The 70,696-nt window shown below is 48.9% G+C and overlaps 1 long non-coding RNA gene across 1 annotated transcript; it reads left to right on the top strand.

The window, feature by feature from the left end:
• The first annotated feature begins 35,453 nt into the window (after nucleotides 1–35,453).
• LOC131581334 (uncharacterized) lies at nucleotides 35,454–40,575 on the top strand. Its single transcript, XR_009278079.1, has 3 exons — nucleotides 35,454–35,579; nucleotides 39,316–39,455; nucleotides 40,474–40,575. It is a non-coding gene; the product is annotated as an uncharacterized LOC131581334 (long non-coding RNA).
• Nucleotides 40,576–70,696: the final 30,121 nt, after the last annotated feature.

Below are 70,696 nucleotides of genomic sequence, written 5' to 3'. Positions count from 1 at the left end.
CCACAGGAGCCTGTGGGGTCACAAGGGCAAACCACATCCTGGACAGGGAAAACACAGATGGTCAAAAAAGGTGGGTATCCCTCTGTGTTTAGAGGTGGTGCTTGAGTGCTGAGTCCAGTTCTGGACTCCACCATTGGAAAAGGGTGTTCAGGGACATGAATATGGGTGGTCAAGCACTAGAACAACCTTTCTGTGTTTGGAAGAACCATCCTGGTTCTTCCACCACAGAGATGCCTACTGCTCCAAGCCTGTCAGTGGTTAAGGGATGTTTGGGCAATACCCTCAATAACACATTTTAAGTTTTGGCCATCCCTGAACCAGCTCTTGGACGAGATGATGGTTGTAGGTTCCTTCTAGCTGAGCTGTTCTTAGTTCCACCTCAGTGGCTGCAGAAGGAAGAGTCTGGTAAGGGCTTTTGCTGGAGGATAATTCTGCTGGCACTGGTGGTAGTGCAAGGAACAGAAATCTGAGCACAGAGAAACCTCCTGTTTCCTCATTATAGGTGGGAATAAGCTGTTTCTGGGATTCATGTTTTGAGAATCTAATCTCAGTGGGCTGTGAGATTCCCCAGACAAGCTGTGTCTGCTATGTGCAGTCATTGGCTTCCCAGATATTTCCCATTAAACGTATTTCCCCTTGATTTTGCCTGGTGCCTTTTGTATTTTAGCACAGTTGGGTTCATATAAGCAGGGCTTGAAAAGATGTTTTAGAAAGTTATAAATGGGCATCAGAGTGGGAGATCCTGTCCCTCCCTGCTTGCTACCTACAAAATCCTGTGCAAAGGGTTGCACAGGGCTGTGCTTGGCTTGTGGCAGGTGGAAATGTCCCTTTCTGCTGGGGTAGCCTCCAGGAATTTGGGAAAATGCTTGAAAACTATGTGTGTGTCGAAAATTTGATTATATGTCCAAAATCTTTTGAAAAGTAAGTGATGTTGGGTGAGATTTGATTGATCCACTCTTCCAGGTCCTCTGAGGAGCACAATCAGTGGGAGCACCTCAGCAGGAGCTGATGGAGAGGAGTAGAGGATGATTCCTTTCAAGACAAGGTCCTGGAGGTCTGTCACTGATTTGCTGCCAGTTCTTGTGCTTCTTGAGCTTGTGAACACTCTTTTCTTGCTTGTATCATGCAAGCCAGCCCCTTGCTCCCCACGAGGGAGGCTTCCCATGGGTACTTGTGCCATGCAAGCCATGACAGCAGTTGTGGTGCTGTTCAGCAGAGGTTGTGCTGGAGTGAGGGATGTGCAGGTCAAGGACTTTGTTACCCAGGGTTGTCTCATGCTTGAACCTTTTCTTGGTGGAAGTCTGAGCCCCAGTTCAGTTTTGGCCTGGCAGAGCCTTGCATAACTTGCAGTTACTTCTCAGGAGTGTGTGTGCCTGTGGCTGACCCTATTGTGCTTCTTAGATGCTCAAGAGCAGCCGGGTGTGAGCAGAGAGCCTGATGCATGTCCATGGTCCAACCTTGCCTGCTGCCTTGGGAACAGGAGCCTTCACATCTTGACACATCCTCCCACCAACCACCTTGCAGCTCGAGGCTGTTTTCCCTCAGGAGAGTAATTTTCCCATCCTTTCCAAACCTGCTTTCTTTGGGAACAGATGGGGGCTTCCCTGTGCCAGAGGACCCTTGTGTGGAAGGGCTGTGTGTCCTGGAGCCTGCGTGCTGAGCTGCAGCGAGGGATGGGATGCAAGAAAGTGCTCTGCATTTCCACTGCATGGCTCTGGAACCCAAACCTGCCCTCTGTGTAAGGGATCTGTGTGCTGGATTTGGGATTTGCTTGTATGAAACTCCAGCCTTGTGAAGGGCAGGGCTAAGTGGTGGGAGCTAATGGTGAAGGCCACCATTGTCTGGTGATGGCTGTGGGTTTAAAACCTGCTCACAGCCCAGGAGAGAATAATTTTAATGCCCTTGGCTCTGCTGCTGGTCATGGATCACTCACCCCTCCTCACTAACAGTCAACACAATGTGAGCAAACTGCATTGTCAGTTGGAGGAACAGGAACAAGATCTTGGCAAAGCTTGTCTTGCATGGGATGAGCCCTCCCTCCCCAGGTGCTGTCTCAAGTGAACACTGAGTGTTCCAAACCTCTGCTTGGAGCCTGACACATGAGGCATGACTATCCCAGGCTAACACCTCTCCTCTTCCCCAGCAGTGGTTTAGCAGCCTGGTGGGAGCAGCTGAGCAAACACAGGAGCAGCTGCTCACACGTTCCTTGGCTCTTCTCCTCCCCGAATGTCCCCTCTGTCCCTGCACATCTCTGAGCCTCTAAAGGGAAGCCAGCTTTGACCAAAGCCAAACAGCCTTTGCCCCTGGCCAGGGGTGTCCAGCTGGGAGGGCTGTCCCTGCCAGAGGCTGCCACTGCCCATCCTGCTGTAGGGGCAGAGGGGCACCCAGCTGCAGCACCCGTGGCTTCTGTTCAGCCCTCATCCCTCTGCATCCTTGATGTATGACTTGGACACTTGGAGCTTGGTAACAGGCCAGCTCCTCTTCTCCAGAGGGGTCAGCAGCAGAGCTGGCTTTGGGAAGAAGTGCTTTTGCCCCTGCACCTGCCAGCAATGTGGCCTGTTTGCTACAGCCAAAAGCGGCAGGTTTTGTCTGACTTCTGCTTAATGTCACATTCCAGTGCTCTTGCCTAGACAAGGTCTCGATGCCTTATCCTGAGCTGATAATAAGGAGCTGTTTCACTCCTAGAGGAGTTCTTGTTCTTCAGTTTTTTTAATACTGTTCTTGGTCTAATTTGAGTTCTGGAATAAAACCGCTGTTTTCTCAACACCAGGACAACTCCATCCTGCCCCTTTGTCCTCTGTCCCTGTGTGCCACTCTGGTGTCCCAGGGGTTGTTTTTGCTGAGCTGCCTGCAAGGGCACATAGGCTGTCCCCAGAGAATTACAGTGATTAAATATTTTTTAATTATTATTTTTTCTTTTTTTTTCCTCCTTCAGCTGTTTTAGAATCTCCCTTCTCAAGGTGGCACAGCACAGGCCTTGGTGGCTGTGCCAGTGTCCTCAGTACTTCCCTGGGGTTTTTTCCATTTGGAGCCCCACAGATCCTGCCTCCCTGCAGAAGCATCCCATCACACCAGCCAGGTACAGTGGCACAGCAGAAACTGCCAAGAAGGCACAGAAATTGCTTTCCCTTCCCTGTAGCTGCTGGGATCTGCTGCTGTTCCTTTTGGGAACACTGGCTTTGCTGGAGTCTCTTGCCTGGGAAAAGGGCCCACCGAAGACAAGGGGCTGCCCTGGGAGCTGGAGACACAGAGTCCTGCCTTGCCTGGATCCCAGGTGGAGGGGAAATAGCCCCCTGGAGCTGCTCAGGCTCCCTGCTGGAGGAGAGTTCACGTCCTGAGACCTTTTCCAAAGCATGAAGAGGAAAATCTGCCTGGGGCCGTGGGGAGGCAGTGAGTCCACAGCGCAATCTGGTTGTGTTAATCTCTCACAGCACAGCATAATCGAGCTCAGCCCCAGCAAAGTGCTGGGCAAATATTGGTGTCTTTTTTTTTAACTTGTTACAAAAGCTGGAGCTTATCACACTCTCTGAGCTGCAGTGTCTGCTCCTGTGGGACAGCTGGTAGGAGCCTGGCTTTCTTCCTGAGGACACAATGCCTCTGGTAAATGGGCATGCTCAGTGTTATTTGAATTTTGCACTCTTTTCCCTGCTATTACTGGATTTCCCTGTTTAAAAGCTGTCCTGGTTAACTGCTCCCCACACCTTCCACCCATAAAAATCCCGGTGCAGACTCCCAGGGGTGTCCTGGTGGGGTTCCAGCAGGGCTGCCCTCTGTGAACACCAGGCCCTGGCACCTGCCAGGCTGCTCCTTCCCCTCCAGCTGCTCCCTGTGCAATGAGGGAAAATGGAAACAGCTTCTCCCGTGGCAGCTTTGCAACCTGGGAGCTCATAAAGGCGAGAGCACTTTTAATTATGAGCTTGTTCCGATTATGCCCAGGCTTTGTTTCCTCCCACGGAGCGGGCCAACCCTCTGAGGTCAGGATGAACTTTGGATACAGAACTTCTGGCACTCGCAGTTAGGAAAGCTGGAGAGCTTCCCCCTCCCGAAGCCAGGCACCTGCAATGTGTGATGTATGGCTCCCCCGAGGCCAGTTCTCCTGGCCATAACGCTGCTGAAAGCAGAACAAACACATTTGTTTCTGGACACAAAATAGCCTTTCTGTTTCCCCCGGCTCTGCAGTGCCCCAGGAGCCCCCTGTTCTCCTCCCAGCTGGGAGATGGAAGGGGACGCTGGAGCCTTTTGGTAAAGCTTCTCATCCTAGGCTTGGAATTGAGGTTTCTTTAGCTAGACTCTCTCCTTACACCCTGAACTTGAGCTGACTTGAAAATGAACTCTGAGTCCTCTCTGCAAAGGGAAAGGAGGGCCTGCAAGGAGAGGTTCAAGCCAGAGACCCCTTTCAGTTCCCTTCTCCTGCTGACGGTGTGGAAAATGACTGCTCAGGTGCCAGGAGCCTTGGGCAAGGGGTCTGTACCAGAACTGTAAGGGAAAAATTAATTTTGTTCTGGCTTGGAGCAGGATTATTGTGGAAACTTTCAGGGTACTGCATCTCTGTCTCGGCACTGTTGCCCTCTGTTCGCTGGATGCCAGTACAGCTGTGACGGTTATGGCCAATTAATTAGAACCACTTCCCCTTGTTTTCCCCTTATAAATCACTTCCTCTTTAGTCAGCCTGCAGAGGAAACAAGGGGAGAGTGAAACAAGTCTGAAGTAAAATATGAAGCTCCCTTTTATTCCATCTTTCAGACAAAGGCAGGCTGTGGGACAGGCAGGGAATGGGCTTTCTGAGCCAGTGCTCTGTGAATTCACACTCTCTTTATGAGCCTCTTCAGTGCACGGAGAGAAGTTTTTAATGGCTGTGGCTGCTCACTTTGAATGGCTGTGAAGTCTGGGTCACAGCAGAGCAGCGTAAATTCCCTTCCTCTTCACTGCCATCGGAATTAGCTTTTTCCAAAGTGCAAAGCCTGATGAGGGCGGGTCAGCTCGGATCTTGGCCATGATGAGGATCTTAATCAGCGCTTCAGCCACAGTTTTCACCCTGATTGTGAAGGAAGAACGGGGTGCTGCTTTTTTTGTGTGTTTGGCTTTGTCTAAAGCCTTTCTAGAAGTTACCTTTGGCCAGCTCTCCCACTGCCTGGAGGTGCCACCTGCATTCTCCATGGAAAATGGACCAGACTCGGTGTAGCTGAAGCTGGGTGGGATAAGTCTGGGCTTTTGTATTTAGCTGCTTACAAGGTTTCTGTGATCTTGTCTTGGGCTCTTTCCTGTCCCACCTGAGGAGGGGTCTCATCCATGGGTCTGTCCCTATAAAGGTCCCAGGAATGAATGTGATTTTGTTTGTTTTCAGGGTGAGATGGGTGTGGATTTCCCTCACGGGCAGCCTGATGGGTGGGTGTGATCCAGAGCACTGAGTGGGAAAAGGGGAAAGAACCAGCCCAACTCTGCTTTCCAAATATATGTGGCTGGGTCAGCTCAGAGAGCTTGGCCAGCCCTGCCTCGAGGTGTGAAATGATCCCACAGGCTCCTGATCCCACCCAGGCATTGACATGCTGTCCTTGGTTATTGTGGGATGCAAGTGCTGGGAAAAGGGGAAGGGGCCTTAAGGGAGGTTCAGATGGATATTGGGGAAAATTTTGTCACTGAAAGGGTGGTCAGGAAAAGGCTGCCTGGAGATCTTCAAAAATGATGTAGATGTGGCATTTGGAAATGTGGGTATGGTGGGATTCGTTTGAAGGTTGGATTTGATGATCTTGAAGGTTTTTCCAACCTTAATGATTCAATAATTCTCTGGCCAGATCTTTTCCCAGCTCTTTCACACTGCAGCTGTGCTATTTTGTTTTCCAGAAGTTGTCCCTTCCAGCCTTTGTTGGCTTCCCAGATACCTTTGCAAGCCTCCTCCAGCTAAGGCTGAGCCAAACTTTCCAAACCTTTCATCAGAGTGGAAGTCTGAGCACTGTGTGAACTACACTGTTTCTCTTTTATCCCAAATTCGGAAACCTTAAACAAAATAGCCCCTTGGCATTGTTCCTAGGAAACCACTCAGCAGGCAGTTGGAAATAATCATACAGATAATTTACTTGAACACTGCCCATAGGCACATTTTAGTCTTCTCCTCTATTTCTAAAGAAATTGGAAAGAGGGGCAGTGTTACTGTCTTTTGAGAAATAATAGAGGCCCAGGGTTGCACAGGCAGCAATTCTGGAATTTCTTTTGTAGCATTAAGGGAAAATTAAATAAAAAATAAAAAGAACAACCCAAACTTCAACCCGCAAGTAGTGGTAAGCAAGTGAATTCTGTTCTTTTTTTCAGGTAGAAAAAGTTCATTGACAAGTTTTTTTCTTTTATACAAGTATCCAGAGGCTGTTTTGAGTTCTACTGAGAGATCCTATTAGACTCCTGTTTTGAAGAGGGATTAACAAAAGTTTGGGAGAGAAGCAGATTTTGGCTGACATGGTTATATTGTTGCAGTCTTCCCCCCCTTCCAAAGTTTTCATCTTCCAAAACTACAGATTTTAATTAAAAAAAAAAAAAAGGGGGGGGGGAATTCTCGGCCTTTCGGCTCTGCAGCACATACAGACAAATAAATTAAAAGTGGGAGAAGTGGAACTAACCCAATAATCCGTGAAAACCTAATTTCCCTCACAAGCGTCGCTGACGCAAACGTCTCCCCTCTCCCTTCCCCTTCTCCAGTTCAGGGGCAGTGATTGGAGAAATTGGCTAACAAGATCAGAAATTTAATTACCGTTCTGCCTCCCCTTCCCAAGAAATTGGATGTCACACTTCCTTGTACCCTGTTTTGAAGACGTGCTGGGGCTGGTGTTCACATGACTTGAACCTGACTCCCTACCCTCTCCCTCCACTTTCCTCCCCTTATTCCACATGGAAATACCCATCCAATGCAGCTAATCCTTGGATCAGCTGGATGTGAGAGGCCATGGGTGTACTGAAGGCATGGTAAGACTTTGCTGGAGCCAGTTTGGGTTCCTGGTGTTGGAGGCAGCATCAGAGGGGAGAGAGCAGGAGTTGGGATGTGCCATGGAGCTACATCTCCAGGTGCTTCCCATGTCTCCTTTTCATGCTGGAACAGGCAAAGGGAGAGGAGAGGGTCAGAGATGACTCTGGGTTTGCTCTAATATTTCTCCTCTGGTTTTATGCCTGAGCCACAGATAGCACAGTGAAAGGTTTTGCTCAAGCTGTCTCAGATGGACACTCCTGTTTTTTTCCTCGTTTCTCCCAGGCTGAAGCTTTTGCAGGGTTATGTGGATGCTGAGGAGCACAGCCCGTCTCTGACTGACTGTGGTGAGGGCCTGGCAGGGCAGAGATGAAGGAGAAGCAGAAGAGAGGAAACATGGCTTGTTTTGTAGTGTCACTTCTATCACCAGGAGGGATCTGGGATGTGTAATTAGCTGAAAAGGAGGCTGTTCTACATAACACAGGCCTGTTGTCCCCAGCCCAGCAGGCCGGGTGACCCAGCCTTTGGTCTCCTGGCTGGCAATGTCACCACAGTCCCCTGGCAGCACAGCAGCCTCGCTGGAGACAGATGCTCTGTTTATTTTTCCATTTGTATTCCCAGCGTGTCCCGGTGCTAACTGTAAGCCTGGCTTAGAAATTTCCTGCAAGCACCTTATCAGATAATGAATAATGATTTATTGAACATATGGGTAAACAGCACAGATAAGATATAAATACACTTCGGAAGAGCAGTTGCATTTGTAAGGATCTGTACCAAACCCGCCCTGTGCATTCCAGCTCCGCTTCCAGATGCCACAAAGGCATCTCCTGCTTGGGCTGCTGTGCATCCCTGCAGGTCCCCTTCCATGGGGGAAAAACAAAGGGTGAGGGCAAAGTCACCTGCCAGAAGATACTCAAAGGGGTGTGGGCATTCATTCACTCTGGCTGTAGGAGCCAGGCTGAAGCATAAGCAGGCTGCAGTACTTGAGCCAAAATTTGAATTTTGATTTTAAACAAGATTGAAGATGTGTTCACCCACTTGAAACAAAGCAAGGTTGTTGAAGCAGTGTTGCTTACACAGCTAAACCAGGATGAAGACAAGATGCACAGCTGCTCTGTGAACATGGGGCTGGGACCCCAAACCTATGGGAGGGGTGGTGCTGGTTTCTGGAAGATGGGTTCCTGGCACTGAACCCACCCAGGTGCACAAACCAGCCTGCTGGTGTGCTTGGCCATGCTCTGCCTCCCTGTCAGTGGATTCTGTTCAGCCAGCAAAGAGCAAAATCAACCCTGTTAGCAGATGGGTACCCACTTTTTGTGCTGTGGCTGCCTCTGGAGGGAGATGGAAGGGAGAATCCAGCTATAAACTCAGGGATATGATGATATGATATGATATGATATGATATGATATGATATGATATGATATGAATGTGGTGACAAATGCTGTTTGTGCTGCCCCGGGGTGGAAAGACTCACCTTCCCTTTTGGAGTAACGCATTCCCAGCAAACACCATCCTCAGTGAAATGAATGGCCTGTGTGTCCTTGTTGAGTCTCCCACAGCTTTGCTGTTGAGTTTGCTGGTGGAGAGCCCCTTGGAGATCCAGCACTGCTGTTTTCAGAGTTGTCCAGGAGTTGAGGTAACCCTCCACCCCTGCTCATCCTCTGTGCCTCATCTCCTGTGTGGCACCCACTGCCTCAGGCGACCTCTCCCACCTGCCAGGTGTGTGCAGCTCCTCTCTGCAGCAGAGTGAGGGGAGCTGTCAGCTCGGCCTCTGGATTTATTCTCCCTGCTGCCCTTGAGAGCCACTCCTCCACTCTGTGGCCAGGGGACCTGCCATCAGCCAGCCAGCATTATTTGCAGCCCTTCCAAGGTTGTGAATAAATGATAGCTGTGCTTTTCTCTCTGCTTAATCATCAGCCACCACAGGCAGGGATGTTCAGATCCTTTAAAGCAAAGGTGGGCTGGTAGGATGGGAAGGGTTGTGAAAGACCTGGCTAACCTTGAGATGTTTGAACTCGGCCATTCTGGCATTTTGGGGGTTGTGAGGTCCACCTGGACAAGCGGATAGAGACAATTCTGGATTGTGCAAGCTAACATGGGATAATACTGTGAGATGCAGAGGGGGGACAGTTCAAGAGTCCTCTGAGATCATCTTTTGGGTGCAGGAGGCTGGTGCAATTGATGAGTGTGGGAGTACTGCTAATTTGGGTTTCCATCTTTGGTTCTGCCACCTGTGAGCACAAAGATGTTTTTCTTTTCTAATGCTCTGCAATAGTTGGTTGGGGCATTGCTTTCCTCAGGGCTTTTGTGGGGACTTGGGTATCATTTCCTTTGTTGATCTGGAGATTTTTCAGTGATTCAACTTTCCTCTTGCTCCCTCCTGGCTGTGCTCATCACCCGCTTGCTGTATCCCAGCAGGCCTGGCTCACCCAGACTCCTGGGCTAAAAGGTAAATGATAAAAGCTGAGGGGAGCCTGATAAAGCTTTGTGATCCAATCTGTTGGTGAGTACAGCCATGGAGAGAATTCCATTTGCATACATTTCCTACTCGGAATTCCTCTGGAGCTATTGGGAGTCACCATAGCTAGCACAGGCTCTGAGCTGTGGGGTTTATGTGCATGCAGAAACTACCCCCACTTGCTTTCTTGGAAGGAGATTTACTGGAGCGTTTTTTGTCTTATTGTCCACCCCCCTCCTCCTTTCCCTGCCCACAGGGGGATTTTGTGCTGCTGTGGAGACTCTTTGATCTGAGCTAATTCTTTGACGAAGCTTCACCAGACAATAGGAAAACAGCACTGCTCTGGTGAGAATCCTTCCTGCTCAAAAAGAAAAAGCTGGGAAATGGTGCTGGCTTGGTGAGTTGGTGCAGCCCAAAGGCAAAGAGCCTCCCTTGCTGCTCCTGAGGCTGTACTTCAGGGGAGGAAACCAGGATGAGGATTCTGCTCTGAGCTGGGGGGAAATATGGGGAAGGCTGGATGCTGGAAGGTTGTTTGGATCAGCATGGGGGGAATCAGGGTGAGTAATCATCAAAGAGAGCATGGGGAGTTGTCTGGTGGAGGGACATAGGCCCCATGGGCTTTCCTTGCTCCAGGAAAAGGTTTAGGGATCTCTGGTGGGGACAAGCCATGGCCTTGGCCTGTTTGTAGCACGGCTCTTGTTGTGTCTCAGCCAGAGCCAGGGCTGCTGCTAGAAGCACGTCTGGAAGTTTTTAAGGCCAGCTCTTCTTTCCCAAGGCTTGTTGGCTTTCCCATACAAATCAGAGTGGATGTAGCCATGGATTCAGCTCCTGCCACGTCAGACTCCTGTAGCTGATCCTCACCTTGGAGAAGCCAAATGAAGCCGTGTGTGCCAAGGACCGCCAGGAACCACGGGATCAGCTCCCGTGGGAAAGTCACCGAGCTGCCTCTCGTTGGTGTCTCCTCCTTCCCCTTCCTGTGCTGCTGCCCTGTTAATTGATTACTCTACTCCCCTGCTCAGCCCTTGCTTGTGGAGCTGAATGCGCCGAGTTACAGCGCGAGAGCGGAGAAAGGCAGCAGTGATTCTGAGCATTGGGCTCGCATCTGAAAGATTACAGCACAATCTAATGAGCTCATTAATTTCATTTCATTAACCAAACACTGCTTGTGGAGAATGGCAAATATTTAAAGAAGCGCAGCAGGGTCAGAAACACATTTAATTAATGTTGTCACGTGGTGCTGAGAACAGGAGGGGGGAATAAATCCCGATGCCATACATTAACATCCATGGTGACTTCTCTTTTATATTTAATGTGCTGCTTGGGTGAAAGGCCTGCCTAGCTCCTGTGAGCACAGTGCCTGAGCAGCTGAGTGTGTTTCCCCTTACTCCCAGGGTCCATGGAAGCCAGGCAGTGCCGTTGTCCCCTTTAGAAGGGAACACTACAGGCAAGAGGAGGGGAGTCCATCATGGGGTCCATGGGGGATGACGCTGGTTTCCCTGTGGTCCCTCTCCTTGCTAGGCCATGCCTACTGTGATTATCACACTAAACTAGTGATACCTCCAGCTTGCCAGCTTCCTGTTCAGCCAGCTGGGCACTGTGGGCGCCTCAGTGGGAGAAAAATCTGAAGTGCACAAAAATGATAGGGAAGAGAGGGTCAAATCCTCTCTCAACCCCTCTGAGGTTTGGTACATTTGGCTGTTTGTAAGGACTGGTATCAGTCACAGTGGTTACAAAGTGGGTTCTCATCCCCTTCTCCCCTATCTCTAAGGGAATTTGGATCTGTATTTTTTTTTTGCACAAACTGTCTGCGTATTTATTAATCTGTTGTGGAGGTGGGCTTTGCTAAAATCTCATTTTGATGTGGGGGAGGACGTCTCATTTATGGTTCTTCCGTTAGGGCTGCTGTGAGGCATCCAAGGAAAACTACAGATTGCTTTTCTGATTGTCCCGGTAGACTCTGCTTCTTTGGGAAAATTGAATTAGGATGGATACCTGGACTGCACCTGAAGGTCTGGGTTTCTCATTGGCAAATTATTTCTGTGGTTCCAGTTCAAGGAGCATCCTAGCTAAAACAATCTTGGACGGAGTGGAGTTGGATTTTTACCCTGGGGTCTGGCAGCACTCGCGTGTTTCTGTGTGTACTTTGTGACATATTGGCATACTGTTAGCTCTGCTAAAGGGCCCTGCTGTTGAGAGGGCCAGGAGATGGCCCTAATTTAGGGTAAGTGGTCAGATGAGTTTGCCTGGGGTCTCAGTAGAGCCAAGAGAGTGGTACCACAAAAATATGCTTAGCCAAGGAATTGTAGAACCAAACCTGCCTCGGGGGACCCCTTCATCCTGCCAGCAAACCTCAGGGCTTCACCCATTCCTTTTCAAGCCTCTTCTTGGAGCAGAGCTGTGTCTGTGTGGGCAGGACCACTTCTCCCTTGTGATAGAAGCAAATGCCCTGTGCTTGGCAATATTCCTTGGTGGCAATTCCAGCCAGTAGTGGCAATGCAGTATTGATGGTGGGGGGACTTCAAAGCAGGGGTGCAGCCAGGCTGGGCAGGTGGGGAGCAGGCCAGGTCAGGGGGCTCTCGTTAACTCCATAGCTGGAGGAAGCTGCTGGGCTCAAAGGCTGAGCATAAATTGTCCATGATTTAGCCCTTCAGCTTTCTCCTCAGAGTCTGGCACTTCCACAGGCAATTCCAAGCAGTAGGTGAAGGCAAAGAGCAGGAGGAGCTGGTGTTCTTTGGCTCTGCTCTGCGGCAGCTCTCCCATTACCCCATCGCTCACCCCTCGCCTTGTCATTACTTGATTCCTCTTTATTGCAATAAGATGAAGCTGTGCTTCGGGCTCCCGAGTTCATCCTCCAGCACGTAGCACTAACCCAGGTGGCTCGAGGCCAGGTGCTTCCGACAGGCTCAGCAGCTGGGAGCAGCTCTGGGAAAAACCTGCTGGGACGGAATGGTGGGTGGCTGCCTGGGGCCGAGAGGTCACAACACCACTCTGGAAGCATTTGTCTGCCAACAGAACAAGGGATTTCTCCCTCTGTGCTAGGGACCTGGCAGTGCAGGTGGCCCAGAATGTGGGATTTGTCCCCCTGAGCTGGGGACCCGGCAGTGCTGGTGGCCCCAGTGGAATCCCTTGGGGAATGCCAAGGGTCGGCTGCTGTTACTGCTCCCTACGGAAGAGTGACACATCTCTGCATTAAGGCTGGAGGGAGACAGAAACATCTGATGTGAATTGCTGGTGGTTGTTTGGTTCCAACCTTTCAGCTCTCCTCGAGGGAGGGCAATGGACGAGCAGAGCCTGTGTCCTTGGCTGGCAGCTGATGTCCCAGGGAGCCTGGGGCCTGTGCCGGATGAGTGTGACTGGTGCCCAGGAGGCAGAGAGTGACAATTTCCATGGTGAGTGGGTTGGAATGTCCTTCCCACTCCTGACATATGGCTCTTGGGCAGGCCCAGCTTGTGCTTTGCGCTTGGGTGGATGGTCCCCATATCCAGCTCAGCATGGGAAGAAGCAAAATCCCTCGCTTTTCCTTGGGAAGAGCAACAGTCCAGCATGACCTGGGGAAAGGTCCCTGCAGGTCCAGCCCAGCCAAGGGATGATGGTGTTTGCCTGAAGGGCTGAAGTCAGGGGCTGGAGCAGGCAGTGAGGACTGTGGGGAACCTGGCAGGACTCAGCCAGGTTTGGGCAGCCTTGCCAAGCCTTGGAGCCAAGAGGCTGGAAGTGTTTCCGTACTCTTGGTGACACTCATCGCCCTTTCCCAGGAGAATCTGTCTTTGTCCTGGTTTTGAAGCCATGAGCAAGATGCCCACTGCATCCTGCTGAAGCTCCTCTTGTGCCTGGAAAGGAAACCCCTTCCTCTGCCTGGAATAACTGGGACAAAACTTCAGGTGGCTGAGGAAGGAGCTGTGCCCTTCAGACGCTGCCTCAAAGGTCGGGCTTTGCTGCTCTGCCCTTTGCAGGGACTAAAGCAGCGCTTCCCTGTGGCTTCCTGGCTCCTGAGAAAGCCAGGTCACACCAGGGATGTGACAGATTGGCTGCTGACCTGGAAGGGTACCAAATGGAAGGATTTAGCTTCTGGAGGGGGCTTGTCCAAGGAACTCATGGGTGCAGAACCAAAAAAGCTTACCAAATACCAATGCTGTCTGTTCTGCTGCTCCTCAGAGGGAAGAACTGGAGTGAAAGAGCACCTGACAGCAAAATGTTCCCTGAACCATGACTATTTCCCAGAATTCCCATTCCCAGCTTCTTTGAGGAAGTGTTTCAACATCTTTGAAGATGTTTTGTAGTTCACTGGTATCATCTGTGAACAGATTTTCTTGCCCTATGCTCTGAGATCTGGCCCATGACCAGAAGTTTGCTTACCCCTTTTATACTCCAGACCCTTGAATCTCTGACAACTGGCCAGCTCAGGGAAGTGGAAAACCCTTTTAATTTATACCTTTCCAGCCATATTGACAAATCAGAAATCTCATGGGATGGGGAAAGAGCAGGAAACCAAAAGGTAGAATGTCAAACCAAACATGTGGAATTTAAGTAATATTTTTATGTAGCTATCATTTTTGTCTTTTTGGGGTGTGAGAGATTTTCTGCTCGTGAGCTGAAATGCAAAGATTTTTTCCTAGCTCTGGTAGTGGCACCTTCTGCTGTCAGAATTGATGGTTCAGATTATCAAGATACTTCAGGCTTCAATACTTATGCTCCCTTAATTGAGGTATTACAGATACTATGGATTTTTTTTTAGTACATCCTTTGCTTTTTGTTGTTTTCCATGGTTCAGTGGTTGCTTCTGTGGGTGAACTAAGAGTTCTACCCAGAAGGTAAACAGAAATCCTTAAATAAATAAAAAAACATGAAAGAAAGTGAGTCTAAATATAAATCTGTCAAAATCAGACTCTTCTTTCTCTGCAGCAGCATTGAAGGGAAACCATCGATTGCCAGGATCTGTGTCCAGAGAGGGAAGTGAGGGAGCTGGAGGGGAATATCCTCCTCGTGGCTGTCAGGGTGGGATCCGCGGGGCTCGTGTCCATCAAGGGTGTGGAGACAGATCCATGGACTGTGGAGAAAAACCACATGGGGGAAGTCATGACTCAGCTGAACTCTTTGAACAAAAACCCAACAAGATTCCATGGATTTCACCCTTGGGGGTGGGGAAAAAGAAAAAGGAATGTTCTTTTTTGCTTTTTGTCTTCGTCTTTTTTGTTTGGCCCAAGTCTTTACTTGTCCTCCAGGTCAATTTAGTGGAAGATGCCCTCAGAAGATCCAACTTCTCTGCTCCTGGGAGATGTGCACCTAAAGATACAGACAGCTTTTGGAATTCTTATCCTTGCTGAAAGTCATAGAAACTGGATTTTCAATAAAAACTTGGCTCACTTTTGGTGGTCACTCACAACAACTCAGTCCATAAAACACCATGCTTCCCTCCTCCAGCTCTTCTTGCAAGCCTTCCCTTGCTTCCTCTTCTCTGTAGGCACTCTGGAAGTCATTCCAATACATGGAATGTTGGGCTGTAGCTGAAGTATTTAAATCTTTTTTACCAAGGAAGAAAAAAAAAAAAATTCTTTTTGTTTCTTATGGAAAAGTTGAGACAAAAAATGGTTTTCATTAGAAATTCCCACAGGGGAAGGAATAGCAGACGGAATCCTGTTCTCTGACTAACTCTTGTTCCAAACACTGGCAGAGTGAATCTTTTATAAGCTGTTTTAAAGGAGGGACTGTAAACAGAATTGTCCATGAAAATGGAGAATGTCTTGCACATCCTAAAAAGTGCTGGGCTGTTGTTGTGCAGGAGCTGCTCCTGCTCCACCTCCTCTGATTAAACACCAACATGCTGCATTTAAGCAAAGCCTCGAGGCAGCTTTCCATATTCATAAGACAAGGGCTTTACCAGGAAAGGTGGCTTTTTGGGGGAATGTCAATATGAATATTACAGTCTCTCTGCTCTTTGTATTGTACCCTAAATTGTCAGAGTGAAATTGTAGGAGATAATGTACAATTATGCTGTCACTAAAGTGTGTGGAGCCGTTTGCGGGAGCTTTGGAGAGAGATCCTTCTAGGAAAGGCAGGGCTGCCTGCTCCCACCTCTGCTGGGCTTCAAAGATGGGCTGAAAGCTGCATTTCACTCTGTGTGTGTGTGATGCTGTCTGAGCCTCGGGAATGATGTGTTCTCCTTGTCCTGTTCAACCATGGAAGCATGGCAGATGTTGGGAGTGGACCTTCCAGAGGAGCAAGAAGAGAAGAAGTTAATAACTTTCAGGAATGACTCAGGATGACTCAGAGACATTTTGTACCATCCTAAGGACATGGAAACACATCTCCTGCTCCTCTAGCTGGTATGGATTGGATTTGTGTGGGTGGAGAGCTTGGGGAGCCCATCTTGCCTGGGTCCTCTTTGCACAAGGACCAGATTTGGGGTGCAGTTTTGGGTGAAGGAGTTTTTGGGCTCAGGAGTGAGGGTTTGCACACTGCTGAGGTTTTAGAGAGGGAACCCTTCTCTCATCACCTACCTTGTTTCTTGGTTTAAGTCACTGATAAGTTCTGTGAAGGACTCTGTGGTGACAAAGTGGAGGTGAAGCTGTGACATTTTGCAGCCCTGGGGACAGGCTCCTCTTGCCTCTTTTGTTTTTGTGAGTGGTGTCCTCACTTAGGGGTAAATATTATTTTTCATTCTATTTATTATTAATTTGCCCCATGTAATATTTAAACACGCTCAATATTTAAATCCCATGCTCTGGAATAAGCCTGGGGCAGCGCTGACAAGAGTGGGAGAACATGGTTTAGCTGCCCTGTTGGTGCAGGATGGGTCAGCCTCCTCCTTGCCACTGGGAATTTCAAGTCTGTCCTCTGAGCTGTTCCAGCTGGAACAAGGCTGGTTCTGGGCTGGAATTTGTTTGGGATCCCTATGGAGCTGCGGCAAGTGTCACTCGCAGGGATTTCTGACCCACAAGGTCTCTTTCACCCCTTTATTCCCCCACACTGAGAAGATAAAATCCACTTATGATTGACAGGCCCATTTATACAACAGCATGGAACCAGGCTAGTGCCTGCTGGGGTTGGGATCACACAAGTTTGGGATGAAGCCCCTTCTCAGCTGTGGAGTGCCAGAGGGTTGGAAAGGCCTTGCGGAGAGGGGCTCCTCTGCCCCATTCCAGGCGTGGTCAAGCTGCCTGGGGCTCAGCTGAACCTTGTTCTCTCCTTCTCCCAGGGCAGGGAGCTGATGTGCTCACTTGTGAGGTGCTGGGGGGGAAGGCTGAGCTCCAAACTCTGGCTCCTGGTGAGCCAAGACGAAGGAGCATGGAAGAGTGGTGGATAAGAAAAGCCTCCTGTTGCCAAGCAGAGCAGCTTTATTGCAAGCCTTAATGGTATTTATTGTGCTTTCCAAGAGCCCCAGCGCCAGATTTTGTGTAGTTCAGCTGTCACTAAATGGCAAATATACAGTTCTGGCCCTCCTGGCCTTGTTGACATCCTGGAAAATGAGATTCCTGAGTGGCAAAGAGCCAGCAGGCAAATACCCCTCCCCAGAGCGTGCTGTCCTCAGACCCCAGAGCAAAACCTGGCACTTGGGAAGCTGTGCTTGGGTTCATTGGTACTGATCATCTGTCCAAATTCTTCCTCGCTTGTTCAGGCTGTCTCTGAGACCCACAAGGCTTGGCCTGAAAATCTCTTATTCAATGGCATTGATCTCGTGGTAGTGAGCTGTTTCATTTAATTGTTCTCTCTTTGTTTCCCTGGGAGTTTTCACTCCTTCCCTGACACGAGAGCCTGTCCTTGCTGGTCAGAGTATCCCCAGGTGGGGTCTCCTGGCCGGCAGGGCTGGATGAGGCTGGGGAACATCTCTGGGAAGGGCATGAGGAGAGGAGCATCCCCCTATCAGCCCTGTGGGCAGCGTTTCACAGAGCGCTCTTTGTGCTGACAGGAGAATAGTGGGACTGCCAGGCTCTGGCTTTTTCCCAAGGGATGTGGGACAAGAGGATGTCCAGGGAGCAGGCACAGTGAATCTGAGACCACTGCTGGGCATCAGGAGAAGCCTTTGCCTGAGGAAAAGTGTCTGCTCCTGTCTTCTGCTTTTTTTTTTCCCCCCTTTTTTTTTTTTTTTTTTTTTCTTCCCACCCCCGTTCCCATTAAGATAATTAAATCAGAGGTTGTGACGGCGGCTGGGGAAGGAGAAGTGTCAGGGTGGGGTGGCTGTACCTTCCTTCCTCCCACAAATGCCACCTCTGAGCAGGCATCCGGCCTCGCTCCTCTTTCTGTTTAATTTATGAATAAATAATGGCAGCGGCGGTGAATAAATCAAGCTGGTCTGGCTGCGCTGGCGCTTTGAGCCGGCTCTTTGCAGTGCCTGTATCCCACCCTGAGCGATGCCTGGCAGAGCGTGCAGCCTTCCTCCCCCTCCCTCCTCTTCCCTTCCCTTCCCTCCCCTCCCGCTGCCCATTGTCCTCCCCAGCGCCAGCCTGCCCCTCCTCTAGCTCCCTGCTGGGGGCTGCTGTCCCGGGCCACACAAGAGAAAGCATTCCCGAGGCTCAACAAGGCTTCCCCAGGGAGGGCGGGCAGTGGGAACGGCGCAGGGGGGCCATTTGTTATTCTTTACAGGCGACTGCACTCGTCGGGGGAAGATTTCTCTTCTTTGGGGTGGTTTTGTGGTTTTCCTTCCAGTGCTGTGGCATCGAGAGATGTTGGGATCACTGGATGGGTGTGTGTGTGGGGATGCTCTGTAGAGCATCGGAGCAATCAGGTGTGAATTTATGTTCCTTTCTCCCTCAGAGCCAACAGGTACTGGAGAGATTTCCTGGTGCAGTTAAAATCAGAGGTCAGAGCTGTTGTCCTGGGCACGTGGTGGTGTGGAGATGCTTTTCCCAGTGCAGACAGGACTGCTGACAGCACTGCTCCTCACAACAAGGAACAAAACTTTTTCCTGACCCAGCTACAGAGGCAAGAGGGTGGGTCTGAGGATATCAGGAACAGCCTGGGATGCTGGAGCGCCCTCAGCGATTTGTTGTATTTCTCATTAATCATTATCAATCTCTATTTTACCCCCACCAGTGCCCAGCATCCCTCACACAGTGCCTGAGAAGGTATGGAATAAGCTGCCAGCAGGGCAAGTCCAGCTGTTAATCCTTTGCCAGCTGGATTTCCCCAAGGCCTGTTGGATGTGACCATTCAGTGCAGGTGCTACTTCTTTATGCATGAGCCTTGTGCATCTGACATCAGTCTCAGAGCAGCTGGGAGGGGTGTGAGGCTGTCCCTCCCACAGCAGAGGCTGTTTGCATGCTCTGTCCTGCTGGATAGGGATTTCTCCCAATTGCCATCCCTGCAGCTCGTTGTCAGCTTTGAAATTAAAGGAGTGGAGATTTTGTCTTACACACTGGTCTGACAGGCAAATCTCCAGAAGAATTAGGTTTAAATTGGATATTGGAAGAAATCCTTCCCTGTGAGGGTGGGGAGGCCCTGGCACAAGGTGCCCAGAGAAGCTGTGGCTGCCCCTGGAAGTGTCCAAGGCCAGGCTGGATGGGGTGTGGAGCAACCTGGGATAGTTCAAGGTCCTTAAGGTCCCTTCCAACCCAAACCATCATCAAATTCTATGATTTGGGAGCTGAAAAGGGACTTGTGATTGTGTAAGGCCATGTGACACTCAGCCAGATGTGTGCTGCTGGTTTCCCATCCTAGAGACCAGCCAGGCCCCCATGAAGCATCCTTTAATGGACTGGTGATTGCTCCAGGTGCTGTAGAATGTATGGAATAGAGCCAGGAAAACAGCCCTGGGACAGGGGAAAGGGCACATGGAGACTTCTGCACCGGTACTGATCCACCCCATCTGAGGGATATTCAGATATTGGAGGAGAGATCACAGCAGCAAAAACCAGTATTGCTTTGGGAACATCTCTGCTCACGAGTACTCAGGAGCCAATCCAGCAAGGAGATGTTCTCTCCAAAACCTGGCCATGCTCCTATAGCTGGGCCCCAGCCACCTGCCAGGCTGGAATGGCAGGCTGGGGATTAAATGATCCAGCAGTGGCTTTGTGGCTCAAACCCTCCTGGGACCTCAGCAGAGCAGCTCGTTGCACCTCTCCCAGGAGAAGGAAAGAAATACTTGTCTCTAATCTCTATTCCTACTCCAGGGCTTTGCATCTAATTTTGTAGTTCTGTATAAAATTTGATATTGCTGGATGGTGTTCTCTGGGAGTTGCATCTAAATCTAGAAACACTCTGTAAAAACACTCTGCATACATTTCATTCTTTTAATTATTTTTTTAACCCTGAGCCAATCAGTTTTGGGTGAAGTTCTGGTCCACATTAGACTTCAGCTTCAGGAAACAGAAGAAATGCATGACGTCATCAATTGTGTACCATCACATGCTCTTGAAATGCCATCAGACTTGCTAAATATTCAGTGTATATTTTCTGTCTCAACAGACTGTGTTGGCTGAAACTGCTTATGCAAATGAAAAGCTGTACCTCTTCAATAGATTGTTAGGAGCTGATCCTGAATAACTGGGGTTGAACGGAGCAGTAGGTGGGATAAGTCAGCAGAGGCAATAATTAATCAAGTGGCTTCTTGTCTGGGCTGGCTGTGGATGCTAGAAAACCCTCTGCGAAGACAGGACAGGCTCCGTGGAGCCTGATGTTCCTTCCCAACCATTGCAAATGCCTTGCAGGAGCCCGAGTTATGCAAAAAAACCCTTTTTTAGGTTTTGCCCAGCAACTCCCAAGGGAAGCCTGTTAGAAAGTCTCAGCATGTGTTTCTAAACTCCAGCTTATATTAATTCCCAGCTGCTTTGTTCATCGCCTGGAATGGCTCTTTTCCCTTCTATTTTCCTCCCTGCCTTTTTCCTTCTCCAGCCCTCCATGTATTTCCAGATCCCAGACATGTCCCTTCTTGGCTTTTGTTTTGCTGCACTAAGTGAGCCGAGCTCTTTTCATCTCCCCTCAAAAGGCAAAGCTGTTTCTTGTATCACCCTCTGTTTTTGCAGGTCTTTTTAATCTGGGGTGGACCCAGTCTCCCAAATCAGAGTTTTGAAAAGATGACAGCACCCTTTCCATGGAGATGTTGGATGCTGGGATGGGGGGTAGGAGAGCAAGGAGCCCACATTCCAAGCACAAGCCCCAGAGGGAAGCACAGCACTGCCAGAAACAAGAAGCAAGGTACTCATTTTACACTCAGGCAAGTCCCTGATAAAGGAAGAATTTTCCTGTTGTAAAATGGAATATATGAAAAAAGAAAAAAAAGTAGAATTGATTCATCTGGGTGACTGTTAAGAGTTAATCGATAAAATAACAGTTTCCACCTTTTTATGAGAAATTAGCTGATTAGAAACTTGATTAATGGGATGATTTTTCATGAGTGTAATTAAAGCACTGCATGGCTTCTTGTGTAATTGATATTTAATGCCTACATGGAAAGCTGCTTTTCTATAAAGAACAGTGTTGGGTTGTAATTTTTTTTCAATTAAGCACCTGTGGGTTGGGCAGAGGAGAGGCCAAGGGGCTCATCAACAATGGGGAAGGAGGGAGAAGAGGATGGGATGCAACTGGTCAGGACATTCCTAGAGAAATGGAAAAATGTCCATGTTTCAGAGCCATGCACTGATAAGACAAATGGATTGGAGTCTATAAGCAGGAGGGAGGGTGGGTTTTCTTCTGAGAACAGAGGTCTGATGAGCCAAAGTTTCAAAGAACCAACAGAAAGTCCAGAAACAGCACTCCAACTTCTCTTGGATGATGATAGGAAAGCAGGGAGTCACCCCTCCTGTATCCCTCTCACAGTAAGAAGTTCAAGGAAACCTGGTCAAAGTATGGTGGTGCTTCTTCTCCTGTTGTTCTCTTCCAGGTCTGGCATCGAGGAGGTCTCCTCAGCCAGGGCTGGTAGCTCTGTGTGTGCTTGTCCAGGAGGAACTTCCCTTTTGGGAAATCTGGGACCGTTTCCCAACAGAGACAGTGAAGCCTTGGCAAAACTGGATGATTTTTCTGGAAGATCTGCTCCAGCCCAATGGGAAAGAGTATCTGTCTTGTATTCCCAGTGCACCAGAATCCATAATTTCTGTGGTCTTCCCTGGCCTTGAGGTCCCTTAACTCTCCTGCTGAAATGAATGTGTTGGATGTCCCAGAATCTCAGAATGGATGAGGCTGGAAGGGGCCACAGTGGGTCCTGTGGTCCTGGGATATCCTCAGTGAGGGAGACTCCACATTCTCTCTGGACAATCTGTTCAGCGTTCAGTCACTGCACAGGAAAAGTTCTTCTTCCTCTCTTCATCTGGAACTTCCTGGGCATCAGTTTGTGCTCATTGCCTCTTGTCCTTGTGTCCCGGTCCCTCTGCCTTGTGTCTTCTCTGGCAGTGCTTGTGGCCTGTGCTCATGTGAAAAAGATCTGGTCCAAAATCTGGGACAGGCTCTGTGCCAATTTTAGCAGATTTTTGGCAATGATGAGGGATGTGAAGACATATGATGGAGGTACAGAGCATTGCCAAGTGCCCACACACACGATTTTAGGCTGTAGCTCATAGTGAGTTATTTGATCTTAGATTACTGGGACATTCCGGTACCTGAAGGAGCTGACAAGAAAAACAGAGAGAGACTGTTTACAAGAGTCTGGAGTAGCAGGACATGGGGAATGGCTTCCCACTGCCAGAGAGTAGGATTAGGCTGGATGCTGGGAAGAAATCCTTCCCTGTGATGGAGGTGAGGCCTGGCACAGGGTGCCCAGAGAAGCTGTGGCTGGCCCTGGATCCCTGGAAGTGTCCAAGGCCAGGTTGGACAGGGCTTGGAGCAGCCTGGGACAATGGACAGTGTCCCTGCCCCTGGCAGGGGGTGGAACTGGATGAGCATTTGAGCATTAAGGTCCCTTCCAATCCAGGCCATTCCATGACCCTCTGACATCCTGTATGCATCTCCTCCACTAAAGAGGTTTGGTCCTGCCCACTGTGCCCTCTGTCCCTTTTAATTGGCAGCATTAATCCAGATTTCCTTCCCTGACAGAGGTTTCCAGCCCTCACTGCAGGGAAGCTGTGAGGGATCACACCAGTGGATGAGTCTGAGGCTCACCCCTCTGGAAAAGCAACTCCAAACCTCCTCCCACCCCAGGTTTTGTCTGTGTGTTGGGCAGCACGGGCAGCAGCTGTGCTGTGAGATCGGGAGCCTGCCACTGATGCATTATGAACATTTTGTTTTGTTTTCCTTTTCCTTGGAGCGAGAGTAGTTGGAAGGTGGAAAGATGGTGCTAAATTGTGTTTCTCGCACGTCTGTTGAATTACAACATGTCTGAGTGACCTCCCCGAAGAGTCAGACAAGCCTTGGCACAACATCATAACTCTCAGGCACTCAGAAATGCACACAAACACTCTGGTGCACCGGCAGGAGCTCCAGACCTCACATGCTGGGTGATGGATGCTGCTGGGGGGCCCAGCAGCTGCCCACATCCACAGGAGAAGGCCTCTCCTCTTTTGTCCGGGAGCAAAATGTTAATGAATTCCTCTGGAATGGCAGAGGAATCAGCGGTGGGTTTTAAAGTTGATAGCCCTGATTGCTTCTGAGAGAGATGCTCTGGAAATCCTTGATGGCTCAGGCCAATCTGCAGCCTCCTTTTGCCTTGCAGTCAGCCAAACAGCAAGAAAGCTTCAGCACAGAAAGTTTACTCGTCATTTTTATTCCAAAGCAATGGAACGTGTGGGATACGCCAAATCCGCTCTGTTAGGATTCCATTAAATCCTCTTTTCTTTTTCCCTTTTTATTTTAAGCTTTATTTTCTCTAATTGTAAACCAGAAATGTTTTTACTCTGGCTTCAGATGACATTCTTTAAAAAGTAAACTCCACCAAACAAACACTTTTATCCTGAAGCATCATCTCTGAGTGCTGACTTCTTGTTTTGGTAGAAAATATTTCCTTGTCTCACTGCAGGCTTGGAGATGGCAGAATTTTTGAGGGTTGTGGTGTATGATTCAAATCCCAAAATGCCTGTTTCTGGGAAAGGGTGGAGCCTCCTGGTATTCCTGCAGCTCTTTCCATGGGCAAACTGGGGAGGGAAGCTTTACATTGTAATTGTGTTGTGCTGTTAGCCCTGGTGTGAACACAGTGAAAGAATCCAGGGAGAAAAGGTCCCTCTGGAATGAAATTAGGTCTCATCTAAGAACATGAATTAAAATTGTGGCAAATTTAGTCTGGGCATAACTGCAATTATTTGGTTCCATTCACTATCCCTCCCTGGCTGGCATTGCTGCAAGAGCTCACAGACCACTTCCACATCCCCGAGTTTGCTCCTTAATCTTATTTGGATAGCTGGCAGAGGGACAGGCTGTCACTGCCTCTCTCTGCGTGGCTGACACCCGAAAAGTCTGGGTGCTCCTTACTCCAGAGGTTGTGCTCAGGCTTTGAAATGGGTCGGAATCCCACAGTTTGTTTGCCAAAGCTTGGCTTGGGGTGACTGTTTCACAAGGGAGAAACTTGGCTGAAATGGCCACGAGTGTAAGGCCTGTTGTGTGGAAATGTCACCTGTGAAGCAGCCTGTGGCAGTGTGTGTGCAGCTGCCAGGATTTGGATCTGTCTGTGGGGCTCGTGTCCGGCTGCCAGCGCTGCGGCAGGAGAAACACTCGCTGTGGAAAGTGTTCCTGGTATGAGCCCTCACCAGTTATCCACCAATTGCTGATGAGAAACAGGCTCAGAACAGACTCCCTAAAATCATTCCTGAGGGCTTGTGTCTCCCACAGAAACTGGGGATGGTGCAGGCAGACTGTGCCTCACCAGATGTGGGATGAGGAGGCTGAGCTGGCTGTCTCAGCTGCTGCTCCTCTTATTTATTGATGTGGTGCCCTTGGGAATGTGGCTCTCCTTGGGAATGTGGCTCTCCTTGCTGCTGGAGGACAGGGAGCCATTAAAGTCTTTTGAAGGAGAGCAGGAGAAACTGGAGAGCTCATGGGGCTGGGCTCAGAACTGATCTCCAAGATGTGGTTTGCAATCCTCGCAGTGAGCTCCTGTGTCTGTTGCTTACCTTGATAAAAGTCTTCCAGGGTTTTTCCCCTCATTTTTGGGTTCAGCCCCTGGACAGGAGTGTTGTGATCCAAAGTTCAGATTATGGAGTGCAAATGTGTTGGACTGAGATGGCCCAGAGGGCTCATCCAGGTACTTGAATTACTACTTGTGTTTAATTGCCATGAGCCCCTCTGTGCATCTCCTCCTATTTCCATGACAAGGTTATTCCCTAGGAGGTTGTTTGGCTCCATTGGCTCTCGTGTGGTCCTGGTTGGGCTCTGGGTGCCTTTGATCCAGTAAAACCTTTCTGTGTTTGCTCTGCTACCATTTTTTGAGGGCCAGCTCAAAACAATTTGGAGTTTTCCTTGGGGGAATGTGGCAGGGACAGGACAGGCTGCCTGGCCCCACACTTCCAGCACAGCCACACTCGCTCGTGCTTTGGCAATGAGCAGGGAATTTCTCCCTGATCACAGTGCAACAAGAGGGAAGAATAAATTAATTATAAAGATTAAAAAAAGTCTGAATACTTTTCATTTTCCAAAGTGCCCATCTTCTTAACTATTCATCCAATTTACCATCTCGTTGGATTTCTTCTGTTTCCCCAATGCTGTTGTTGCTCTGTGGATTCCACGTCACTCAGCAAATGTCTCCCCTCTCCTTCCAGCCAACTTGCACAATACGTTACAATTACACAATTACACTGTTGTAATCAAATAATTAAGTTGCACATTAAACACACATTAGAGCTCACAAAGGAAGGAGCTTCAGACATGGGCATGGAATAGGAGGGAGTGAGCCAGGCAGAATTGGTGCTAATTGCATCTTGCTTTCAGTGACTCAGGGACTCCAGGTTTTTGGTCTCAGGTGGCAAAATGGCAGTGGACTGAGGCTGCTGAGGTTTAAATAAGCAGGCAGGTTTAGTGAGTGACTTCCCTGTGGAGAGAAACAAGACTCAGTGACCAAACACAACCAGAAAGAAAAGGAATAATTTGGATGCCTGTTGAATTCCAGTCTATTGAAATCCACTTAAATTGGCGCTCAGGATCAGCTCTCCCAGGAAAAGGAGGACACCTGTCCCTCACCAGGATGGGACTCAGCTGGTCAGGCAGGAGAAGGCTGTGAAGTCTTTGGGATGGCATTGTTTTAGCAGTGGTTTTGGATGTCTTTGGGATGGCATTATTTTATCTATGGTAGGGGAAGAGTGAATGAGTTGGTGGATAAGATGTGGGCATTTTCTCTGTATTTCGTTTGTTGATAGAGGAAAAATAACACCCAACAGACCCAGATCAGTGTTCTGGCCCCATCCTGACTGTAATTGATCCCACTCAGAGCTTCGTGGCAGGGGGAAGTTGGGATTCTCCATTCAGGGTAGATCCAAGAGGCAAAAGGTGTGGTGCCACTGCTCCTAAATCAAACCCTTCAGGATGAGTTCTAGAACAAAATAGAACCCTGGGCTGGTCATGCCATGACTAAACAGCAGAAATCTGCTTATTCACATAGATTTGGGTGAAATTTTCAAAGGATTCTGTGTGAGCATTGGACAAAATCCCTCTTTTGATGTCTACCATAGCTGGGAAGTGGCAGAAGGAGCTGACACGGTTGCTTTCCCACCAGGTTTCAGAAGTGGGCTGGAGAACAACCTGTAGACTTCAGCTGCATTTCTGCAGCAGTGACTGCAGTCTAAGGAAACTAGAGATCAAATATGAGCAGAAATTGCAGGCATGGAGGAAGGACTCGAGAATGAGAGCAAATGTGTGCCCAGTTTGATATGCCAAGGTAAAGGCATCTGTGTGGTTGGTCTTTGCCCAGTCCCTTCCTAAAAACTTTGGTTATTAAGCTTCTAAGAATTTCATTTTTAATGGGAACCTCATTCTTGTAATTAAAAGCCAATGTTTGTGCTCAGTAATTGCACAGAGGGGGGAAGGAACATTCTCTGCTGCATGAATTGGCACCGGAAGGAGAAGAGTGTTTATAAATCAGAAAGCAGCAAATTGCAGCGGCCTGGAAGGCTTCCTCCTTCCAGTGACCTATGGGATGAGGTGTCTTTGGCCTCTCAGGAGTGGCTGAGGGCAGCAGGAGCCAGTGGGGAAGTGAGGAGACCAGCCGAGGTCCGTCAGGCCACTTGTCACTCTCTGGTCCCGCTCCCATCACTCTGCACCAGCCGTTCAGGGAATGTGGAGTATGTGCAGAGCTGTCCTGAGATTCCCACCACGCCACTGTGGTGTTCTATTGTCTGTTCTGGAGTCCTGCTGGAGCTGTGGTCTCTCTCCCTGCTCAGAGCTGTGGTCATGCCCCCACACAAGCTCTGCCTATCCCAGGTAATCCCATGGAAAAAGGTCACGGCAGCATCTCCGCTCTGGGGGTTGGGAATGGAGAGGAAGATGTGGTGCAGGAACACAGGAACTCCAGCCACACTTTGGCACCATAGTTTTCCCTAAAAACGAGAAGAAAACCCAATCCTGCAGAATCTTTGCAAATCCCTGCTTTGAGCACACATATTCATGTTTAAGTAATAAAAAAAAATAAAAGTGCTGAGGTTTAGAAAAAAAGCTCTTTGATGTATTAAATCTGATTGACTGGGTTCCTGGAGCATGTATAGGCTTCACACAATGCAAATGGTGCTGATTAGATAAGATGGTGTTTAAAAGGAAAAAAAGCCCAGCCATAGAAAGAAGACGCAATTAGATTAGCAGATCCAAGGCTGTAAGTGCAGATCGAATGGGCTATAAACAATTTAAGGCTTGGGAGAAGGCCAGTGTTGCTGAGTGTTCATTTATAGTCCAGTGTGCTGGCTCTCTAACCCAAGAGGAGAAAGCAAGGTAGAAGAGGAAAAAATTCTGAGAAGGGTTATTTTTCATACTGAGATCTCATCAGATCATCTTCAAAGATTTCTGAGCACCTCTGCATCCACCTAATATTGTATATATACTAAAAAAATAGATGTATTTGTATATAGCCACTGAAACCCCAGAGCTGTGTGTTTATTCAGCTCTCCTACCCACCTTGGCTGTTTGTGTGTGCATCTGTCTTGTCTAAATCTTCTTCTTGTGTCCACATCCAGGTGAATTGCAGGACATCCCCAAGTGAAGCACCAAGGTACCTCTGGCTCTTACACCTCGAATGTAGCTTTAAAAACAACACTCCAAAACACTCCTCATTGGGGTTTTCTTTTGCATGCAGTAAATGGAGTCTCCTTAAGAATTTCTGAGAGTTTTTCTGGATGCATGAATTCACTGCTTGGGTCCTTTGAGCTTTGCTGGCTGGAGAGGGGTGCTGGAGGCTCATGTGAGTATTTCTGTTTTCCTGCAGCAGTGCTTCTGGAAGTCGAGTGTTTATGTAACTCCTATTAAAGAAAAAAGGGATTCTGAGGAGAAAGGAAGAAGAAAAGCCTGGGAGCTGAAGCTGAATGTTCTCTGAGGTTATGAAATCAGACCAAGTGCCCATCCCCAGGCTTTTTGGATAGTGAGTGATGGGACTGAATTCTCATGGGGTGACTGTGGAGATGTCCATGGGGGCAGATCTTCATGTCCCTGCTGTCTGAAATATTCATGAACTTCCTTTCAGAGAGAAAAACCCCAGCAAACAGTAAATAATTGTCTGATACATGGAACCAGGGACACTTGCTTTCTTCTGGGGACAGTTTTGGCTTTTGTTTAACAGCACCTACAAATCTGAAATACTAGAACCCTTTGCAGAGGGGAATTTCTGGTTGCCTGAATGGTTTTGATCCCCTCTGTAAATCTCTGTGGAGAGACATTTTTCTCACTGTTCTTTATTTCCTACCCTGATTTCTAACCTGTCTTTTCATTTGTTTTATGTCCCTGTCCTTCACTGCAGGATGGCATCACCTCCTAATATAGCAGGATCTGCCAATTCTGTTATTTGCTCTTTACTTCTTTTTCCAGCTCGTTAATGAAGAGGTGACAACAGATGGGTCTGGGAGTGATCTCTGCCGAGCCCACCAGGCACATCTCCCCTTCCTGACATGCTGCTGTTCGTCACTTTGCCTGGTTTATGGATCCTTTCTCCCTCCCTGAAGCACACGCCTTTTCTCATGTCCAAGTCAATTTGAACAGAGCATTAGAGTGATCTTTCCTGGGATGCTGGCTCAAATGCATTTCTAAAACTGAAATACAGTTTTCTGCTTCGGTTGGATGGAAGAATGGAGCATGCTGGACCAGGAAGAGGCTGAAAATTCAGTGTTCTGATTATTTAAGGCCACGTTTGTTGTTGAGGATGGCTCAGCAAACACCCTCTCTGGCATGTGTCCCCATCCTGGTGCTCTCTGCTGCCAGCAGGGGCACAGGCTGCAGCTCTTGGACACAAGCAGCTGGTGAGGCTTGACAGGGACACCAGCCCTGCTCCTCAGTGTCCCCCTTGCAGGGAGTGGCTGTCCCAGGGAACTGGCAGGCAGGGAACCTCTGTGTCCTACAGGCACAAGCTACAACAGGGAGGAACTGAAGGTCTTGGAGCAAACAAAGCTAAGAGGAAATGGTGTAACACAGTTCATCCATCCATCATATCCCAGCTGAGAACTTCAGCCTTTGAGGGACTGGTCTGTGACTCCCTTTGCCTTGAGAGGCCCCTTTGAGATGTGGTTGCCACCAGCAAGGTGAGAACATGGCAATAAATTTCATATGACAGGTCTCAAATAGAAGTGTGGCTTGGTTTTCCCCCCCTCCCTTGGCTGGAACAAAGCTTGGGCACAGGGAGGAAGCCTTTGTCTGTCCCTCCTTGGAGCCAGCAGGATGTCCCAGAGTGGATGTGCTCTGGAACAGCCTCTGCTTGTACTCTGGCAGAGCTGGGATTTACCTTATGGCATCTGATGATTTTCCCTCCTCCCTAATTGGTTCCGGTAATTTATTGTGGACAGGAGCTCGTTCTGCCAAGTGCTAATTGCAAAGGTTATTGTTTCTGCCCTTTTCAGAGCACAGCAGGAAACCCTTCAATTCCATCACATGAAAAACAAGACAAAAAATGCCAAAAGTTTTTGGGCTGGACGTGTGCCCATCATCCCATGTGGCTTTTGTGCCACAGAGCACGGGCTGCCATTTCCTTCCCTTTGCAGGGGGAAGCCTCCTGTCCATGGGATGGGGGCTTGTGTTTCTCCTCACCATGATGAAACGTGCCCTGGATCACAGGTCCTTCGTCCTCCGACCTGTTCTCCCCTGGGTTTGCGTGGTAGGATGGGTACATTCCAAAGGCTGGAAGCTGGTGAAATGATGCCATTCCCTGGCTGGGAATTCTTCCTGTCCCTGGGCATGTCTAGCAACACTTTTCCAAAGAGCAAACCTGGGCTGGCACAAGGTGGTGGCACCTTGTCCCCCATTGGGGTTTCTTGTGGTGTCTGATGCTGCCTTCTCCACCCCGTGGGTGAAGCCCTGTTGTTCCCAGGTTATCTCAGCTGGCTGTAGCCCATCCTTCCCCTGGTGAAGGCAGCCAGGCACCCTGGAATCTGGAAGGCTTTCCCTGGCTGCAGAAGCTGGGTACCTTGGGTGAAGTGGGATGCCTCAAAGCCAAGCATTTTTCTAGCACAGGAAAGGAGGAAGAGTTACTGCTCGGCTGTTTGCTGCCAGGGCTTCAGCATCTGCATGGATTAATCTGGATTTCATGGTGGGCAGCTGCCATTTAGCCCAAGTGCCTGGCATTACAGTTCTGGTGGATTTTGGAGGTGAAAAGCCCAGAGTCTTTCAGGGGGGTTTCTGCCAAGCTGTAAAGCTCATCCTGGTTCTCCACGCTGCTGGGAAACCTGGTGGAGCTTTTCCTCCTTCGTGGGGCCATAGGTGTTCCTGCCACGCCTGCGATCCTTCCCCTATGCTTTCCACAGCCTCTGTCCCCTGGGGCTCTGTATTTGCTCTCCCAGGCTTTGTTCCCACTGCAGGGTTTACTCTGGCTCGTTTCCTCTTTATCTCATATCATGGCTGGTGTTTGTTTTTGTTCAGCAGCTCAGAAGCTTTTGGAAGTGAGTGTTTATAAACAGAGGGATGTTTGGGACCACATTTGGATTCAGCAGCAGTCTCCAGGGGTATTCTGTACAGATTATGGGGATGACTTTGTGCTGTTTCTTCCCTGCCCTCTGGCCCAGCATCCTTCTAATTCAGTCTTTTCCACAAAGCTCAAGCTTTCTCCTCCTCTTCAGCTCTCTCTGGCCTCACTCCCAGCAGGTACCTGGGGTGAACCACCCCTCACTGGGCAGATACGCACAGACTAACAGATTAATGACACATATTTCATTCTGTTCCAGTCTAGTCTAATGAAACATGATAAATGTTTTATCCTAAGTTTTACCAGCATTCTGTTTCCCCTATACAGAAAGTCTGGCTGGCACCTGTGGGCAGCACTTGCATGTGAAAGAAGCACCGTTAAAATCTAGATTTCAGGGAAGGAGTGCATATATCAAATTTAAAGGCACTTTTGAGCTTAAGATATAAAGGCAAATTACATTTTATAGTGTGACTTTAATAGCTGAGGAGCTTTGCAGGCAGCGAGGTGGCTGGTGGCAGCTCAGGCAGTATGTAGGACACCGTGCCAGCCATATGTGTTGCCATATCTCACACGCAGCCTTGCAAGTCATTGCTTTTTATTGAAGGCAGGAATTTGCCAGGATGTCAAGGCTGTCTTCTGCACTTTTGAAGAAGTGCCATGCTGTCTGTAATCCCCAAAGGCTGGTGACAGGAGGGCAGCAGGCACAGCCCCACCAGGTATCTCCTGTTCTCTGTGCCCCGTGTTGGGGAACCGAGGCTGGGCTCCCCTTCAGCACGTGCCCTTTTCTCTCCATAATGAGGAGTCACTTTTTATCCCTGTGTGCCAGGCTTCTTTCCTTCTGCCTTCATCCTCATGCTTTCCATCTGTCCTTCTGCCTAGCCATCCTTCCTCACAAATTCACAGATCTTTTCTTCCCAAATTTTGGCTGAGCCTCCCTGTCTTTGTGTTGGGTGCTGTGTGAAGGCTCGTGCTAACACCTGGCCAGGATGAAAGCCCGACCTCTTGCAGGACAAAAGACATAGAATTTTTTTTTACATTGTTGGCCAGAGGACAGGCTCCATTGGATGTGTATCTCCCAGATATCCCAAGGCTTTTCCTGGGGCTCCGTGTGTGCTCTGAAAGCTGCTTGTAGGAGAAAGACAGCTCCATGTGGTGCATTAAATGGGTGTTGTTTCACATGCCTCAAACCGAGCAAGAATGCTGGTAGTGAAAAAGTCCAATCACAAAGGAATCTTTCTTGGCTATTCAATTTGTGCAATATCTTATTAGAGGGGGAAACCAACTGTTATCTGCCCGGGAAAGGTTAATATAATAATAAGCAGATACTGACTTCTATTGAGATGAACATGATGATTTATTGACCCGAGAGGCAAATTTGCAGTGAAGCAAAGCCGGGGTCAATATTCACCAGGAGGAGAATAAATTCTTGCATTTTCTACAGTGGCGAGACCACACACGTTGGTGGCACCAAAACACATTGGTGTTGGTAGTTACTTCTTCAGTGAGACAATAAAATATGGTAGACTTCCAACAGGTGCTTCACCTTGTTTCTTTAGAGATAATGTCAATTTATAAACGTTCCCTTTGGATGTTTTTGTCCTTCGAAACACTTTATGAAGTATTTAAAAGTACTTTCGTAAAAACCAACCAAACAATAAAAGCAACTCCCAAGGGTAGCAGCAGTTTTCGATTGCCAGATGTATTTCTTGAATAAATGATATAATTTTATTGCATTTTATTTTACTTTATTAGAGGAATGCTCAGCTTTCAGCTTCTAAGCCTGGCGACTCCCAGCCCGATCAGAGATGTTTCTGCACACGTTCTCATTTTGATTGCAAGCCCGTTTGTCATTTCTGAAATGCCTCAACTCAGAAATGTCAAGCATCTCTTGTAGTCAGCATGGAGAAAGGCAGCTCAGAATGCTGGCACCTGCTGCAGGGAGCAGCATCCTGCTGCGATGGACCACGCAGCCACGGACGTGGGGGTTTTTGGGGGCAGGGAGGTGCAGCAAGGGGGGATAGCCAGTGCTTGGTTGGGCTGTGGTGGGTGTCACCCTCTATGAGAAGTGTTTGTTTGGTGAGTTCTCTGCTCTGCCAGAGCTGGTGGTGCACAAAACCTGATCCTGGGAGATGGTCTGTCAGCTGCTCCTCCTGGGTGAGAAACACAAATCCCTGTCTTGCACCATGCCAAGGGCTGGTTCCATGGGGATGGGCATGGCAGGAATTGTAAACACACCCCGTGGGAGGAGAGAGAGGAACTGCACTTCTCCAACTTGAGCAAAGTGACACAAACAGGGATATTATTTTAGAAAGTTTATCTCTTTTGTATCTATGGTGACAAGATCTTTATCGGGGTAAGACAGACTCCCGGGCTGTCTGCTCCTTGTTATCTCAGGGTAGGATGACAGTCTAAGTGTCACGTCTAGAAATGTTATCTCTCCTTTATTATTTCACATGTGAGGGGCTAACTGGAGTGTTATCAGGGTGTTTACAATCAAAACACGTGCGGCTCAAGTGATAAAAGGGAGAACAGACATCTGATCTCCAAGGATATGAAGACAATGCAGCCTTAAGCAGGAGGAGATGGATCTTATTATTGAAAATGGTTTGGCAGGCTGGGAATGGACAAACAAATTCAGATCATAAGCTTGAGAGATGGGCTAGGGGAGAGGCTCACACTCAAACTCCTGCTGAAAATGGAAAAGTGATCGTCTCAACAGCAGTCTTGGCTAAAAGAGAAATATTTTCCAATAAAACTTTAATGATTTTTTTTCTTTCTGTACTCTCTTCTCACTTGGAATGTGATATGGAAAGGACTATGCTGTCAGGACCAGCAAGTGGAATAGAGTTGCTTTAAGCCAGTCAGGATCTGAGGAAGCTTAGCCAGGCTTGGAGGGAGGAGAGCAGAGAACTGCCAAGGCCACTGCTCAGGGAGTTCATTTTGATTAATTCCTTATCTTGCCTGGGTCAGTGCTGTGTTAATTTAGAGAGTGCACAGACACAGGGTTAGTGGTGACCATAAACCTTATCTGTGATCTCTTTAGGGACAGGGAAGCAAAATCCCTAAAGGGCTTAAGACTCTGACCCTGGGATGCTGTTGCAGCTGGTAATTGAGAGGAGTCCAAAGACATCCCAGACATCAGATCCTCATTAACCTACAGCGGGAGCAAACCAGGTGCCAAACGGTGTCAGGTTGTTTATCTAACACAAATAATCCTCAGTAATTAAAAATGGGGCTGTGCAACGCTCCATCCAGATCCAGGCCTGACTCCTGGACGTTGTTGTGCTCTTGGCTAGGATGGGCTGCCTGGGTTTCTCTGCTGTTGTAGAGGATAGGGCAGGCACATTCTGTGTCTTCCTTCCTCTCGATGCCAATGTTCTCCAAGCCGAGCTTTGTGGCTGCTATCCCTCAAAAAGGATGATTTTCCATCATCTTTCCTCGCTTGTTTGTCCGTCCCGTGAGGTGGTGGCACACAGGGGTTTATGCCCTCTTATGGAGGACAAGCAGAGGGTCTGCAGTGGCCTCTGAGCCAGGAGGGGACCCAAGCTGGAGCACAAATTCCAGCACCAAGGTTCCCTCACTCCTTTGGGAAGGAGATGGGGAGGGTAGAGGGGATGTAGATGTGGGCTGGGCATTGTGAGGGCTGCTGGAGGATGAAAACAGTGGGCTCCTAGTGACATCTGAGCATCTCTGCTGGCCTGGCTAAAAATGGGAAGTAAATTCCTGCTAAGTAATTACCAGTAAATTCCTGATAAGGGGAGGGAATGAACTGAACTTGTGAGCAGCGTTATTGTCCATGGGCCTGTCTGCTTAAATCCATATTCCTCTTGCTTTGAGGACCTCCTAAATCAACCCATTTTCAACCTGAGTCACTCTCACATCCCTCTAAGGACTGACACCGAAGGGAGCCCTTCCTCACCTGGGAGGAAAACAAGGCAGCAGCTCCTCTGCCTTGTTTATGAAAAATAATCTCTGGTGGTGGTTTTCTTGTGTGAAACCCCAGCTTTGGAGGGCCCCTGGGGCCACTTTGTACAGTGACAGTGACCCACTGCTCCCTCCTGCCCTTCATCTCTCACACCTTTAATTGCACTTGTGTTTCTGGAGCGGATGGAATTCATTATCCAGCAAACAATGTCCTTTGCAGTATCAGCCTTAATTAACTGCTCCCCTCTGTATTTTCCTGCTCTTATCCTCTCCAAATCTCCGTGCTGAGCCAAGCTGACGGCCCCCCACATGCATCAGTGCCAGCCAGTGAGCCATGACCAGATAAGAAGAAATGGAATCCCTTATCTCTTTTTTACAAATACACACACATGCACACACAAACACACAAACCTGGAAAAGGTCAAGGTTACTGGGAAGGGAGAAGGCCCTTCAAGACAACAAAACCCCTTCTCTTTTAAAGTCTCCATAGCAACTGGATGGAGCATCATGGGATGTCGAGATGAGAGAGGACTATTCTTCCCCTACAACACTCTTTCCACTTCATTAGACTCTTTATCAAGTATCTCTGCACTGGGCTGAGTATATTTTTTTGTGTCGGGGAGCAGTGCAGAGGACTCAAAAGCATCCTGACCTTTTCAGTGGGACTTTGGGAGTTCCTTGTGGGAGTTGCATCCTCTTCCCCTGCCCTCCTCCCCCACAGCCCCCTTGTCTCTAGTTCACATGACCTTCTCATCAAAAACCCTGTGCCTGGTGAGGTATGAAGGGTTTCTTTAAAAGGAGAAAGGAGCAGGGAAAAAGAAGAGAAGAGTATGAGAATGTCCTTCGCTGGCTCTGGAGGTGTCAAGACCCCGGCTGTCAGAGCTGTGCATCTGCAGGGAAGATTAATGAGTCTGCTTAGAGGAAATCCAAATAAAATAGAGCAGAATAAATACCAAGTGACTGTGTGGGTGATGAGGGGAAGGGTGAGGAAGGAGCAAGGGAGTGTGACAGGGCAGAAGTAGATATTCCTCAGTCTGGTAAGTGTTTGAATTCCCCATGGAGGAGCGAGTCAGCGCAGGAAAGATCTTTGAATTTAGTCCTCAAGTGGCTGTGTATGGGTCTGTGAGAGCTTATAAAGCACTGGTTGTGCTGAGGCACAAACATTGGGTATTTTTATCTCCCTTTCCCTAGGAAAGCATTCACCATGGAGAAGAATTTTGTGTTCAGCTTCTCAACCCTTGGCCTGCATTGCCTCAAGGTGCTTTGAACAGCTCTGAAACTGGAAGCACTGCTTGTTCCCAGGAATCATCAGTGCCTGGTTTGTGTTGGGCAGTGGCTTGGAGTGGGGGGACCAAGGGATTTAAACCTTCCTATGGATTGAAAGCAGTGTGGGCAGCAGGAAAGGGATTGGGATTCTGCCCCTGTGCCCCTGTGCTCAGGTGAGACCCCACCTGCAGAGCTGCCCCAGCCCTGGGGCCCAGCACAGGGAGGACGTGGAGCTGCTGGAGAGAGTCCAGAGGGGGCACCAGGATGAGCAGAGGATGGAGCAGCTCTGCTGGGAGGAAAGGCTGGGAGAGTTGGGATTGTTCAGCCTGGAGAGAAGCTCTGGGGTGACCTAATGATGGCTTTCCTGTACCTGAAGGCACAAGAAAGATGGAGACTATTTCCTAGGGCCTGCAGTGACAGGGCAAGGGGGAATGGCTTCAAACTGACAGAGAGTGGGTTTAGATTAAATATTAGAACTAAACTCTTCCCTGTGAGGGTGGCAGGCCCTGGCACAGGTCTCAGAGAGGAGCTGTGGCTGCCCCTGGATCCCTGGAAGTGTCCAAGGCCAGCTGGACATGGCTTGCAGCAACCTGGGACAGTGGGAGGTGTCCCTGGCCATGGCAGGTGGATGGAGCTGGATGGGCTGTCAGGTCCTTCCAACCCAGGCCATCCTCTGATTCTATGGTGGTCTCCCACAGGAGAAACTGGGCCTTGGAGCTGACCTTTCTGTAGGAACTGTGACATTGTTGCTACCTTTAGCTTTTAATCCTCTGGGTTTTCACTTCTTCCAGGGAGCCATTGTGTTGCAGTCTGCAGGTGAATTTGAGCAGACTTCACACCAAGCAGCCACCTGAGCATCTTTCCCCACTGGCTCAGGGTCTGCAGCTCCGAATATTTGAATCCATATGAATCAGACAAGGAGAGGGGCTTGTTTCCATGGCCAGAATCAATTCAAAAAGTGTTTGCAAAAAGCACTGAAGCTGGCCATGCTTGGACTGTGTGTTCCTGAGCTGAGCTGTTTTAGGGGGGAGAAAAAATATTAAAAAAAAAAAAGGAAAAAAAAAGGAAAGAAAGAAAAAAAGAGAAATGCACTTTCAGTAGAAGTCAGGCTATGAATATCCCAGTCCCATGGGAATAATTTTCAAGTGGGAAATCCCATTAAGTCATAAAGAGCTCTTAAGTAGTTCCCTCTGATGAATTTGTGGCACTCTGCAAGTCCCATAATTCCCAACATCCAGATGAGGAAACTGAGGTTAAGTGACTTAGCCAAGGTCAGGTAGCAAATCAATAACCACTCCAGCCCCTCTCCTGTTCACTCCATGTGTCTCTGCTGTCAGCAGAGGGGATCAATCCTCCCCACCACTGTCCCAGCCCCACTGATGGACACCCAGGCTTTGAAATGTTGGATTATGTGGAAAAAAAGCAGCTCATCTTCATTCAGAGTGCTGGGCTGGGGGAGCAGTCATGGGGCTCCTTCACCTTCCTTGCATCCACAGCTCCCAGAGTGGAGATATCCCCTGATTCCTGCTGCTCCCTGGAAGGAGCTGGGCTTCCCACTGCTGGCACAAACTTCACATAATGAAGTCTGGGGTTTGGGATGGGAGCATCTTTGGCATAGTGACAGAAAATTTCCTCACACAAGAGCTCTTGGCTGTGACAAGGATGAGAGTCTCTGTCAGCCTCCGTGGGAGACTGTTCTTCCTCTTTCCCACTGCTCAACTCTCCCCTTCCATGGTTCAGCTTCCTCTACTCGTTTCTTGAGCTCGTGGAGGGGAATGTACCAACAGTTTGGGGGTATTTCAGGAGTGGGATGTGTGTATTCAGCCTAAGCTCGCTTCCTGTGGCTAGCTGCTCCCAAGAAAAAGGGCAGTTTTTCCTGGGATCAGGCAGACCGTAATTCTGGGTCTCATAGGTTACTTATTCCAGTTCACCTGTTTGTCGTCTTCATCAAGGAATCCCAGAATGATTTGGGTTGGGAGGGACTGTAAAGCCCATCCAGTTCCACCTCCAGGGACACCTTCCACTGTCCCAGATTGCTCCAAGCCCTGTCCAAGCTGGCCTTGAACACTTCCAGGGATGGGGCAGCCACAGCTTCCCTGGGCACCCTGTGCCAGGGCCCCAGCACCCTCACAGGGAAGGATTTCTCCTGTCTATCTAATCTAAATCTATAGAGACAATAGTCTCTTCAGTTTAAGGCCATTACCCCTTTATCTCTTGTTCCCAGCACATCCCTCCGGAATCACACAGGAATGGGAGATGCTGAATGAAGGCATCTTCCATTTCCCAAGCAGGTGTTTCTCCCCCTGACAGTGCCTTGCTTCCCTGTTCTTCTCCTTCAGCTTTTCTGGAGCTAATTCAGAGTTATCTGAATTCCTGGTTCTGCTCTTGCTGCCGTGGTAGCTGGTGCTTGGCTGTCTGACCCTGTTCCCTCCCCCAGGTAAAAGGTACAAAATCACAGGGAGTGAACACAACTGGAATTTTGGGGTTGACCCACTGACACCTGGCTTCCCTGGGCTTCCTGGAGTGCCTCCCACAACCCAGCTGGATGCTCCCCTAAGAGGCTGGCCTTGAGAGGTTAATGAAATGAGAATTTGTTCCCCATGCCAGGCTCCTTCCTACTTTGCTGTAAGGTTTCTGATGTGCTTCATTTATGTCTCCTTCTTCCTCCTGATCAGCACTTCTCCAGGTGTTTGGCACTTGCCAGACCTCTGCCATCCCTACTCCTGCCCAGCTTAACCTGCAGGAAATGCACTCTTGGGAATGTTGCAGGTGGAATGCAATATTCCCAAGGCAGGTCAGCACCCTCCTGCACTATCTCTCATGGATTTACAGCTTTCCAACTCCTCCAGGAATGCCCTGACCTAATCCAGGGAGCTGCTCTGAGTCACGGCCCCGGTGCTGAGCTGGCACTGCCAGCGCCTTTCCCAGCAGAGGAGAGAGCAGCCTGGCACTGGCACTGGGATGATGGATGGGAGCTCCTGCAGAGGAGAGCTTGGTCCTGGAGCTCCTGGAGGCTCTCCAAGCCTGGCTTTGCAGTTGGCCAAGTGTTTTGCTTGTTTTGATGCTTTTTCTGTCTTTGGGCAGTTTGCTGTGTTTATTTTGGGGGGAAGGTCAGCACCCCCAGCTGATGCTGGGAGAATGCTCTGGGAGAGAAGCATCCCTGGAGACAGCCTTCCTTTCAGCAGCACATGGCAAAGCTCTGAGTTTTCCCCTTCAGTGGGAGGCACAGGAGATATTTTGGACTGCAAGCTGTGGCTTTAAAAAAACCCACCCAGCAGTGATTTGAGGTTTTGTTCCTGAAGCCTTCCTGACTTTGAACATAAATTGCGTCTGTTTTGGTAAGCAGGCTCCCAGCAAGCCAGACCTGTTCCTGGGATTACTGTAACCACAGGTATAGATGTTTCTTTTCCACATGGGATGACTTAGGCCCCTGTTCCCTGCTGTTGTGTGGTTGGATTTTACCTTCTTCCACGTCGTGGCATTTTGGAAAGAGCTGCTTGTTTTACAGAGCAGCTGTGTTGTCTTAATGCAGCTGTAATGTGTGTTTGTCTTGGGGCACAGCAGGACTAGGAAGAGGTTTTATTAGATCATTCCCAAGTCCCAATAATCTCTGAGTGTCTCTCAGATCTGTGGCTGTCAGCTGTGCTGCTCTCGCTCCGTGGGACGGGGTTGGAAGCTGAAGATGGGAAATCACTTGCGTGTGATCCTTTATCTGCTTCATCTCGGAGTTACCGCTCCCCCCGTGGCTGTTTGGAGCAGCCAGAGAGGACTTAATTCTTGTATCCCAGACCTTAAACCACAGCCTAACAGGCTCCAAGGGATCCTCCCTGCCTGGGGTGTTGTTTGTGGGACTGCTGGTGGCTCTGCAGCCTGGATCCCAAGGAGTGTTCCCATCCCATCACCACTGCCTGCCAGCATCGGGATCACGGTAAGGCTGCTGCTTCCCTGCCTCCAGAGTGTGTTCTGTGTGTGTCCTGCTGCCAGAGCTGGAGTTTGCTGCTTGCTTTTCTTCTTCTCAAGGGAATTAGGGTCTCCTCGGTCCCCTGGGCTTGGATGTATGCTCTCTGACTGGGGTGAATTCCCTCGGTGCTAGCAAATGTTTTATTTTATTGCTGCACTCCCCTGCCTTACACCTCATCCTGTGATGGGCACATTTCTGGATCAGAGATGTCTGTTGCTCTCAGAATGGTTCCCTTTTCCTGCAGTGCATTCCCAGTATATATTGCTACTGTCACATATTGCTGTACTGCTCTCTTCTCACCCAGTGCTGGCTGCAGTGTGCTTGAGAGACATCCCACTCCTTAAACAGCATTTGAGGTTTTCTCTGGCAGAGATAATGTGGGGATCATGCAGGTCACTCCCTCTTTCAATTCCTTGTATCAGCTCTATATTCATCTCCTACAGCTTTTGCACCACAGCTCCATGAATGAAGTTGTATTTTAGGCTCGTGTAGCATCTCCCGTGCTGACTGTACCACTTGTATTTCAGTCTGTGCTTTCCCTTGGCATACAGCTTAGAACTCCCATTGTCCTCGTGCTGTTGTGACTGGTGGAGTCCTTCTAATTTGTCTGTATTTTGCTGCATCTTTGTTTCCTTCCTCTCAGAGAATCAGGGAGGTCTTTGTTGTCCAGCACGATCACGGCTGCTATGTGTCACCATGCCTCTGCTTGCTTGTTTGGGAGCTGCTGGTTTCCTAAAACTCAGCCTGGAAAGGGATGCAAATCACATCCCTGGGCTGCTCTGATCCATGTTCTCAGTAAATGTGCGTTACTGTGTTGTCCCAGCAGCTTCTTGTCCCTTTGTTTGGCTGCTTTTAGCAATTCTTACAGAGTTTAGGGGAATACACAGGGGTTTTCTCCTTCCTCAGTTCTTTCATACAAGTCTCTATTCAAGGAATTTCCTGCTGCTTTTTACTTAATTGTGCTTTTTTCCTGTTGTTCCCAAAGGCCACCCAGGGAGTTGGACATCATGGAGCTGGACACACACCAGGGTAGGTAATGGATGTGATCCCCAAAATTGGAAAAGCCAGCATGAAAACTCTGACTCAGCCTGAAGGCTCTGCACTAGAGGAGGGAGACTTTCCCAACCAGAGGCAAACCAGGCAAGCTGTATTTTCTGCTTCATCCCAGAGATCTGCTCCTGGCCTGGCTTGGAGCAGTGTCCTCACTCTGCTTCTCCCTCTGTGCCAGCTCCTGTCTTTGCTATCCCTGAGCTGCTGCCTGAGCCAGCTTTGCTCAGCTCAGACTTGAGCAGATCCTGCATCTTGGTGGCATTTTCTGGGGCTTTGGTGCCTTTTGTGCCTGGAACAGACCCAAAGCAAAGGCTCCCCCCTTGGAGCTTTGCTCCCTGTGGTGGCTCATTGTCCTGTTGAGCAGAGGGAAGGAGCGTTTTGCTTCGGGTCTGCAGGGACAGAGATGGGCACCTTTAGTATTTGATGTTCCTGAGGGTCAGAAATGTCTTTGTGGAGGGTATCGGTGGTTTTTCCTCAGCCTGCTGCTGGTGTGCTGTGCTGTGCTGCTCTTGGAACACGACAGGCTTTCCCCGGCAGCGTTTGCCGGCGCTTTGTTCTGTCCCTTTTCCAGCCCCTCGGGTAATTTCCCAGTTTCCCCACGGTGAGCTAAAGAGCCTCTTATTGCTGAGCACAGCCCCTTTCATTGCTGCTGCTCAGGGCCAGGCTTTGGGGCTCAGCCCTGCCGGTGCCTCCCCCCGTTTCTTTGGGTTTCTTCCTCGCCACGTTCGCACCTTTCCGCTTTCATGTACCTGCAGGAGCTGACTCGCTTCTGACACCGAGCTCAGACTCCAAACATAAAAGAAGAGAAAGTCAGGACAGAAAGGCATTGGAGCTTTCTTCTTCCTCCACACCTGCTGTTCCCGCTCGTCAGGCACTTCCAAAGAGGAGAGTTCTCCAAGTTCCCCGTCATTACCCTTTACATAAGCATAATATAGTGCTGCACTTCCTACAGGGAAGCTATCTATTGTATCAATCTGTAAAACAAAAGCTGGATTGCTCCTTCTCCCGTTGCTCCCAGAATCAAAAAGCTGCCTGCTGTTCCTCAAATGGGAAGGCTGAAAGCCTTCATCAGAGGGTAGTTCATTTTTACACGACATTTTTACACTCAAGCAAAACTGAAAGCAAGGCATAATTTGAAACAGCCACGCTCGCTGTTAGAGCAGAACCACACAAATAAAATGCCTGGGATGATGGAGTTGAATACGTTGCAGTCAGAAAAATGACAGTTTGCAGGGAACAAGGAAAACTAGATGGATGAATGGGAATTAGTGAGGAGCAGACTTCCAAGGCAGACAAATCAAATTGAGAGCGTGGATCATTAGATTCAAAGGAAGCAGGTAAGGAGTGCACTAAATTGTGCCTTAAACAACAAACCAAGGGCCTCAGCCTCCAGGGAGAGTGGCTGGAACAGGGGCTTGGGATACAGGAGTGGCTCCCAGGTGTGCCCTGGCCACTGGGCACTGCCACCTTGATGCACCTTGGTGACACCAGGTCATCGTGTGTCCCTTGCATCAGCTTCTGTGCTGTGGGGCATGGCAGGCACTGGACACAAAGCATGCTTGGAGGACCTGCAGATGTGCCCAGTTCCAGAGGAGACAGCTGAAGGCTTCCTGGATGGCCTGTCCTGGCACCTGTCACCTTCCAGGGCTGATATCTATTGTATGGAGCTGGTTCTTTGCCCCAGAGGGTGAAGGGATATACAAGGGAGAAATTCCTGAGTTGCTGAATTTTTAAAAATTAACTGTGCATGATTATACCCAAGGAAGTGGGGTGGAAGAAATACACTTCACATACAGCAGCTCTTTGCAGATGTGAGAAAATGTGGCATGGTTTGGACCTGTCTGGGAACAGTTGAGCTTAGGGAATTTGTGTATTTTAAAAATGAAGCTCATGTTTTTCTTGGACAAACTTTCAGGTCACTGTAACACAGAACTAAAGGTCACAATTCTTAAGAAGATTATGAAATGCCCCAGATGCTCAGCGTGATAGTCTAGACAAGGCAGCTGAGGGAGAGATGCTGAAGGAAGATCCTCGGATTGGTACAGGAAAGAAAAGCCCTCAGGATGGACAATTGCACACAGAGCTTCCCTTGGTGCTTCTGCCTGGACATTCCTGCAGAGACTGGTCCCAGCTGACTCCTGCTGAAGGATAAAACCCATGGTCACAGAGGAACCACTCCATTGGAACCCCATCTGGCTGATTCCTCCATTTCAGCTGAGGTGGAAATTTCACTGGATCTCACAGAGGCATGGACGGAGTGATAAGGAAAGTTCTCCAGCAGGCACCGCCCTCGCTGGGGGTATAAACCAACACATGCTTTACAATAAGCAAAACTGATCTGATCATTCCCATGAGAACCACAGAATCATAAAATCGTGCAGTGGTTTGGGTTGGAAGGAACCTTAAAGCCCATCCTGTTCCAGCCCCTGCCATGGGCAGGGACACCTCCCACTATCCCAGGCTGCTCCAAGCCCTGCCCAACCTGGCCTTGGAGACTTCCAGGGATCCAGGGGCAGCCACAGCTGCTCTGGGCACCCTGTGCCAAGGCCATATTATAAACCTGATATTAGTGCTGTGTAACTGATGAAAAGACATCCCCTGCTGTCCCAGGTTATCCATCGTTATCCCAGGTTTAGCCACATGAACCTGTTACTGAGCAGCACCGATCTGAACATGGCAGTTGTGAGGATTCTTCTCCCCTTAATTCCTTAATTAATAGTCTCTTTATTTTATCAAAGGCTTTATTATTGAAGATGTTCAGCATGTCCAGGGATTTCCCGTTCCTTTGGCAGCCTCTCAGATTTCACCCTGCCATCAATCCCATCACAATTTGTTTGCCATGGAAGGTGTTCCCCTGCTGGTTTAGTTGGCCTGGGATGTGGTTTCTTCCAGCAGCTCTTAAGAAAACCTTTGCACATCCTTTCTTTCATTTTTTTTTCCTTTTCTCCTTTTAGCTTTGGTTATTTGCAGCAGGCTCTGTGGCAGCTGTAAATGTTAGTTAAAGCCTTATTGATGCCCGGTGTTTTCCAGCCGCCTGGTTCAGCAGTTTATTTGGGTCTCCGGTGATGTTTAGAGATGCATTTCCTCTCATCTCTCCCAGCTATATTTTACTGTTTGCTCATTTGTTTGATGACAGTTTGCTGCTGGGTTTTGGAAGAGCTTTGCAGTGCATTATCTTGTGAGTTAATCCTGACCTGCTTCCTTGGCTCCAGCAGCTGCCCTGGCACGTCCTGAGCCGGACGCTGCCGCTGTCAGGAATTTTCTGCCAGGTTTTTGCTGTCAATACTTTTAGCCATTGCTCTGTGTCATTCATGTCTGGATTAAGATCCCCTGTGGTATCCTGAGGGCAAGATGAGATGTGTCACTGCACAAGGGATCACTTGGTCCTGTTGGGGAAGTTCCTGAGGGTTGGAGAAGATCCAACCCACGGGGTTTGTCCGGGATGGTTCTTCCCTCGAATCCACATTCTGTGATTTTTGAGCTGTCCTAGGAGACTGCTTCACCTTTTCCAGGATGATTTTTAAGAGGATGTGCTGTTTAGGATCCCCACTTGAGTGTTATTTATTAGTTTTGTAGTGTCTTCCAGGCTGCTTTCTTTGGTGTAGTGTTGATTCCTTGGGGACAAAGGAAACAAAGGCAGGAAAGCGCTCGCAGGAGGGATAAAACATATCTGACTGATATCTTCTCTCTCTCTCTCTCCACGGTGTTTTTTCACAGATCAAAAATCAATTAAGGGCGAATTTCACTGGGAACTCTTTAAACAATGTGATATTTCATTAGAGATTATTGCAGGCTCTTTAACATTTGCAGTCCAGGTGTGAATTACAAAATTAGCCAGATTCCTTTAATGATTTCCTCCGAGGTAGCATTCCTCCGAGCACCCTGTGCCTGGAGCAAGCTGTGCAGCTGCTGTTGGAGCAGGGGTGTTTATTGCCTCCCCCCACATCCTGATGGAGACACGAGACTGAAGGAATGGCTTTGATTGTGACAGCAGCCTGGCTGGGCACAGGGCTGTGGCCTGGAAGATGGGAACTGAAGGAAATAAGAGAGGAATGTTGTAAGAGAGGTAGAGAGGCACTTTGAGATAAGCAGATTTGGTTTTTTTCCCAATCTCTTCTTGAGCTGTTACCAGCACAACCTTGTGCCTTTGTGAGACTTTCCTATGGCTTTCCATCTCCTTCCATTGTTCCTGGATCTGCCTGTGCTGCCATCTAAACCCCGTAACACCGAGACAGACGCACTCTGGAGGTGCCAGTGAGTTTTCACTGGCATCTGGATTCCTTGGGACACATCACTCCTTCCAAACCCTTCCCCTCCTGGAGGCACAAAGAGCTGAGCAGCGTGACTTCTCCTGCTCCAGTGCAATTCTGTCTCCATCATTAATCCTGCCTGGAACTTGCCCTTTTCAGTGCCCATTCCATCCCTCGTCCATCTTGCCTTATTCACAGCCTGGTTATTGATCCTTATTTGGGGCTCATCTGTCTTAGAGAGCTCAGGGAGCTGCCCCTGGGAGGGGGAGGAGTGCCTTTCATTGCCTTCAGGGTGCTGGGAGGGAAATAGGTGAGTTTTGGGATGCACCACTGCAGGTTTGATCCAGCGGTTGCATTTCCCGAGTGCCGACTGCTCTCCCCCCACCTGAGCACCTGCTTTTCTTGGAGGTGCTGCTTTTCCCTGTAAATTTTCCTTTCCTCTTCTCCTAAAACCATCACAGCTGCAACAGCCCCATTACAGCAGCTCAGCCTCTCCTCCCTCTCCCTTGCAGTCAGTAAGACCAGAATTAGTCCTCAGGGCCACCTCTAGAGCCACAAACATCTGTGTTTGTCCTCCTCTGCCCCTCTTTTCCCATTTCTTGTCTCCTCAGTTTTCCCTGCATTCTCCTCTCTCTGCACAGCTCTGCCCTGCCCCAGGAGAGCATGGAGGGTTCCTTTGCTCACTGCAGTGAGAGAAGGCAGCTGATAAAACCCCACCCTCTGCACAGACCCACTGACCATAATTGCTTTCCTGGAGAACAGGAGGGAGAGGCAAACAGTTCTGATACTTTCCTTGAATACTCCCTTGGGCCCTAATTATTTTCAGCTTAGGATATTTTCTGTGTCAGGGAAGACTCATCTGTCTAATAATCCTTGCTGGATTTCACTTCCAAGTACTTGCCCAGCCCTGCCTTGAGCCACATGTAAACTTTCCAACCCCCTTTCCTCATAACCATCTTCCCTGATTTGCCGTGGATCTCTTTGGTTGCTTCCCTCTAATGCTCCTTGTTCTGGGGCTGGGCAAGGTGGTTAAGGAGCAATTGTGTACCTGAAGGGAGGTTGTGGCAAGGTGAGGTCAGGCTCTGCTCCCAGGCAGTGACAGGAAAAGAGGAAATAGCCTTGAGCTGTGCCAGGTTGGACACCAGGAGGAATTTCTTCATGGAAAAGGTTGCTAAACACTGGAGGGGGCTGCCCAGGGAGATTTGGAGTTTCCATCCCTGGGGGTGTCCAAGGAACTCCTGGAGATGGCACCCACAGTTCTTGGCTGGGTGACAAGGTGGGGATCCATCACAGCTTGGACCCAATGGTCTTGGAGGACTTTTCCAGCCTCAGTGATCCTGGGATTCTGTGATCTTCTCCCACTCCTCCAGTGACTCAAGATTTTTGAATTCCCCTCACCTGCCTCTTTTCTAGGCTGCAGCACCCCAACCCACTGGGTTGCTTTTCATGGAAAAGCCATTCCAGACCTTACAAAGTCCTTGCTGTCCTTCCAGGAACCTTTCCTCCTGTATTCCTCCTGCTTTGCACTGCTGGAGCCATGCAGGGACACATCCACACTGCTCACCTGGAGAGTTTTGGGGTACTTTGTGTTGCTTGAATGAGCTGCATGTGTTGGAGGAGCTGGCCCTTACTTGTGAACGTTTTTATTACATGAACCTTTTCAGCAAAATGCCAGTTATTATGAATCCTGAAAGAGCACTCTCTGCAGCTCCCAATTACAATCCTGGCTGAGTCTGACTCAAATGGTGTTTACTATTTAGGCTGCATTTGAAAATGCATTTTGGGAGGTGTCTTTCATTTCATTTGTAGCAGCTAACATTATTCCTAATGCTGGAGGAAATTAAAAATGCTTCCTGCTTAGAAGCAATGAGTTGAAATGATAATGTGCAGTGTGCTTGTCCATGGCAGCATCACCAGAACGTCTGGATGTGGTGCCAGGTGCTGCTCTGTGAGTTCAGCTGTGCCCAGAATCACCTGGTGTATCCTTGGTGGCCCTTGAGATAGGAGAGCTGAGAGCCCAAGCTGGGTCTGCTCTGGGGAATCTGCTGAAGCTGCTCCATGCATCCTATGTTTACACAGATAATTTAGTTCAGATGAGCTGACGAGGGCAGAGCTGTGTCCAGTTCTGGGCCCCTCATGACAAGAAGGACATTGAGAGGCTGGAGCATTTCCAGGGAAGGGAACAGAGCTGGGGAAGGGGCTGGAGCACCAGGAGAGGCTGAGGGAGCTGGGAAAGGGGCTCAGCCTGGAGAAAAGGAGGCTCAGGGGGGAGCTTCTGGTTCTGCACAGCTCCCTGACAGGAGGGGACAGCCAGGGAGTGGTCAGGCTCTGTTCCCAGGGAACATGGACGGGACGGGAGGAAACAGCCTCAAGCTGTGCCAGGGGAGGCTCAGGTTGGACATGAGGAGGAATTTCTTCACTGTAAGGGTGGGCAGGCCTTGGCAGGGGCTGCCCAGGGAGGTTTGGAGCCCCCATCCCTGGAGGTGTCCAAGGAATGCCTGGACACAGCACTCAGTGCTGTGGGCTGGTGACAAGGTGGGGATCAGGCACAGGTTGGACTTGACAGTCTTGTAGGGCTTTTCCAGCCTTAATCATTTCATGATGTGCCATTTATTCTCTTTGCCTCTTGGAAGTCAAACAAAGTGCAAAGGTAAAGGCTCAGGAGGATTTGGTTTTGGGAGCTGTGGTTTCATGACCTGGGAATCTGTGGTTAATCCTGTCACGAGCACTGGCTTCAGATCAGCTGCTGGAATGTTGTCCCTCCTCTGCTGAATTATCCAGATCTCCTAGAACAGTTTATATTTGCTGAGAAAGAGGAAAAGCCCAACAAAAAACCTGTCCTGACGTGGTCTGAGCAGATCTGGGCCAGCAGTGAGAGCTGGGCTGTGCCTTGTGTGCCATACAAGGGGCACTGGGACAGAATTGACAATTCCATCCAGGATGCCTGTGAGTGCTTCCCTGTGCCTGTGTTTGTGTTTTCACCTTCCTGACGGGAACGTGCACAAGTAGATAAAAACCCGCTCTAGTGGATTCCAGCATTAAGTCAAGAGACTATTGGATTTTTTCAAGGGCTCACACAACTCTCTTAAAAAGCAGGTTGTTATGTGTTAGTTTGGAGCCCTTTTGTTCAGCCTCAGGTGTTTTTATTCCTTCAGGGTATTTACTGAAAGGACAAGAAGAAAATGACTCAAGGTGGCATAATGCAAAAAATTCCATGTTCAGCACAAGAGTGCTACATTTTGGCTTTTCCTCCAGCAGGAGTGGGATACCTTGCCCCTCTTTTGAGTCAAGTGTCAGATTAGAAGAGTAGAAAGTGGAAGAATAACCCCTCCAAATCAAAATCACACTGAAAGTAAACACTGCAGAGCACAATTGTCCTCCTCTGTGTGAGGGAGAGGTGGTAAGAGAAGGTACCATGTGTGACATGTGCTAGTGATGCTCTCATGGCATCAGTGAGGATGAAGAGACACAGAAACATGAGAAGAACTTTAAATAATTACTGTAAATGAATACTGTAAATGAAATTAATCCGTTTCACTTCTACCTATTTATGCAGCAACAGTATTTTATCCTTTTCCCTTCCCTTTTTCTCTTTTTTCTCTTTTTTCTCTTTTTTCTCTTTTTTCTCTTTTTTTCTCTCTTTTCTCTTTTTTCTCTTTTTTTCTCTCTTTTTCTCTTTTTTCTCTTTTTTTCTCTCTTTTCTCTTTTTTTCTCTTTTTTTCTCTCTTTTTCTCTTTTTTCTCTTTTTTTTCTCTTTTTTTTTTTTCTTTTTTCTTTTTCTTTTTCTAAGGTGCATATTTTGAAGGGGTCTAATAAAGGATTTTAATGGGTCTCTGGGAAATATTCCTAACTTGGTTTGTAATTCTGAATCCTGAAAGTTGATTGGCTGGGAAACTCCATAAACCCTTATATTTATTTGAAAACTATCCTGGAGCCTTGCCTTGGTGTGGATGATGCATTTAAGGGGAGGCAGCACAAGAAGAGCTGACCTCGTGTTTTGCACAATGGATTTTGCAGGCAGAGGTTTAATAAGGGGTATTCAATATTTTCTATTTGAGGTACTGTTATCCATATGCCACTTTTGAAAACGTGCATCTTCCTGCAAACATCTCGCTGTGCTTGTAGGCTTGTCTTGAGGTTTGATTTTTGCCTGGAAAGGGAAGGCAGAGTTAAGGTTGTTTATGATGTTTAGCTCTGCAGTATCTCATTCATTGCCTTGACTTGTTCAGCAGGTTTTCAGCACCACCTCATTACTGAATCTTCTGCTTTCCTACGTGTACTGCTCTTCCAAGGGTCTCTTTTAGGCAGGTAAAGGCATTTCTTGTGCATTCATCTGAGCACTGACAGGCTGGGAGAACTGGGGGTGCTCAGCCTGGGGAAGAGAAGGCTCCAAGGAAAACTGAGAGACCATTCCAGTGTCTAAAGGGATTCCAAGAGAGCTGGAGAGGGACTTTGGACGAGGGTCTGGAGTGACAGGACAAGGGGGAATGGCTTTCACAGAGTAGGTTTAGATGGGATATTGGGAAGGAATTGTTCCCTGTGAGGGTGGCAGGCCCTGGCACAGGGTGCCCAGAGAAGCTGTGGCTGCCCCTGGATCCCTGGAATTGTCCCAGGTTGGACAGGGTTTGGAGCAGCCTGGGGTAGTGGGATATGTCCCTGCCCATGGCAGGGACTGGAATGGGATGAGTGTAGGGTCCCTTCCAGCCCAAGCCATTCTGGGATTCCATGTGCTCTGCTCCTTTTCACCCCAAAGCAGCCAACACAATAAAGCTCTCCTGAGTGCAGCCATTTGTGGTAAAAAAATGTGGTAAAAAAAAATTAGTCCTCAGGGCCACCTCTAGAGCCACGTACATCTGTGTTTGTCCTGCTCTGCCCCACTTTTCCCATTTCTTGTCCCCTCAGTTTTCCCTGCATTCTCCTCTCTCTGCACAGCTCTGCCCTGCCCCAGGAGAGCGTGGAGGGTTCCTTTGCTCACTGCAGTGAGCAAACAGAGCACTTGTGGATGTGATTAAAAACATTTCATCAGATACTGCACCATCCTAGTCCTGACCTCCAGACTTGGAGAGGGGAGAGCCTTGGTCTGGTGCTCCCCATGATGGGCTCAGCAATGGGATGTGCAGCCAGCACCAGCATCCAGGATCTGGAATGCCCTGCTCAGTCCTCAGGGATGCCATTTGCTCCTCTCTTCAGGCCTTGCTTCCCTCCTGCTTGTTTAAATGTGGATAAACTCCCTGGTACAGTGGGTATTTGTTGTTGGACTTAGCCAAATCTCTGGCAAAGCTCGGGGTGAAGGCAGGAGCAGCTGGTGAGTTGTTCCCCTGATGGATTCACTCAGCCCCCCCTGCCTTGTGCTCTTGTGCCCACTCACCTCTTTATTTTCCTTCCTCTCCCTTCACTGCCATTCCTTTGCTGTCTTTATTCCCTTTCCTTTTACCTTCTCTGACCCTGGCACCTGCCACCCCGATTGTGGAGCCACAGTGGGAAGTGCCCCTGCCCAAACACTGGGGACATTTGGTACAGGGTAGGAGAGATGCAGCCAACAAAATACAGGTTATTTTTTATTCCAGGCTTTTGATCCAACCTGGATGCCTGTCAGCTAGGACCTTCTGCTCCTCCTTCCCTTCCTTTAGGTGAAGGGCACAAATGAGGCTCTGGAGAATATTTTTGGCTTGTCTGGATGTTGTGGGGAGATCCTTGGAGCAATCGTGGCTTGTGTGAACCCTGCCCTCTCTGTGCAGGACCTGAGCAACACGGGCTGAGAGGGAAGGGCTGCAGCAGGAGCCTTCTGGGGTGGGGTGCTGCATATTCACACTGATATTCACACCCACTTTTCTCAGCTCTGGTCATGTGAACACATTAAATACGAACACAGGCGCCTTTCTAAGAGGTTTCAGCACCTCAGGCTTTTGCCAGCCATGCAGGTGAGTGAAAGCTTCCCTCCCTCCCTCCCTGGCTCTCTGTGGGACCAGCTCCCTGTTGCTGGGGCTGCAGCCAGCCCCTCGCTAATTGGGGCTGTCATCAAAAGGAAGGAGCTCCCAGGCGAGAGGGGTTCAGGCGGGGCTGGGGGGCACAGCTGCCCCTTCCCTTTTGTCCTCCTTCCCCCCCGCCTTTCCTTTTGCTTCTCCCCCGTCTGCTTCTTTTCCCTTCGGAAAGAAATGCTTTGTTTTGAGGCTGTGAATGCAAACGTGCTCCCCCGAGCAGGAGAGCTGTCTCCAGCCTCTGGAGAGGCACATGGGCAGGGCTGGAGGGGACAGTGTGACACTGGGGCTGGGAACGGGGGGCAAGGAGGATGTTCCTCAGCATGGAGCATCTCCTCTCCACAGCCAGCCCTCCAGGAAAGGCTGGAAACCTGCTGCAATTCCCGACTCCTCCAGTCTCTGCCTCAGCATCCCTTCACAAAATCTCTGATTCCTCATTTGAAGATGGTCACTGGTGCTATGCCCAAACCAGGACGGGCTGCTTTAATTTGGCCACTGCCTGGGTCCCCAGAGGCATCAAACCTGTGCATTGATCGTTTGTATCATTTTGGGAAGTTTTTAACACTGGGCTGGGCTTTGCTGGTGCCCTGGAGTGCTCCCTTCTGAACACAGTCCAAATGGAATTACATTCTCAGAGCATCCCCAGTTATGGTAGCACTCCTAACATTCCCTGCTTCTCCTTATTCCAGGGCTGTAGTAATTGTTGAGATGATGGGATTCTGTGTCCTGCCACAGAGCAAACCCTTTCCAGACCTGTGTCCTCAAAGCTTGTCTGGGACATAGGAAATATCCACTCCCTGATGGTCTTGAGGGGTTGAACTGGATAAAAACTCACCACAGATTTCAGATTTTGGGCTCCAACTCTCATATCTCTACTGAGATACCCTCCACACCTTTTAGGTACCAAAGTCATCGGATCTATGCAGATTTTTGCAATGTACATGCAGCCACATCACTAGCTCAGGACTCCAGGTCACACAGCTCCAGCTCTGCCCAGAGAGAAGTTGTTCCCTATTCCTAATGTCACCTGCCAGTTTGCTTCCAGAGCTCCTGGGGACCAAATGTGGTTTCCTGTGCATCCAGCCCGGCACAAAAAGCCGAGGGAGGAAGAGGAAAGAGGGCTGACATATGGAGAGATGGCTCTGAGGTGTGAGAGAACCAGCAATTCCTTGTTGATCAGCTGCAAAGGTGTTTGGAAGCAGATTTTGGCCGGGGGGCTCTGCTGCAGGGCAGGTGCTGAGTGAGCGCTTGTGCCAGGAAAATGGGATTTGCTTAGGGAGGAAGACAAGGGCAGATCCCCCCCCCAGCTTTCAGGAAAAGGGCAGGATTTCACTCAGCCCGGTGCTGACAGCTGTGTTATTAAGGGAGAGAGTGAGAGGGGGTGAGGGAAGCCTGGGCTCTCCCTGCCCCCAGGGCCAGGCTGTGGTGAAGAGCACAGCAGCAGCTCAGAGCTGTAAGGCTGAGCTTATTCAGGGCATTTAACCCCTCACTGCACCAAATTTACTGAGGGCTGGACTGGGGCAAACTGGGGCAGTGCTGCCCACCATTGGAAACCACCTCGCAGTTCCACAGGGACGCACAGAAAAGCTTTTCCCAGCCCAGGGCTGTTCCTTCCAGCAGGCAAAATTCATGGCTGGGGAGGTCAGGGAGCCAAATGCCACCAATGGGCTGCATAAAGGGCTGGCTGATTTTATGGCCAATAATAACATTTGTAGTTATACAAGCCATGCTAAGATAGGGCTAATCAATTCTCATGCTGCAGGTCAGCAGCTGATTGCTGCAGGGGTCAGCAAGGAATTATTTCCTTGCCATTTACAGCTTTATTTAATTGGCCAGATGCATTAAGGGGCTTTTAATTATTTTTTTTTCTCTTCTATCCTCTGAAGCATATGGAATTAACCACTTCCAGGGACAAGGCTCTGCACTGGTAGGGCACCACTGCCTTGTCTGGGAGGGCAAATCACGATCCCTTTTAAGGCTGGGATTTTGCTGGAAGTTATCAGGGTAGGTTTCATTCCAGGAGGGGATATTTCAGCAGTGCTTCCTGGTAACTCAGAGGAAAATTCATTTGGCTCTTCAAAGCCAGTCCTGTGAGCAGGATCTGCTCTGAGTTTGAGGCCAGAGCAGGATGGGAATTTTCCACTGCTGTGCTCCTTACACAGGCATAACAATTTCTGTAATTGTTGATTTTAGCTTCACTTTCAAAACCACAACAAAACCACTGGGAAAAATCCAAATTGAAGAGCTTTGTTTTGAGCTGAATTCTTCGCTTTAAATGAAACCTGCAGTTAGGAGCCAATGCAGCACTGGAGGGTTTCTGCCAGGGCTGGTTTTAGGGAAAAGCCTGGGGATGCTCTGTGCCCTGGCATGGACTGTCCCCTTTGCAGAGATTTGTCCAGAAGCACCATTCCCTTTCATCAGGAAAGAACAGATTCCACCCATTTCAGTGAAAAATGCCTCTTCCTCTTCAGAGAAAGCCTGCAAAAGAATTTTTCATTTCAGCTGCTTTCCCCTGAAAACCTGCTTTTTCCAGGGAGGATTTTTAAAAATTAATTTTCTCATTTGATTAAATTAAAAAAAAAAAAAAAAAAAGAAAAAGGCAGCAAATTTGGGCTGTTTAAAATATTCTTTTCAAATTAGAAGCCCCAGTTGCTGTGTGGGACTTTCTGAGGAGCTGAAATTTGCCTGGTTTGGATTGGAGCATCATAATCCTTGGATCAGGTTTCTTCTCTACTGGATTTGTTTGTTTGTTTGTTTTATTTTTTGTTTGATTTTTGTTTGTTTGGTTTTTACTCTGTTTTACAAATTTTAGGATTTCCTGACTTTTTGTCTGACTTTTGAGAAGGAAAGACATAAAAGCTCTCCCCCACTCTTGCAGAGCAGCAATTCTATTTTCAATTTAGTCCCTCTTTTAACTGGACACATTTATTAGGAAGGAAAGGTCTGATAGGAAAGAGGCTGGCCCTGCTGTGTGAGCCCAATCCTACATTATTTTCTGCAGTGTCCCTGATTTTTAGCCACTTTTCCACTCTTTCTGCCTTCTCAAGGCTCTCTGCATGTCCAGAAGGATTGTCCCTCTCCTGCTCTCAAGATGGGTGATGGTGGGAAAGGCAACCTCACCCCCTGCTCAAGCAAGCTGATGCTGGAGTAGCCATGAGGTGCCTAATGAGGTGGTTAGGATGATTAGGGTAATGAGGCAGTGATGTGAGACCCTCTGTTATCCCACTGGGACTTCCACCAAGGCACAGGAGACTGGAGGATGTATCCAGGTAGGAAAGGGCAGGGTGGGAGCCCAGGCTGTGGTGCTGAGGAAGGAAGGTCTTTCCTGGACCAGGGTTTGGGATCCTCTCCAGCCTGTGCCACCTTGTGCAGTCATTGCTTTCATTCTGGCTGCAGTGAAAGAAAATCAGTTTATTCCTGCTCCTTCAAATCCTGCCCTGAGAGCGAGGACTGGGGTCTTGTGGGGAGTCAGACCCTTCCTGCAAGCTGGTCTGGGTGAGGAGTCTCCATCTCACATCTGCAATGTGGAAAAATCCATACCCAGGGATGAAAAAGTCCAATGAACCCTGGACAAACTTCCACACTGAGGGCAAAATTGATGTTTATTGCACTTTGCTGGCTCTGCCCAGGGTTTGACTTTGGCCAGGATGGAAAGGGTTGCAGGCAGCTCGAAGCAGACAAGATTTTAATGGGCAGGAGAGCATTCCAAGGGCATTGTCCTGGCCGAAGGCAGGGCCCCGCTGGGCTGCTCCGCTCCAGCGCCTCGCAGGGAGACGTGTCCTTCTGTCCTGGCTCCTGTCCCCACATGTCCCAGCACATCAGGACTCTTGGGCACTTATTGTCACTTTTTATCTCTGAGGGGGGCTGCTCCTTCCCCCCACGCTCCCAGCAGGCGTTGGAAGCAGAATTCCTGGGAAGCAGTCACACTCCCAAGGTCGAGCTGTCACCCCGTGGTTGGCAGAGCTGCTGGGCTGTGTCTCCATCCTCAGCAGTCACACCTTTCCTTTTTACCTCTGAAGAGACAGCAATAAATTAACTGAAGATTATTTATTAGATTAATTGTAAAACTTCTGTGGATCGCCGCCTTCTAGATCCCAGTCTATAATCATTTGCCTTCCATGACGAATTAGATGGGGCCAGTTAAGGTTTTATCCTTTTTCAATATCTAGAAATCATTATTGTCATTGCTTGAACACAAACTGGGCAGAGTGGGGTTCACCTGCTAAAACCCAGACTTATGAAGAATGCCCCAGGAAAATGGTTAATTAATTCCTCCAGTTGTGCTTTGCTGAGCACAAGGGGCTTTAGGGCTGCATTTATTTGCTCTCTGGCCAAAACCTCCTGCAGAAGCTTTGCTGAAACTGTGGGTGGGGGGAGTTTAGCTGGGTTTCATCAGTACCCCCAGCTCTGCCCTGATTTTGAACTGAATATTCAAGTTAGAGCTGAGTTCATTAGAGGTGGCTAAATGGGGGAGGAGAGAGAGAGATTCAAACCTGTTCTCCCAGCTGGAGAAAAAAAAATCTGAAACTTTAAAAATTCAAGTCAGTTCTTCATTTTGATGCTGCATAACTGTCTGTGTGGATGGGAGAAGCAACAGGACTGTAATTGCAGACAAAATCTCTATTTCCTCTAATTGTTCCCGTAACTTGATTTACTTTGGAAATATTCGGTGGATGCTTTCCTTATTTACTGTCTCTCCTCACTGCTATCACTTTCTCTTCCTTGACTGATGAAGCACATTCATAATTTTTCTCCATTTAGTGTGGACAGATCCAGTTGGGCTCAGCAGCAGCTTGAGCAGATAAGGAGCTTCTGGCAAAATGGTTAATATCAATCTAGAACAGAATGGGTGATTTATGGGGGAGAGGCCGTGTGAAACCAAAGACACACCAGATGAATCTGGGATTTCAAGAGCACAGAGGAAAATCTGAGGATGGTGAATTTTCCTGTCTTCTGTAGATAGGAAAAGGAAGATGATGGGAGAAGCCAGTGGGAGCATGTCTTTCCTTAGGTCTTTAGACCTTTTCTTAGGGTCTTTGGACCGTCAAGGCTCTGGTGAAATACCTCCAGAAGAATGTCCAAGTGGATTAAGGGCTTCACTTGGTCATCCAGGCTTAACTAAGATGGCAAGTGGGGTACAGCATTACGCCCAGCACTCCAGTGGACACACGTGCACATGTTTGATCCATACCTGTGGGGATGGGAGGGAATACAGACTGATTTCCATGGCTCCTGAGAGGATGCTGCTGCATGGCTCTCCTCAGCATCCCTTTTCCTGCCTTCTATGCTGTTGGTTTTCTGCACACCTCAGGATCTTCAAGATTGGAGTCATTCCTCCCACTTCCTGCTTTTGGAGGTAGGCACAAAGCTTTGCTGGCTTTCCACTCAGGTGTGTTCCTTGCTCAGCTGGTTCTTCTCTTCTTTCCCACCTATTTTCTTAGGACTTCCCATGGAGCTTGGGCACCTGGGCTCAGCTAAAGCTCAGAGCTCCTGTCCTCCCCTGCCCACATGTGCTGAAGAGGACAGGAGGCTTTAACAGCTGCTTTAATTTCCTCAGGTCTCCCTTCAGCTGCTGCCTCACAGCTCCAAGGACTCCCACCTCAATCCAAACTAACCAGTTTTTGGCCACAACTCCAAATCCATTCTGGATCTCATTTCCCATGTGCTCTGTGTAATGTTTTGTCTCTGGACAATTTTTCCTTTTAATTTTGCAGTGAAAATTACCTAAGCTGGCTGAAAGAAGCGTTTCAGAGCTGACTTGTTGATTGCAAGCCAGAGCTGAGGGCTGCCTTATAGAGATGTTTTCTTCGGGAATAATCAGCCCGAAGCTGGTCTCGGAGGAGGGTCGCAGATGAGAGCTATCAACAGAGGGGTTTATGGAACACAAGGCTTGCACTTCAATTTCAATGCAGATAAAATCTGCCAAGTGAAGTGGATCCTTCCCTTGTCACTTCTGCAGAGAGAGATTTTATTAACACCAATTGCATGGAAACAGGGGGCAGCCACGGAGCCCCCATGGAGATAAAAAGACATTAATGCACTTAGGCTGTGACAGTAGAGAGCAGCTGGGTTTGGTTTATGTTCCTCTGGACTCCAGGGGGACTTCTGCATGAGCAGGGCGGGACTTTGGGGCCGAGTTCAATGTCTGATCCCTCCAGCAGAAATACCGGGTGGAAAGGCTGGGAAGGAGCAGGAGCGGGAACTGCAGAGTGTGGGTGGCAACGTCTCGAGTGGCCCCAGCTCTGTGGCACTGTGGGTCAGGTGTAAGACCTCAGGATCACTGGAAATGGGACATTGATTCTGAGGATGGACAGGTGGTCATGGGAAAATCCTGCTTGGATGCTGTGGTGGCTGGGTGCTGGCATCCCAAAGCCTTGGGAGCACGTGTGGGGTTGTTCCTACTGCTCATCTGCCAGAGCTCCAGTCACGGTCACAGGTTCTGTATCCTGGTTTTCTCTTTCCAGAAGAGTCATTTTTGCTTTCTCATATTGCTGTTGGATGTGGAGCTGAGCTTTAGCCTGCCCCACACAATGGATATGGGAAGCTTTGGGAAAGGATTGTCCTTGATGTGGGACACACATCTGCATCCCACTCCAGAGTCCTGCACCCATTGTAGTTTCTCATACAGGATCCCTGAGCAGGAGAAGGGCTGTGGCCTGCTTCCAAATCCTGTGCCCTGGTCCTCCACAGAGGCTGGTTTTGCCAAGGCTTCCCATTGCCAGCTCAATCCCAAGCTCCCCTCATTCCGTGGGCCACGGTTATTGGAAAGGCCAGGAATTTAAAGCCCCGCTGCACACGCTGCTCCTGCCCAACACAGCTGGCTCCAGGGATGGATGGATGGATGGATGATGGATGGATGGATGGATGGATGGATGGATGGATGGATGATGGATGGATGGATGGATGGATGGATGGATGGATGGATGGATGGATGGATCTCCCAGTCCTGGTCAGGAATTGGACAACACCCCCTGACTGGCTGCCCGATGGATCAGCACATCTCCTTCAATCAAACAGACTATCCTGATGAGCCTGCAGCCAGTTCCCTGCATTTTGGAGCTCCTGGATCCTGCTGATGGGGGTGGGAGGCACTGCTGGAAATGCTTTCTCCTTCTTGGTCGTCTAATTTGGAACTTTACAATAAATAGGCTGCTCGACATTTTTTGATGTAAAGGTCAACATCGTCTGGTAGACTCAAGGATTTTAAGATAAGTGGAGGAAATGGCATGGGTAGGCTGATTTGATAATGATCCTAATCCTGTGTCTGATCTCTGATAATGATGGTAACCCCATCAATTTATGCTCATATCACTGCAAATGGGGCTTGGATCATTTTGGGCAGAACTGATGCCTCTTAGCACAGAGTGGCTTTGCTGGAGACTTTAACTTGTGCAAGAGCTGCCACACTGAATGCAGAAAAGGAAGGTTAAATTGTTTTTAGGAAAAAAAAAAAAATCAATCAGAGCAAGTGTTTTTGGCTAAATAAGGTCTCAGCCTCCTGAGTCAGCTTTCCCAAAGCTGTTGGTGTTTGCTGATGAATTATTGTGGTGATGAGCACACAGCTGACACACCAGACAAAGTTCAGTTACGGGTGGAGACTCATTTCAGAAAACACCTTTAAATTCCACAAATCCTTTTACTCAGACAGACCAGGACAAGGACTGCCCTTTTTTGTTTGATGCTACTGAGGAAGCTGTGAGGCTGGGGAAGCTCTGTGCTTTGGGAATGGTGAGAAGTGGTTTAGCACTTTAGGGATGGATTCCCTCCATCCTTCCAGGCTGTGGGGAACAGATATTGAAGCATTGTTCATGCTGACGTGTTGGAGGTGTTTTCTGGCCATTGTGTGGCTTTTTAGAAGTGCTGAAGGGAGATCAGAAGGAAGTTTAGGAGGAAGTTCTGCCTCTGTACACCCTGGCAGTGCTATGTCAGCAATCTGCTGCACAGCACACACAGGGCTGATGTCCAGAGAGAAATACAGATCCACAGTACCCTTGGAATTCCTTGGAGGACTCTCCCAGCAGAGCTCTGCATTACCCAAGGATGTCTGGAGAGATTAGAGCTGCCAGGGCCTGATTTCCAGTGTGCACTTTTGCTTTGCTCTCTCTTGTGAATGATACTTAAAATTTTCCCAAGTTAGGCATAAGTTAATTACATGGTCCTTTTTCCTAAAGGACCCCAATGCCTGGATTATATTTTGCTCCCAGATTTCTGGTTTCTAATCTGATATATGGCACCAATTCTCAGGGAGCCACAGTGAACTTACATTTCTCCTGTCCCCTTGAAATGCCTGGTTGTTTTTTGACTCCAGAGCTCGCTGTGTGACATTCACCTAACAAGGCTCTCCTGGGGCTGCTTTCCCCTCGGCACAATTTGTATCTGGGGGTTGTCACATGCCTCCCACGGTCCCACAGCCTTTTTCTCTTTGGTCTCTGATCTCTGGCAGGCCTGTGCTGAGAGCTGATTGCCATCTTTCCTCAGGTGGATCACTTATTGCTCTGTAACTGGCTCAAGCCAAGGGGCTGGAGATATTGGATTTCTTTGATAAGGTGCCAAAGTGACACACTGATATCTGAGCCAAACCACTGAGTAAATGATTTTCCCATCTCTGACCATGGTAGACTCCCAAATCCCAGCAGAAGGAACTTCTATTACTCAGCCATTTGCTAGCAGGAATTATCTGGCCTAGCCGGAGATAGTTTGTGCTCTCTGTGTTTGTTGGGCTCCTGCTATTGCTCGCTCCCGGCAGAGAGAGGCATAAAACTCCTTCCAGGTGACATTTACAGGAAAAAATCAATTGTTTATCAACATCCTGGCAATCAATAAATGCAGTGATAGGTGCAACTGTCTCTATTGGAGCTGAACCTTGATTGCTGAGAGGCCAGATTTGCTGCTAAATCCACCCGGGCCTGAAGCTGGGCTGGAGCTGCAGGGCCAAAGCCTGGAGCCAGACTCTTGGAGAGTGTCCTGCTGCTGTGCTGAGCCCTTCCCCTCCTCGGGATGCTGGTGCTGGTTGCTCTTGTGCTCATTCTCTGTGGACTGTGCTGCTGGAGAGAGCTCTGGAGCTGTTCATACACACGTGGTCCCTCAGAGCTGCGGAGGGGCTGCTCTCGGGGTGTTCCTACACCAAGCTTCACTGAAGAGATGAACCACAGCACAAGGTGCTCACCCCAGAGGAATTCATCTCTGTCTTGAAGACTTCAGTGTCTGTCCATCTTCACAAAGCCTTTTTCTGAAGAACCCCGTATTATATTTTGTTCCCAGTTTCTCTTGGAGTCTGGCCTTGGTGCTGACAAGATGGGCCTAGAGGAAGATCCCTCACAGGGTTTAGGTGTTCCTGCTGTGGCTGGCGATAAACTTCAATTCAGCTACGCTGGTGAAAAGGCCAGCCTGGAGCAACCTGGTCTAGAGGAAAGTGTTCCTGCCCTTGGGACTTGGATGATCTTTAAGGACCTTTCCTACCCAAGCTTTCCCATGATTTTGTGATGAGCATCTCCAGACATCCACCTCCTTCCTTCTGTGCAACCCCTGTCCATCTGGTCCCTTTTCCTGGGACACCTGCAGCCTTTCCCTCTTGCTTGAAGCCATTACTTGATGTCTCATTAAACAAGGCAAAGATGTCTCTTTCTGCAGAGCATTCCTGAGCCTGAGCTTTCCCAGAGCCAGAGTTCTTCCTCAGCTCCAGGAGTGTTTTGACAACGCTCTCAGGGACAGGATGGGATTGTTGGGGTTCCAGTGCAGGACCAGGAGATGAGGTCTGGATAACGCTTGTGGGTCCCTTGCAATTCAGGAGATTGACTCTATCATCCAGTTTTGAGGAGTCCGTGTGGCCAAGGTATCCCACTGCAAAGAAATATAGATAGGAATGGAAGAGTTAACATCAGCAGCTCCCAGACACGCTGGAGAGTTACATCATGTTGCTGTGGAAACTAACTTTGTGAAAGCACAGTGATGTATGGGAAAGCTTTGGGTCAGCGGGTAATAAATTCTGTTTAAAAAGTGATTTTTTCCCCATCTGCTGATGTAAACATCATTAAGAGAAATGACGGCTGAGAGATGGATTTCTTTTTATATCAATTTTCAGACAAAGAAAATAATTTTTTTTTGTAATAAAAAAGTTGCTGGAAATCAGAGAGTGCTATAAATAATGAAATAAAGAAAAAGCACCGGTGATGGAACAGAAATTTTCCCTGGTGATTGGTTTACAGCTCTCTGTGATTTAATGGGAACTTGCAGTTGCCTGTGGGAAGCTGCAGCAAAGCCCTGGATGGGCTCCGTAAGATGACACTTTGCAAATTGTACCATGAATCCTGAACTTTGAGGGCCTGGGAGCAGCCTTGTCCTGGAAGTCCCCTCTCTTCTGCATTTCCCTGCTGCCATTGAGGGGCAAGTTTCCAACCTGCCATGCTATCATTCGGATTCTCGTGAAGGTGTGGGGTTTTTGGGTTTATTTTTCACCCTTTGGGATGTGGGAGGGTCTGAGGTGAGGCAGCAGGAGTAACTCAGTTTACCCAAAGCAGTGTGACAGTCCCAGCCAACGGCAAGGGTGCCACTGGGAATGCAGACAGGGGTGTCACCGTGATGAATGGGGTAATTAATAAGCAATTAATGTGCTTCAGAGCATGGCTCCAGCTTTTCTCCCAGCCAGGCACTCAGCACTGATCTGCTTTCTCTGGTGATCCAGGCTCAGAGCAGCTGGGAATGATGGGCATGATGTTTCCAGATCTCCCCTTGATGCCACCAGGATCTGCACTGGCACAGCAGGGAGTCTGCTTTAGAGGGAAGGAAATTCCAGGGTGAGTTTTTCACTAATTTATGGGATTTAAAAAGATTCTTTGGATTGTCTTTGAAACGAGTGCTCTGAAATGTCCTCCTTTGGCAGCTTCTCCATTCCCATCCCAAACTCCCTGAAAGCTGGCCCAGGTGCAAATACTCCACCTGGCATCACAAATTCATGTTTCCCTGGCCTGCAGAATTGTTCCCAGCTCATCCTTCTGCCTCTTTCCTCTCCTGGCTCAGCCTGGATTTTTCCATGCCCTCCAGCATTCCCTGTTAGCCCCATTGTCCATCTCTCCTGGGTGGGTTCTCCCAGTTACATCAGAGCCCACCAAGATGTTGCTCTGATGTCTAGACCAGAGCAAGAAGTGCATTTCCCATTTCAGGGAAAAATTATGGAGTTTATTTTAAATGTATTTTTTGTCCTGACATGTCCCTGTGAAACCATTAAAAATTGTTTACATATTTTGAGTTGATTTTGGCATTTAAAGCAATTGGATTATAAGAGAAACTTCTAAGTGAAAAGATGTTTTAGAATTAATATCAAAGTATTCCATGTCCTCAAAATAATGAAACATGATGTTTTGATGTTGTCAAAACACTCGGGTAATTTTTTGTTTAGAAACAAGAATGTGTTGGCATTGACATGCCCAAGTGAGTTGTTCCTTTTGCAGGAAATCAACGTTCTGATGGAAAATCCCGGGGGAGCTCAGGTAAGAGCAGCCAAACCTTGCTCACTTGTGTAATAACATCCCTTTCACTGCTCAGCCTCAGGGCTTGTGCTCTAAGAGCAGTCCCAGGGGCTGGTAATTAATTGGCGTAGCTAATTCAGGGATGGAGAGGGAATATGACAGCAAAACAGGAATAATCTGCAATGTTTGTGAGGGAGTGAGTAGCCATGGGTTGCTGAAGAACCCAAGTAGCTTAGAGGACATCATTGTTCTAATGAAGTGTAATAAAAATAAATGAATGTGGTAAAAATGCTGAACAGTTCAAGAGGAGGCAGAAGGTTCCACAGCTCGGACCCGGTGGAGGTAATTTTGCAGTCACAGACTGTTGGAAACATGAGAGAAATGAAACCTTTGAAAAGCAAAGGAGGGGAAAAGAGATTTGTGAGATTGCAAGGAAGCTCAGCCCTGAGAGCACACACACGTGTGTGTCACTTGAGCTCGGTGATTTGGGATCGGGACTGGCTTGGGTTGTCTCTGTTTATGAAGGTGCATTTCTGGGGAACTGCCTGGCCCGCTCCCATGGCTGATCCTTGGCATTCCCACCCCTCCACGGAGAGATTCTGCCTCAGGAAAACGCTGCTCTGGCTGCTGGGCTGAGCTGGCTGCAGGTTGGACACAGCAATGGGTGTGGAGGTGACTCAGAACCGCGGTGCTGCCCTCGCACCAGGCCCACTCATGTCACCGTGTACTGCTCCTCCAATATTTGTGTCAACTGAGCTCCTTTCTGGCAGCAAACTCATGGTTTCCTTCACAGATCATGGGGAAAAAATCTCCAGCATCCCCTCAGCTGGGAGCAGAGCTTGCACTGAAGAACTTGTGGGTGTGGGGGATGAGGAGCTCGGTGTGACCCAAATGTGCTCACTGGGACCAGGACCCCCCTGTGCCGGGCTGATCCCCCAGCGTGGGCAGCAGGAAAGGGATTGGGATTGTGCCCCTGTGCCCCTGTGCTCAGGTGAGACCCCACCTGCAGAGCTGCCCCAGCCCTGGGGCCCAGCACAGGGAGGACGTGGAGCTGCTGGAGAGAGTCCAGAGGGGGTCACAGAGATGCTCCAAGGGCTGGAGGTTCCCTGTTCTTGAGTCAGGCTGGGACACCTGGGGGTGTTCACCTGGAGAAGAGAATGCTTCAGGGAAACCCTGGAGCCCCTTCCAGTGCCTAAAGGGGCTCCAGGAGAGTTGGAGAGGGACTTTGGACAAGGGATGGAGGGACAGGACACAGGGAATGGCTTCAAACTGAAAGAGGGGAGATTTATCTAAGATATACAGAAGAAAGTGTTCTCTGTGAGGGTGGGGAGGCCCTGGCACAGGGTGCCCAGAGAAGCTGTGGCTGCTCCTGGACCCCTGGGAGTGTCCAAGGCCAGGTTGGATGGGACTTGGAGCAACCTGGGACAGTGGAAGGTGTCCCTGCCCATGGCAGGGGGTGGAATGAGATGGGCTTTAAGGTCCCTCCCAACCCAAACACTTCTGGGATCCTCTGATTCATTCCGTAATTCTCTGATTCGTTCCATGAACCACACCTCAGCTTCTGCTTCCAGAGTGAGATTTCCTCTGCTTTGGAGGGGTCAAGATTTGAAGTCAAGGCCCCCACTTCTTCTTCCTCTGTTTTGCCAACCCAGCAGAATTCCAGGCTGGGGAAATTGTTGCAGCTGTGTTTTTAACATGACAGCAGTGACAAGAGGGCGAATGATGTTTCTGTCAGTGCACTGAAAGCCATTGTGCACTATTGATTTTTGTATTTGTTTGGTTTTTGTTGGTGTTTTTTGTGGCAGAACACTCCATTCAAAGCAGTGTAAAACACTCCATTAAATATTAATGCTTTCCCCCACTTCTTTCCTCTGTGGACACATCTCCTTCTGTTTTCCCAGGTCCTCATCCTGCTGGACAGCTGGAGGATGTTCTCACCAAATGATCAGCAGGTCGAGGATGTTGCATAAAGCTCTCAGCAGTGCCCCTTTAATGTGGAAGCAACTTGACTTTTACTGTCAGTGCTGAAAGCATCTACAAATGTAGATTTAGCATCAGCCTCCAGGCTTAAGATACAGCTGTTATATTTTCCTTTCTTCCTTTAATTTTTTTTTTCTCTCTCCTTTGCACTAATGTAATGCTTATTTAGGAACTGCAGCCATCTGTGGCTGCTAGGGATGGCACTGTTAAATTTGCTGTTGCTTTCTTTCTCCTGATTTGATGAGGCTCTCAGTGCACAGAGAATTCCCCAGGACAGCAGACTTGCTTTGATTGCTTTTTTTTTTTTTGGAAACATCTCCCGAAGACATTGTTCACAGGGCTCTGTGCAGGGAAAGGGTGGTCAGCTGGAGAGCTGAGATCCTGCCTTGCCGTGGGTTAATGAGGTGAGGTTATGAAGAACCAGCCAGCAAAAGAAGTTGTCTGAAATTAGAGGGGATGGCAAACAAAAAGGGAGGGAAGGAGGAAGGGCTGGGACCAGAGCTCTTCCTGTTCCTCACAGCAGCCTGTGGTTGATGCTGAGATGATTCACGTGGGAATTGGGGCACCTGCAGCACTCAAGGGTATTTTTTAGTGTTTTTCCAGTGAAATGCTCTGCCTCAGCAGATGGACAGGGATGTATCCTGAGTGGGCAGTCTGGAGATGGGCTCAGCCCTGCTCCAGCCCAGCCCAGCAGGATGGATGTGTGGTGCTGCCAGCAGGGACTTGGCTCTTTGTGTCAGGAAAGGCAAAGTTGGCTTCTGCCTGTTTTGTCCCTGAGTTGCTTTCAAATGCCTTGTGTTCACCCTTGTGAAGTAAGGTAAATCTTAAAAATTGCTATAAAGAGAAAGGAAAATATCTCTCCTTTGGGCAAAGCCCTGTAGAGAGAACTGCTCTAGATGTCCTACAAGTGATTTACCTTTTAATCTCGCTCTCTTTGAATTTGTTTAGTGTTCTGTCACCTGCTCCTTTAAATTGTCCTCTGTGGGAGCTACAGCTCCTCTTTGCACTCTGGAGCCTCTTCAGTGTGGATTTTCCTTTTCATGGGAAGGTTAATAACGAGTTTATCTGAAAATACTCTTGCACTTTATGGAAAATCAGAGGACTCACAGAGGGGGGGTGCTGCTTTTTGGTCTGTAAGAGCTGAGATGGGTTGTGTTTGACCAGAAATCCTTTGGCTGTATCTCCTTGGGTACCCAGGCCCATTCCTTGCCTGTGTCCATACTCATCCTGCAAGGCAGGCTGGTTCCAGCCAGTTTGAAATGGCATTGCCACCTGCCAGGATGGGATCAGGTGCTCCAAATGGTGATGGTTTTGTCCAGTTCAAAGCCAGCAGTGAGGGGGGGAGTTGATCGAGTTCAGGTGTCAGGAAAATCAGTTTCTCTTTCTAGGCTGCTGAAGGTCCCTGTGTGCCTGAGGTCCCAGACTCACTGGAGGCTCCTTAGATGTCCCCAAGACTGATTCTCCACCCTTCAAACCCAGGCAGTCCAGAGCACAGGATCATGCCTGGCATGTTCCAAATCAGTCCCTGGGATGTCCCAGGGTGTGCTGGGCACCCTGAGCTGGAGGTGAGGATTGGTACCTGCTCTGCTGAAGGCTCAGCCCCCATCTCCTGAGAGCCTGGCACCGTGGTCCTGCAGCTGTCAGCATGATGAATGGATGTTATGTTTTATTTCCTGCTTTATCAAATACTAATTATGTAGATGATAATTCTCAGCATCACGGTTCCTTTTGGCTCATTTGTTTTTCACTCTTCAGAGCAAGAATAGGGTTTTTTTTTCCATCCCCCCTCCCATCTCCCATTCTTGAAATTCTGCTTTAATTGCTTCTCTTTGGCTTTTGCTTAAGGTTTCCTGCTCTGAACAGGTCAGTGTATTGATCCTGCACTTTGATAAGGTCAGCAGAGATCAGCTGTGACATTTCCAGGAGATTTGCTCCTCCCCTAATGGGCTTAGTCATCAAAGAGTTTTCCAGGGGACAGGGCAGGGGAGAGATTGAATTTCAGCTCTTACATATGTTTATTTGGGCAGGCCTGGAAGGTTCTGAGCTGTGGGATCACTTGACAGACTAAAGGATGCGCTGGCCAGGTTATGAACTCTGCTTCTGTACCCACCAGAAACTCTGTGTGACTGGGTGAGGTGGCACCAGCTGGTCCTCAAGGCAACAGAACAAGGTGACCCCCACTCCTGGCACACCCACAAACCCTGGCTGTGGTGACTGGAGCCAAGCCCATCTCTGACCATTCAGAGGAAGGTGAGGAGATAACAAAAATAACAAGCAAGCAGCATCTGGGCTGGGCCAAATGAGCCTGGGGGAGGAAAAGAAATCAACAAATTCCTTCCTGAGGTCTTGGGGTGTGAGATTGGACTACAGCTTCACAGGGAGTGCAAAGCTGAGCAGCAGATTACCCGGAATTTCCTGTTCTTGTCATGGCTGAGGGGACAAGGAAGGGAGCAGGGGCACAGAGGGATGCCCTGAGCCATCCAGCCCCGTTCCCTCTGCTCCTGTCTCCCAGGAGCTGGATTAAAGCCTGGCTGTAAAGGAGTTATCTACTACAGCAGTATCCAAGGAGGAGGATCCACACCCTCGTGAGGTCCTCCAGTGTCCCTCCCTGCAGGGAAATTGCTCTATATTTTGGGATTTATCTGACCTGAGCTTCCAGGCATTGAATCTCATCATCTTGTGGTCAAAATCCTGGGAAGTCCCCTGCAAGCCAGGATATTTCCATGCTGATGCTTAGGCATCTTGGGATTTTTTAAGCAACTCTTTGGCAAACTGAAGAAGCTGAGCCAAGTTCAGAATTTTTCCAGCTCTCAACTGTGTCTATGGAATCATCTTAAATGCTCTCCAAGGCCTCCCCTCCCTGTGTGGACACCCCATATCTCCTGGAAACGCTCTAAAACCCCAGAGCTATGCTGTGCTCTGCACAAGAACTCTCACAGCCTCTAAAATGCTGGAGGGGGTTAGTTTTTTTCATATAAACTCACGCAAATGTGGGTGAAATAGGGGAAAATGGAGGGTAAGAGAAGAGGAAAATGCAAATGTCCAGTGAAATCCTGGTTCCTGTCCCTGCTTGGATGAATATTCACTTACTCCAGGGACAGCATCTTCAGTCCTGCTGCAGTCGGTGCTTTCTGAGGTAATCTCTCACATTGGAAGTAGCTGTCATTTGCATTCCTGGTTCCCAGAGGTGTTATCTTGCACTGGCTTGCATCAGACTATATTTTTCCACAGTGATGTACCTCAGCAGTGATGAGGGGGTGAGCAGCTTGTGGTCAAGTGACTGTGTCTGGCTGAGCAGAACAGCCCGTGTGTTGTCACCCTTTCCAACCACGTGTGGATGTTTATCCTCCTGAATCCCTGCTTGGCCACACGGATCAAGGGGCCCTCGATTGGGGTAGATCTTGTTGACACTTGATAGGAAAAGGTGAGAAAAATGTATTTAGTGGCTCTGTAAGGGGCCATGAATCCTGCCCCTTGTACGTGGGCTCATTTAACCCACACTGTGACCTGCTCTGTTCTCATCGTTACTTACTTGTGACCTCTCTTTCTGCTGTCTATAAACATTCCCAGCAAAGAGAATCACTCCAGCAAATGGTAGATAAAATGCTGAATGATGTGGACAGAGAGCAGAGCACTGGAATTGATCTAAACTACCTGGATGTCCCTCCAGATTCTGGAGCAAAAGCTTCTTTCTGGGTATTTTCAGGCTGTGAAGTGATGCCATAAAATTTTCTGGGTGTCCCAGGTAATGATAGAGTGATTCAATCAAGCTCTCTAATCAGATTCTCTCTGTCCTGCTTGTCTTCCCTTTTCCTTTCTCCATCTCTTCTCTAGAGGGCTGGATTGGCATTTCTCAGGTGGGCAGCTCAGCCTTTAGCAGAGTAAGCAGATTCCAGACTATGAGGTAACTTAAAAAATTCAGCTGTTTAATGAGGCCTGTGGCCTGCAGATCCTTCCCTGTGCAGCCCTGCACAACCCAGGACGGTTACTCTGTGTTGCCATCCTGTGCACTCAGGATTCTTCTCCGTGGAGGATTTCCAAGGTGTCAGCCTCTGAAATGCTCCTGGCTCTGCTCTTGGAAGCACAAGGGAGACACGTGCCAACCCAGGCTCACAGAGGGAGGCTGGGGGTAAGTCACTCATTACAGTCACTTTAAATGACTTTTGCTCACCTGGGCATGAATTACCTTGGGGAACAGAAGAGTTTTTTTGCTATTCTGGCTGTGGTCCCATCCTTCTCCCTGCAAATCCTGAGTAACTCAGCAGAGGCGGAGCAGAATGGAGCAGATCCCCTGCAATCAGGGATGTCACCAGAGCCTGCAGATGGATTAGGTCCTGTGCCATTCTCAGGTTAATCTTTTCAAACACTGTTTCCAGGAAAGAAGCAATAGCTTCAGTCATATTTAAGTAAGTTCAAAGACTGGATTCCTTAGGCCTTGGAGAGGATGGAGAAGGACAGTGGGGTCCTCAGAAGTGGATTTGAGATGTAGAGTTGTTTCTGTTTCTGTTCTGGGGTATTGTGTGAGTTAGGGCAATCACAGGGCTCCCAGCACTGAGGTTCAGTCACCTTGGTGTCACCCTCTGTGTGGGCTGTGAGGGCACTTGGGGCCCCTCAAGGACCTTCCCTTGCTCCTGGATGCTGTGGCATGGCGTGAGCTGATTGGAGGTGGACTTGCAGTGAACAAAGTGCAGGATGGGGTTTGGAAAGCCTTGGGAAGCAGTGCAGGGTGGGGTTTGGAAAGCTTTGGGACACTGGTTTGCCATGTGTGTCTTGGGGCTGGGTGTCAGCAGGGCTGCTCACATCCTCATGCCAAAAAACCATCTGCAGGCAGCTGGGATCTGCCTCTTTTCCCATTCTTTTCTCCCACCCTACTGCTCCTGTTCAGCTCCTTCACTGCATAAACCCTCTCTGGGTTTGTGTCCTTCAAGCCCTTCCCGTTAAACACTTAGTCATCACTTAGCTAAACTACTATATACAAATATAGCTCTTTTGATCTTCCTACATAAATCAATACCTGCTGTCCTTTCATCTTCGTAGGGGCTTTCTCTGAGCTCTCTCCAATTTACTGTCTTTAAAATGGAGTTGTCTTTCCAGCCTGATTCTTCCCAGTTTTCAAATTTCCTGAAGCCTCCACACCTGCAGGAAATCCTGGTGGCTCCCAGCCACTCCACTGCCTTCAAATGGTAAAAATGCTTTGTACTTTGTAAAATCTCTTGTCCCCTTGGATTGCTGTGGATCTCCCTCAGCTTGTTCTGGAAGTGAAGAAGCCCAAGCTCGTGCTCCCAGGAACTGGGGAAGGCACAAGTCTCAACTCTCTGTGCCATTGTGGGCTGAAAGAAAGTTGTCCCACTTGTGTTATGGAAAGGAATTCCTGCAGTCATTGATGGCTGCAGAGATGAACCCAACGTTGTCTGTAACAATACAGCAAATGCCCAGGGAAGCTGTGGTTGCCCCACTTCCCCCTGGAAGTGTCCAAGGCCAGCTTGGACAGGGCTTGGAGCACCCTGGGACAGTGGAAGGTGTCCTTGCCCATGGCAGGGGGTGGGACTGGATGAGCCCTAAGGTCCCTTCCAGCCCAAACCATTGTGGGATTCTGTGGAATATGGGACATAGGGACAAAGAAGCCCAGGATGAAGGAAGGGATATGAGCTGCAAGCAGCAGTTATTTATCCCTTTAAAGTAGGGAATGTGGGCATCCCTTCCCGAGCTAACCCTGCCTGGCTGCCCATGGGGCTCTGATGGAAGGCTTCAACCAGACCTGGGACACCGATCCAAGGCACGGGTGGGGCAGTGGCACTGCCATTCCATGGCCTGGCTCCCGTCAGCTGCCTGGCTGGAGCCGTGGGAGCAGCAGGAGTGTCCTGCAGAGGGACGGCGGGAGGCCATCCCGTGCCGTGATTTAGTGCAGGTGTCACAGCCCGAGCCCGGCTCACACTTCATCCCAAGTGTTTGGTCTGTTGGTTATGTTACAGTTGGTAAATAAAACTGTCAGGGAAATGGGCTGGAGCATGTGACCGTGGCTTTAGGGCAAGAATTAAGTCTCTCTGTAGGATCTGAAGAGGCCATTGTGCAATTCCTTCCCCTCTCCTTACCTCCAGATACCCTGGGACCATTCCAGCTCTGGACTGGGAACTCTGGGAAAGTCATTAAAGCCATTACAGTAAAAAGCCTTCTCCTTCCCCCCTTCAAATGAAAGGTTTATAATAGCAATAAACCCTTGATTTTAGCATCTCGTTATGGGTCAAATAAAAGCTGGTCAGGAGCAGGAGACAGAATCTCATCCCTCTGCTCATCCCCTCTGGATAAATGTAGTAGTGCTGCCATGGGCCATATAGCTTAATTAGCCACTCTTCTCTCCTGTTCCTTAGGAAAAATACTTTACAAAGCCTAGGCAGGCTGTCCGTGTCATATTTCCCGTGTTCCTAGAGGTGTTAATGAATTCATTAATCACTTAATGGCAAGGAGGGTCTTTAGGGACCGGCATC

This window comes from Poecile atricapillus, chromosome 8, assembly GCF_030490865.1.
Source record: "Poecile atricapillus isolate bPoeAtr1 chromosome 8, bPoeAtr1.hap1, whole genome shotgun sequence".
Taxonomy (NCBI): Eukaryota; Metazoa; Chordata; class Aves; order Passeriformes; family Paridae; genus Poecile; species Poecile atricapillus.
This window is presented reverse-complemented; position numbering and strand designations above follow the sequence as displayed.